This window comes from Physcomitrium patens, chromosome 2, assembly GCF_059467195.1.
Source record: "Physcomitrium patens ecotype Gransden chromosome 2, ASM5946719v1, whole genome shotgun sequence".
Classification (NCBI taxonomy): Eukaryota; Viridiplantae; Streptophyta; class Bryopsida; order Funariales; family Funariaceae; genus Physcomitrium; species Physcomitrium patens.
Window position 1 is genome coordinate 11,872,636 of NC_143411.1, and position 72,089 is coordinate 11,944,724.

A 72,089-nucleotide genomic window follows, 5' to 3' on the forward strand; every position below is an offset into this window, starting at 1 on the left:
CCTCACAGCAGTGCTTAGCAGTTGCTTATGCTGTACGTAGTGCCACACACTTTGGTGAATTTATAGATATGGGAGTTTATAAAAGCTTACAGTGCTTTAGACTAGAAGGTAGTACCAAGCAAAGATGTGATAGGTTCAAGTACTTGATAGGTGAGCACAGTATATCAGAAAAATTTCTTGATGGTGTTATAAGCAATGTTAGTAACTGCTCTTGCTCTAGCCTGTGCTTTATTCTCATTAGGCTCCCTACACCACATTGCAAGTATGGTAGTTAGGTATCTAATTTGGCATACAAAGAGTCAACGAAGACATTGTATCTAAGTTGACTAATATGATAATATTGAAATTTATAACAGTAGGATGTGATAGAATTACCTGCATTACACAGCAACTAGCTTCAAATCGTACACATTTCTTACTAAAGTGTCACAATAGCAGCTATGGCTAATGTCTTTGAACAAGTTAAGGAAGCAAAGAAGTTGTCAAGTACAAGCAATAAATGTGTTATCCTTGTTGTCGGCAGCAGTAGGCACACGACCCTTATTGTGCGCGGTCTAAAGAATGATGAGGACATTAAAAATAACTATGTCATTGTGGAAACAGAACTGCCATCTGCATATGATAGTGCGCTAGATGCTGCAAGAGCATGGATATCAAAGAACTGTTTAAGGAAACTAGACGGGTGTGACATAAAAGTGGTCTGGGTCATCGACGAGGGGTACCCTGATCATTTTATTGTCCACGAGATTTTGAGGGCTGCATTTGAGACGCACAAGAAATCTGTACCTACAGTAATAATGGACAGCAATGGTAAGGGCCTTATAAACGAGCCGAGTGTTTTTGCAAGAACTACTGCCAAGTCAGATAATCTCAGTGAATGTGCGAGATGTTGTGCTAGTGCCATCAAAGATATGGCATCACTGACAATAACTGTAGAGAAAATTACGCCACACTCAGAAAGATTGAGGGTATGGAACAGTGAAAAGATAATCCTCTTTGGAAGAACTGGATCAGGTAAATCAACAGTTGCTCAAATGCTGACATCTGGAAAAATTAGTAGTATGTCTAAGTTTAAGTCTGGATCTAGTGCAATAGGAGTAACTACTAAGATCGTCAGAGAGGAAGGTAGAGGTTGGCACGTTACTGACACTCCCGGATTTGGAGAGACTAAAGAAGGGTCGATATCTACAGACAAGGCTACAAGAAAGATAACAAAGTTTATTAGGAATGTATGTGGAGTGTACTCGCACTTCATATACGTATTCAAATGGGATAGACTAAGCTGATATGATACAAGAATTTGGAAATTCTTTAAACAGCTATTCAGACGAGCTGAAACAAACTTTACTATTGTTGTTACTGGCAGAGAAAAAGATCTATCTCCTGAAGACACAAATCTTCTTGAGAAAACATTTGAAGGATGTAGAAGCTTTGTTCGTGTTGATTTTCTTCCTGAAGATGATGATCCGGAGCTAGAAGAAGAGAATATAGAAGTAAGAAACGAATCTCTGGAAGTTCTAGAGAGACAACTTGCAAGTCTCAGCCGACAAGACGTAGTCTGTAGTGAAGGAAGGCTATCAGGAGAACGTTTACAATATAGTAGAGGTAAAGCAAGAGAAGAAGTAGGAGTGTTTCTCAGTGATACCGCGGTAGATGTCGTTTCTGATCTTTTTCACCATCTAATAGTGACACCTTGTGTTACAATAAAGGGACTGATGAGGAAATCAAAGATAGATGAGAATCTCCTACTACTTCCTCAATAATTTTTTTTTTTTTTATATGTGAGACAAAGACTATATTTGTAGCCATCATGCACCAAATAAGGCACCAAGTATCGACATTAGGCCATTCCCTACAGAAACAATAGGATTGACAACATTTCTGAGCAATGCCATGATATATGACAGTATAGACTCTGACTTTACCTCTAGAGCCTTCTCATCCATTCTGCTGATATTAGGTGCAAAATATCTTCCGCCTCTATACTGGAATAATTGCACTAAATCGTTCTCTAGCCTTACTATTGACTCTTCTCTGACAGTCTTATTCTTTCATTCTTTCACAAGCCTGTCACACCGAGGTGGTATATCTGTAATGAGAATGCTGCTTCTTTCCATCTCTTGAACCCACAATGGAAAGGTCCCAAAGTTGTTATGTAGCCATTCTTCTGTTCCCTTAGTAAACAATACAGTAAATGCCCCTTCAGGACCTTCGAATATCCTCTGAAACGCTCTCCATATTTGTTCGTCCATGATATCAAACCTGTATGTTGATGATTTCACATATATTACATGTGAGTAGTCGCCTTTTACCCTCTTGAGAAAGTTAAGAATAATTCTCTGCTTCTTCGGATTCTACAGTACCTCCTGTAGCCTCTCCCAGTCCTACTGTATCAGTCACCGACCATCCTCTTCCAGAGGCTGTCTTTATTTCCTTTGTACACCCTTGTAGTTTGTCACTCATAGGAAATTGTACATCATCTAATCCTCCTGTGACAAGAGCATTTGCAATGGTAGATTTTCCTTCCCCAGTCTTTCCAAACAGTACAATCTTCCCTTTCATCCCGTTCATGGCCATAGTTGATGTTGCTATTGCCTCTGGCTTAGGTACAGACTGTACTGTACGAACAGGAAGTGACTTAATGCTGGTGTGTAGTATTGCTTATGTATGCAAACATTCGAAAAGAGGATAATAATCAAAATCAAAAAAAAAAAAAAAAAAAAAAAATTATATACCTTCTTTCTCATCTTTTATCTTCAACAGGCTCATATCCAGTGATGGAGCAGCTCTGTCTACTATCTCCACTACAGCTTCTGAAAGCTTGCACTGTAGAGAAGCTCTACTACCAGACCAGAAATACAAAGAGTCAAAGAGTAGAGTAGGATACATTCGACAGTGGACTCCTTCTAGGGACTTAGAATCCATCTTGTTTTGTTTTGTATCGTAGAATGTAGTCCATAGCATTGAATCTTTGATGCTTACAATGAGCTTCGCATACATCCGCATTGTTGTGGCACCATCCTTTGTGAATTCCTTCAATGGATGTTTGAACATATCATCTATTGTTTCCTTTGATACCAACTTCCTTGGGATGCTTCATGATGTATTCTTTACAGCGATCGTATATTGCATGTACGTTAGCACAAAATGCATTCTCATTGGTATCTTTATTATCTTCTACACTTATGCTAATGCACATACTCTTGCTTCCCTTGTTGCTAGATCCTGAAAAGGAATCATCCTAAGGAATAGAACATACATCCTTTTGGTGCTAGTATCAAAGGATACTCTATTCCGTTCTCTACTTTGTATGATATACCAACTCTTTTTCCAGCAGATGGAATTGCAGACTTTCCTTTTGATCCGGAAGATTGGAATGTATCTGTTACGGGTGTGAACAGTATATTCAAAGGGTTCAAATCATATATAACTCTCCTTTTAGAGGCCATGACTGGTTGATGTTGATAATATACACTATAAGATCTTATTATTTATCAGTTGACTATATACATATCATTCTCTATTAAGATCTTGATCATAATATCTGCAAGTTCCTTTTTGGTTCTTGTAATTATCCATCCATATAATTTCTGCTTTACGTCATAAGGAAGTAATAGCAGACTATCATACTTTGAATCTGTAAATGCTTTTATAGTATGTGTCTTTTTAATACTTATGAGATTCTCTTGATCTGAAAAATTATAGAATGTAGGTCCTATGATATCCATAATGCTTTCCTGCTTAGTTTCATATGTAAGCAAGTACAATAGTATGTCCATCATCATAGATCCGCTATGTGAATCTATGCATCTACCTCTGTTGATGCTTCTTAGATCCTTAAGCGACCTTTCTTTATTCTCAGATAAAGAGTTACGTATTCTAAACCTGTTATCTCCATTAGAGAATATAGCATATATCTTATGCTTTGTTTCTATTATCTCTCTAGAGCACTTTGACTTTGATATTATCTTCTGTATTATGTCAAGCTCATCCTCCGCACTTACTGTCATCCAAGTACCATCTAACACCCTTGTTTTCATACATGCTTTGAAGGATTCTGAAGATAAAGAGTATGAGTAATTATCTTCTGCTGTTCTATACAACAATATGTGATAATACTTGTCATTGATACAATCGAAGGAATTCTCAAAGAACAAACTAGCATTCTTATTACCACTTAGTATTGCTGATTCAAGTAGATGCACCTTTTGCGACATCGTCATTGACGACACCACATATATAAGATCTCTCTTGTCTTCATATATTACTTTCGTAAAGTAATTAACACTTACATTGATGCGTTGTTTGAAACTTGATAAGTGTGTATTTCTATTGGAAGTAGTAACAGAATCTAAGTATATCATATCTTTTATCTCTTTAATTCTTGTCCCATTGTCGAGACTAATGCCTTTTCCAATTAAAGCTTTCACTACGCTTTTCTTGGTGTTCAACAATGTGCTTATAGCACCTATTGAAAGAGCCTCTGTTGATCTAGTGACAATCTCACGTATAGAAGCTTCTATATCGTTGCAGTACCATAAGAGATATGTTGATATATCATCACCAAATCCATTTCTTACTGTTGTAGTATCAACATTTAAGTAATAATCAACACAACAACTTCTTATAACGTTCTCTACATCTTCTATATGCTTTGATTTGTCTTCTGAGATTAAGTATTTGTACATGTCTATGCTTACAGAGGGTACACACTTGTTGCTCTTACCTACAAGAGCTACATGTCTGTAAACATGTATTGACCTTTCATCGACCTTTAAAAGTTCATGTGATTGACTCCTTACTGCTCTTCCAATTGCTTGTACTATTGTTGACTTGTTCCAATGAGGAGTAAGAATATGCACTTGTCTTACATTAGTTAAGCTTACACTCTCTCCACTGATTCTGCTACCGAGTAATATCTTAACATATTCTCCATACTTGTTCTTTGGGGATCTAAACCCATCTAATCTCTTTTCTGGATTGGAGCAAGCAATCGTATCTCCTGTGTACAACGTGTATCGCAAACCTTTATCGATCTCATCGATGTTTTCACCATCGTATAATTGGTATCCAAAGAGTTCAAATATACAACTCATCATAAACAATCCAATCCCTTTAACTTCCTCACAAAATACAAATGCTAGCATGTCTTTGTTGCTTTCTATTATGTCTAGCATCTTTGAGTACTTTCAAGAGTACAAGTGTAAATTGTCTCTTCTTAATCGCTGTACAACCTCTTCATTAAGCGTATACTTTATTTTATTGTCTTGTTTGATCCTTACAATCTTTGCGAATGCTTCAGCACCATATGTTCCATCCCAGAAGGTCATTAAAGAGCACTATATGGAGTTTCTATACACACTATCATCGAGATTGTTAATATCTATTTTCTTATATGCTTCAAGTTGATACCCTTTCATGCAAGACGGAACGACCTTGACTGAACAATCTTCTAGAGTTACTCCTTCTTCTATTACTTTTGCCATGTCTTGGTTGCTGTTGAGGTATGATATTCTACCCATTATGCTTCTTCTAAAGTCATCCTCGGTAGGAAAGAATGATGTATCAAATTGATGATCAACATCAAGTATTAAATTAAGAATAGATAGGATCTCTTCAGCTTTGTCTATCATAGGAGTTGCACTTAAAAGAAGTATCTTACAGTTCCTAGTGAGGTGAGATAATCTCCACATTTGACCATATACAATCTCTGCATCAAGGTCTGACATAGAATGCTTCAAATTATGAAGTTCATCCATTATCATTATCCTATTACTGAAGCTTGACATTACTTGATTATCATCTAATCTCTTTAGCTTGTTTGCAAAAGAGATGTACCTTTTTATTTCATAGTCTTTTACTTCTCCACCTAGCCACTTACGAATCTGATCCTTAAAGTTATCAGCAGATGTTCTACCTCTTACGAGTACGAGTGCTCTTCTTTTGCATGATTTATGAGACTCAACAACTGCTATAGATGTAAATGTCTTTCCTGACCCAACATTATGGAACAACAATAAGTTATTATATGGTGTCTGAGGAGACATAAATCTTCTTACAAACTCCTGATGAGGATACAGTCTTGATTTGTTTATTTTTCTTGTTTCATAAAATTCCTTTTTCTTCCATAGATTGTCAACAAAGCTATTATCTGATACAACAGGGTATGATGGAATGAACTCTTCCATGGTGTTGTTATAAATGAATTAGCTAACAGGGGTGCTTGTCGGAACGTTCAATTGTACCCTGTAAGCACATACATCATGGATTTCTTAACAGAGTTTATAAAGTCCAAGAAAGACTTGATTGCTAAGTCTCCTGAAGGATACGAATATGAGATCGAGATCAGACTGAAAGATGTGACAGAGAAGGAATTCATAGGACTCCCAAAAGTCACTAACATTATCACCACAGAGGAGACACTGTATTCAGTAAAAGGTAGTAGTACTGTTACAGTCAGAGAAATAAACTCTGAATTCTTCATCAAAGAAAAAATATCATCAAGGATAATTCCTAAGTTCAATGCAGAGGTTGTGCTATCTCTTGAGCTAAGACATCACAAGGAAGAAGGAATGGCACTAAGGATCAAGAGAAACAAAGAAAGGGGTACAATAAGCTATAACAAGTTCAAGATTGACTCGACCAGAGTTGTATCTAAAGCACATACTCATTACGAAATCGAACTTGAACTGCTAGATGATGATTGTGAGGTTAAGCTTTTAGAGCTTGCATTAGAACGTATCAGACCTTCTACAGTTCCACAAATATTCAAATTAATCAACAAGCTTGTACCTAGTCTTGATCTTCGAAGCTACAAGTTCCCAAAGCCTGTTGATATGACAGTAAAAGAGCTTACAAGGAATTACTCATCAGGAGGATCTGTATCCCTAAAGCTCGATGGTACAAGATCATTCCTTGCATGCTATGAAGCAACTGTGTATGCTATATCAACTAAAGGAGAAGAGACAATCATCGAATCAGGTGTTCGTGATTGTAACTTGCTTACTCTCTTGGATACAGAAGCTGTCAATGGTGTATACTATGCATTCGATATTATTTTACTGGATGGAGTAGTAGTTGGTAATAAGCCACTAATCGAAAGAGTAAGAATGATACCTCAAGTATGCTTAGCAATCAACAAAGCTACTAAGAAGAGATTAGTAGTTGCAAAGAGGCATTTCATGTTCAAGACATTCTCTGCATTCTCTAGACAGCATCAGATACTAGAAAAGCAAGTTCAAGAGAACAAGTATGATGGTCTAATATACACACACTCTCAATCTTATCTTGATCCTGTTATGAGATGGAAACCTCAAAAGACTGTTGATCCATTACATCAAGAAAAAGCCTTAATGGCATATAATAAGAAGGAAAATATAGATTCTGGGCTCAAGACATCACAAGATAGTACAGAACAAAAAGAAAATGCTATCTCAGATCCTGTTATAAACTCCAATGGAACTGTGACAACACTAAGAGAAAAAGAAGACAAGACGTATCCGAATTCTGTTGCAGTAGTAGAAAGGATCAAAAAGATAACAAGGGAAGAGAAGAATATGTTTAATATCTTTAAAGGATTAACAGAATTCTAGCATCTGTTCCCTGAATGCTTCCCACAAGGAACCATCACCCTTACTTGTGACAAATGTGTCAAATCTGGTAAGCACATTGCAACCCCTGGCAGTGCACGAGAACTAAGCTCAACAGTAGCAAAAAGATGCCTGCATCCAGCAGACTACGTTCTTCACCATCTTTCAATGAAGGTAACCTATCTGTGCACACGAAACCTAATGCTGTGCCTTCTCTAGGTGTTCAGCCAAAACCTTGGATGCGAACTTTGACACTGTCAATCCTTCATCCGCTGCAAGTTTTGCTAGACTCGAATGAACATCCGCATCCAGAAACAAGCCACCTCTTCGAACTGGTTTGCGAGGCCCTGTATAATTCTCGATGTACGTTTTACAAGCACCGAACCCCTGTTGCATGAACGATTCGAAGGGTGAAAAACCAACAATTAAAGCCTCCTCAACTAATAATTGAACTGCACTTGCAATCTTCTTTTCATCAAAGTGGAAATTATCCATCTTGGAATAATGCACAATGTCCCCTGGTTTCACAAATTCACACATGCTGCTTCTTCCAGCCAAGACCAGGCAGCAAAGTAGTACCTGTCGGTAAACAAAGTCACCGAAGCCTTCCTTCTCGTGCCTTTCACTCTTCCACATGTAGAAGACAGGTTCCAGAACCGATTCCAGCTTATCCAACTTTACTCTATCCATAAAAGTCTCTGCTAACCTAGTCTGGTTCGAAGCTCCACCCAGCCATATCTGATAGCTGTTGGGCCCATCACCAACCAACCCAAGCTCTGCCATGTAAGGGCGAGCACAGCCGTTGGGGCACCCTGTAATTCGCACCACCAACGATTCTGAAGCTTTCAACCCTACCTGCACGAGAGAGGAATATAGTATTTTTCAGAGTGATTCAACTGAAGTGAACGTGGCCACAGGAACCATCATTCTTCCTAATACTAATGTGTACTTACAATACCAGCGAAACTACAATTCAAATGCGCATAAAATACCATCGCAATCACCTTATCCATCATTGCTCGAACCCTCTTAAGAATATCGGGTGCTCCGCGTTCGGCTTCGGCAATTGCAAGCGGGCACAGCGGCAAAGCTGGGCATGCCATGGCTGTGATGTTCAATGGGTCCACAAATTTAGGAGCCTGGAGACGCAACAGCCACAGTCAAGCTCAAACCTTACAGAAGCAGATTTAGATCCTCTGACGTGGAGAACCTCTAGTTCAACAGCTGCCACAAATACGCAAGAGCTGTCACAATTGTGAAACAGCTGACCGGCCCATTCATTACTCACCAGAAGTCCAACATTAGCAAGCGCCCTGGTGATGCGCGCCTTCCACGAGGGTCGAACGTTGCATAGGATAAGATTTTGATTGGGGGTAATGTGAACATCCAGCTTGAACTTCTCAATCACCTCCCTGAGAGCCTTCTTTGCCTCGCCTTTGATCCGACCATTCTCAACATGCAAGCCGAAAAATACATTGCCGTCGCCCTGCAATATTACCACTTCAATAAGCGCTCCTGCATTGTACATCAAGTGCAGTACAGCATTCCTTCAAACCCAGACCAACTCTTTGCACCAAGGAAAACGACGATCACCTGTTCATGCCAGCCCAAGTAGCTTTGGAACTGGAAGGGAGGAAGCTCCTTGAAAGGTTGAATGTGCTTGCCAAAATACTGCTCCACTACTGTTTTGAATTTGTGAATTCCCCACTCCTCAACCACATATTTCATGCGAGACATTCTACGATCATCCCGGCGGCCATAGTCACGCTGCGTGGCCACTATTGCCTTCACAACGTACAGTATATCATCCTTGGATACATAGCCTAATTCGTCCGCCAGTCGTGGGAAGGTCTGCTCGTTTCTGTGCGTTCGACCCATGCCTCCTCCAACCTGAAATACCATAAATGTCAAAAGTGAACCTTTCACAATGTGAGTAAAACATTCATGTAGGAAAAATAAACTGGGGGAGCACAAAGTTGGTCAAAGCTTTCACCCTAAACCGGTTCGACTGGGGCTGGACGTACGAAAGTAAGCATAACCCTGCAATGAGCCATCCTAGAGGAGGAACGCCTAAAGTCCATCAAGTTCGGTCCCTACATAAATATTGTAGCCTTGTACGTCTCCATGTTCATCGCTGATTACGACAATGCCGATGTCGTTTGTCAATACATCAACCGAATTGTCGCCGGGTACAGTAACTGCAATCTTGAACTTTCTGGGCAAAAATTGGACTCCATAGATAGGCTCAGGGGAATTGTCGAAGTTCGTGCCATACGAGTTGTCATTGCGGGCAATTGTGACATCCTCGGGCTCATCTTGAGTGATCTTTTCACCGTCCACCCAGATATCATAGTATGCCCCAGCTTGGGGAGCCAAAAGCATTGCTAACTTGCTAGCCAGTTCCTGTGCGTGGACGTACTCCTTTGATTTGTAAGGTGCTGCAGGGGCCAAAACGTTTCTGTTCACGTCCCCACAAGCCCCGAGCGTCGACCCCAAATTCTTGATTATGCTGCTCATAACAGTCTTCAAATCGGTCTTTAGAACACCGTGAAGCTGGAAGGTCTGACGCGTCGTCAGACGCAGGGTGCCAATGCCATACTTGTCAGCGAGCTCATCCATGACCAAGTACAGACGGTTGGGAACAATGCCTGAAGGGTTTTTGGTCCTAAGCATGAACTGATAAGCCTTGTGACCCGGACCCCTCAACTCGCGGTTGTCTTGTTGGTAGCTCCCGTGAAATTTGATAAGCTGGACAGCGTCTTCATTCACATTAGGTGCCTCTGTTTCAAGCTCCTCTTTCAAAGGATGCCGCAAAAAATCACTGTTTTGCTTGATGATTTCCACCTTGCTCCGTTTCGGTGGCATCGTTGTCGGCGGTCTCACAGGCTGCAAAGCAATGACACCAATAATTAAGGTAAGCTCCAGGCTACTCTGTGAACCGTATAAAAGGATTCTAAACGCTCGAGATTTGAGAAGAGATTTATCGGTTCTTCGCAGGGGGTTCAGAGCACCAAACAAACAGCAGAAACGAGAGTGGCTCAGATTCAAGGTCATCTCTCAACGTCATTTGCGCATGACAAATTCAGCTGCATTGTAAAACACGCACTCGAAGAATGTCAATCAAGAGAGTGGACCGATAAAGAAAAAAAGAAAGAGTCTAAACTGAAATTCAATACATTCAACACAATTAATCATTTAGATCATCTTATACGGCCCGACGTTTCGCTTCGAAGAATGCAGACGTCTCGAGTCAGGCTGAGTAAGCGCCAAGGGTGAAATTCGACTAATCCCCTGGAAACATCGACTTGAGATCAGCCCACGACATCATAAACAAGCGACTAACAACAAGGCAGATGATCACGTACCGTAGCCACGGCACGAACGCGAAGAGTACCGACCGCAGCGCCTCTGCTCGACGAAACCTGAGCTTCATGCTCCCCATTCCTACGCACTCTCAATCCCGAAAAACTCGAAAAAGACGGTGGAGCAGGCGACTGCACCAACTCCGCTCCGCCAACAAGCGCAGAAAAACCCTGGGCCGAAGCCATGCCATGCACCACCGCAGTCGCCATGCACAACTAGAGCTCTTGACGCTACAATCACCACGCGATTGACCTAATCCTGCCCTTCCAGCGACGCGAAAAATTGCTAACTCTCCTCTGGAGATGCTTCACTGTCACCGTGTGCGCGATGAATCAAAACTGCGGGGAGACTAGCCAAGGTTTTGAACGGTCCCCGGCAGCCTCGTAGAGAAGGAGGACTGAGCAGATCGAAGCCTGTCGCAATCGCGGAATCCGCGTCAGCGAAACCGGAACGGCAACACCATCACCAACACCAACATGCATTTGTAGGAGAAGAGGGAGCGTGGCCACCGCGCCGCCGAGGGAGCCACGCGCGCTCTCCGAAAGGAATATCTTCCCATTTGGGAGTCCCCTCCCACCTTATCATCCATCCGATAACCTATGCACTCTCATCCGTCGTTCATCCCGTATAGAGGCCCTGCTTACAGGCCCCGTTGGACCCGCAACTGTTTCGCCCTCCCTCCACGTCAACGGCGTGAAGCTCTGAAGGGTTTAAAACGCTGAAACCTGGGTTCATTCGCAGTTTCGCCATGGGTCTTGACCAGCTGCGTTCGCCACCAAAAGCTTTGCGTGGCGGGATGATTTGCGAGGTGGATTGTAAGGTTTTCTAGTTCCTAAGAACCATGTGGGTGAAAATGGAAATGAAGGCCAGATGGACATGGTTCACGGCTGTATTTGCCCGTTGTTTGAGGATGATTCGCGACACCAATGAAGAATGAGGGGTGCATGTTGCTGACCTCAGTTGGTGGCGTTTCAGTCGGTCTGGTTCCAGTGCAAACCGAGCAGAAGCAATCTGGTGGTCGTAGATTTGTGTTTACGGGATCTGGAGACAGATTGGATTTGTGATTTTTCATTTTGTCCTATTCTTCCTACAACAATCAACCCAAGATTAGAGAGGTGGATCCGGTTCTCTGGGCACAGGTTCAATTCGAACGGCGGGCCGTGTGTTTAGAATTTTTCTTGGTGGTCGGATATCGTCGTACGCATCTGAAATTTTCTGGTGTTTGCACAACCTTGATGACTTTCGAGTTGTCGTTGTTAAAAGAATTAGATTAGGAGTAATTGGCTGTGTGCTCCACTTGTTGAGATCTGACTATGTTTAGACTAGGCACTCTTTTCACCTTCTTTGATGAGTCTTGGTCCTGCGCTTGTTTAGGCTCTTGGAAGATTTAGGTTGTTTTGTAGTGATATGGTTGGATGTTGTTTGAATCCTCTTCATTGTTGATGATGTGTCGACTTAGCATTTGAGACATTTCTTACAATTTTCTTAATTCTGACTGAAGGAATCTGTGTACATGGTATCAAAGCAGGCTGGTAGCGACCAGATTAGCAGCGCATTTAGTACTTGCTAGATTAGTAATCGATCAAGTCGAAAGCTTCCTGATAGTTACAAGCTGGTTAAGGTTGGCGATGATGGATCAGTGCTTCCAGCTACTAAGGACGAGGTCTTGGATTCCTTGGTCATTATGTTGGGAAATACCCTCTTATTCTTTAATCCTCGTGAGCGTGATTGTGGCGAAGACGAGGTAGAGGATGGCGAAGACAAAGAAACTGAGGTTCTTACAAAGTTTTTATGCGGACATGGTGTCCGTCGAGATGCGCTGACGTCCGGTCCATGGCTTGGAGATGTAACCATAGGTACGCTAACGGCAGGTGTAGACTTCAGTCGACCATTGAGACCAAAATGGAGTGGCAGTGCTGGAATCAATTTTCAACAAGCGGGAGCTCGAGATGAGCATGGTTCAGTGAAGGTTGTCGATATGTACGGTGGTCCTCTCACATTCAGTGGCCGAGCTTGTGATGACATGCTTGTGGCAAAATTGGAATCAGCTGAGAGTATGACGGTTTTGGAAGTAGACCAGATGAACCTAACAAAGTTCTTTGACAAGGAGGACAAATTTGATGGCGAGAAGAATTACATGCCTTTGTCAATTGTGGTTTAGAAAGGTCTTCACCAAGCTTAATTTTGGCAAGACAAAGGATGCCTAGTGGTACTACATTCGTGGTACTACATTAGTGATGGAGGAGTCAATCTCACTCACTCCTGTTGAGAAGCAAGAAAAGAAGAACAAGGCAATGTCAATCTTTACTTCCATAGAGAAGACAAAATACTTGTCAATGGCGAACAAGTACAAAGAAGATCCTACTCATGTTGGGAGCATTTTTGTTCGTGATATGGGGACAAATTTGTGTTGAACATGGATCCATAATTAGTGTTTAAGAGATCAATTCTATTGCAAAGAAGAGGTAAATGTAAATGGTTGGATAGCCTCTAATCAAACAAGTTTTTTCCTAATTCAATGTGAAGATTAGGATAATCTATGATTTAAATGAAAGGAATTGGATGAGATAGACAAGGTTTCATCTCTGTCATCAACACCTCCAAAAATCCTATAGTCAATGAATACAAACAAGAAAAGTTTAATTGTTTGAAGGAATAAGGTATTTCATCTATAGTAAAGACGAGTCTATTAGAGGAATGAAGAAGATGCAATGATTTGTAAACAAAGTTTTGCTTGTGAATAGTTGATATTTTTATATGAATAATTTGAAGGACTTAAAATGTTGTGCTAATTTTTTGTTGTGGTATTGTAGGTGAAGCTTTTGTGCTTAATGGTGTGGCTTCTAACAATGGCCATTTGTAGATTAGGTGAGTTATTATAGGAATGTTGTGGTCAATTTGTGTTGGCAATGATGAAGTATAGAAAGATAGTTGAACAAGTCAAGGAGAAGATTGTAAGATTGTTGGTTGTATCTCTTGACTACATTGTGGCATGAGATTTACAAACCAAGAATCACAAATTTTATGTGATTAGAGTAAAACAACAATCTAGAATATATATTGCTCTTAGTCATTGTGTATTGATCAAGTGACAGATTTTAGATGAGCTATTTTCAAGGACTTTTACTATTATATTAAGGCTGATAACTTCTTAAAGAATACATAGTTAGATTGAATAGTTTAAGATAGATGGCAAATTTGGTTTTTTTTAAGTATTTTAGTAAGTACATTTGTAGACTATTAGTCTCTGAAAATATATGATATTGTGACCTGGTTGTTTTTTACTATGTTTGTAAAGAAAATTAGATGAATTTTGAAATTCTTTGTTTTTTAGTGGAATATGAGGTTACAAAAGATCTTGATTGTACTTTGTTTGTCACAATATAATTTGATGCATCTAAAATTGATAAATTCTAATTTTGAATATAGTATTTTTAATCACATAGGTTCTTTGGAAATATCTATTAATGCTCTATATTCTAATTTGGTGGAAGATAGTAGCACACATGATTACTTTTTTGCACTCCACATAAAAGGTGTATAATTGATAGTGAATAAATAGCCTCTATATTCAAGTACACATTGCACAATCCAAGTAATGTCATATCAAACCTTTTGCTAAGTTTTTTTGTGAGTCAAGAAATCATAGATGTATGGTCACCAATTAAGAACAAATCACTAACATAAAGAATGTTTTTTTTATTTACTTTACAAAAATAATATAATTTGCCATCAAATGATAATTTTTTTATTTTTTGATGGTTTAGAAATTTGTTAATTTTTTGGAATGTAGCCTTAGGCGCTTGCTTGAGCTTGTATAATGCTTTGTTCAATTTGCAAATAAGATTCTTATGTCTTTTTTTTGATATCCTTGTTGTTACATCATATAAACCTCTTTCTTTTATTTTTCATTTTAAATGGTGTTTTTATGTCAAGTTGATGTATTTTCTTCCTTGTACTATCTATAAGTACAAGAATTGCTTTTATAATATGTTATTTTACAATTGGTGTGTATGTTTTTGCAAAGTCTATTCCATAAATTTGTAAATATCCTTGTATGACTAATTTGGCCTTAAATTGGTTTAAGTTCTTATTTATGCTTGATTTTTTCTTATATATCTTTTTATAAGTAATTTATTTTTTCTAAGTAAAAATTGAATCAATGACTAGGTTTGCATTTTTGAAATGCTATGCATTTCATCATTCATAGCCGCTTGTCAATTTGATGGTTTCTTAAGCCGTAAAGATCTATAGAGCATTAGGATTGATTGCATATTTTACTTTGGAGATATATAATGCATTAAAGAGCTATCAACTTGAGATTCAAGTAATTGCACTAATTTGTTGGAATGCAGTGGTATAATATAAAAGTTTTTTGTTAATGATAAATTACTTTGATTAATTAAAAGCAGTAATATAATTGAAAATAAAGTGCTGATTGGCAATAGCTAAGAAGATGATTTGAGATCTATCAAAAGAAATGGAATATATAATGAAGACTGAATTTAAGATTAAATAGATAATTTTGGTAGAAAATTGCATAGAGTTTTAGATTGGCCATAATCTGATCGTATGTAAGTCTCATCAATTTGTACGTCACAAGACATAATTATTTTATGTTCAAAGTAACAATAGCACTTATATTCCTCGATATATTGATCAATACCAAGTAATATGCATTTGAGAGACTTAGCATCAAACTTTAATTGTTGTTGAGTCAGACTGTGTACTTATATCTTTATATCAAATATTCTTAACTTAGAAATATTAGATTTAATACTTATGAATAATTCTTGTAGATCCTGTTTTTTAATTCCAAGTGAAGTCTATGGTTTAGAAGATAATATGCATGTTTAATAGCTTTTTATTAGAATTATTTTGATAATTTTCTTTCATGTAAAAAAATATCTTATGGATTTGTAAATAAATCTATTTGTGTGCTGTGAAATTATATTATTTTATAGGGTGAATGACTAGGACCATTGGTGAATAATATTTTTTTCAATGAAAAAATTATTAGAATGCATTTGAAGAGTATTTTCTACCATAGTTAATTCTCAATACTTTGATTTTTTTACCTGATATTATTTCTAATTATTATTTGAATCTTTTGAATTCTTAAAAAGATTGATGCTTGAATTTAATTTAAGCAACTAATATGTATGTAATTTAATTATTGATGAATATTACAAAATAACAAGCACCATTTTATGTAAGATATTTAAATGGCCTACATATATCACTATAAACAAACTATGGATGTAACATTGAAATAAATGTACTTTGGAAGAATTTATTTTTTGCATATTTTTCTAATTAAAAAAAATTGAATATTTTTTCTTTATATATATTAATCTTATTAATAAAAAAAATTCAAGATTATAAATTTTATATAATAATCAAAAGTTCAAATAGCCAAGATAACGGTGCTAAAGCTTTGATTGGCTTATAAGGCCTAATTGATTAGTTGTATATATCTTTGGTCTGACGATGCTTTAAGCATCAAGATAATAAAATCCATGCTTATGTAGCCATTGGCATTTTTATAATATAACTTATGATTTTCTATCACAAATAATACAAATAAACGTCATAAATACAAGATAAAAGCTATTGTCTATTATACAATTAATCAAAAAAAGGTTGGACTTGATACAAGGTATGTAGAGAACTTCTTTAATTTATTTTATTTCATTGGTAGGAAATCTAATAAAAATATTTTTTTTTCTTGAAATAATATGTAAATCTATGCTTGCAACAATCATAGGTGCTGCAACAATGAGGCATATATTTGAAATCATTTTTGGATTACCACCCATATGTTATATAGCTTTGAAATATAAAATCTAAGAAGTATCAAAAGAACTTGTGATATTACTATATATAAATGTAAAAAATTGAGAGATAGAAGAAGAACCATTGATGTTGTCTTGAGTAAGTCGATCTTAGTTGATTTGAAAGAAAACAAAACTTAAATCATATGTTTGGCATTGATGATACTTCCACCAAAGTTCTTTGAATCCTTCCAAGGTCTTTGTTTCTCCACAAAGTTAACTTGTAGTTTGGTTGTTTTGTAATTCAAACTATTGAATTTTTTTTGCAAAGACTTTATCTATTTGATAGTTTATTTTAGTTCATATTTGCTTTTCCAATGTTTAGGCTCCTTGCAGAAACAATATTGTTATTTGGACTTCAATTTATTGAGTTTTGAGCAATATGCAAGTTATTTATACATTGCTAGTTACTTGCCACAACTGTTGATTTATCTAAGTGATTGGTTGACTTACTTTGAAGATGTGAAACCTCAATAAGAAGGAAATAGTTTTATAAATTTGTAGTTCCTAATAGACAACATTTTACTAAAGGTTTCACATTTTAGATTCATTTTTATTTAAAGTTCTTCATCTAATAGCATAAATTTTAAGTTAGATAATGAAAGGAGCACATTATTACTAGTGAGGAACTTGCAAAAGAACTAATATTCTTTAAGTAGAGAGTGAAGTAATAACAATAATAATAATAAGTCTTTTGGAATGATAATTGTGATTGCCTTCAATTGATCTTTAGTGTTCTTCATGTCCTTGAGGTATACTTCTATACTTGTCACATTTTACTTTTTGTTGTAATAAGCTTCATGAGAAGCATAAGTCAATAAGAGCATATATTGAGTTTGCGCCAACTTCTAAAGTACTACCAACATTCATATAGGTCTTGAGATCAATATATGATTAGAATTATTGAATTCTTTATTGATTTTTTTGTAACATCTAGAGCTACCTTTATACAATCTATTTATAGATCATCAAGTGATTGTAATAAAGGATTGGTAAAAAATTGCTATAGATGATAACATTTTAGAATCTAAGTTATTTTAAATAATTAGAATTTTTTTTCTTTTTTTTGATTTTTAAGACAGCTTGTATCCAAAAGTGAGAAATCAATTTCTTTGTTGTGCTATCTAAGAATTTCACAATCAACAATTATGGTGATTGATTCAATAAAGCTTATGCTAGTAGTTGTGTTTTTTCTTATTTCACAATTCATTGTTTTTTTTTTTGTTATCAACCATGATGACTTGAAAGTATATAACTCTATAATATTCTACACTTGTTTGCTAAGTATATCAAATCATGAGGTGATATTTGGATTTATGCATCATCTGCTTTGATACCATATTGAATATGGATTTGTAATCAGTATCTAAAAGGTTGATTCTATTGCAATAAAGAAATAAATATAAATAATTGGATAGCTTGTCATCAAACAAGTTTTTGCTAATTGGATGTAAAGATTACATTAATATATAATCTAAATAAAAAGAGATCAATGAAATAGAAAATTTGCCTTAAAAAAGAAACTGCAACAAATTTTGAAGAAAGAAAAGGATACTATTGAAGAATATGTAAGAATAGTAAATGAGCTAGTAGAGTAGCTTGCACTATTGTATACTACAAATTTTGCTTTAAAATGTATTAGGTATTTAGTTGTAGAAGATAAAATAGAATTTACAACAAAAAAGTCATAACAATTTTAATAGAATCTTAAACAAATTCTAATTAAATCTTAATAATTTTAATCAATCTTTAATCAAATCCAAAAGAAGTCTTAAAGAAATTATAAACTAACCTTAAAAATATATACATATAATAAAAAAATCATAAAAAAATATCAAGAAATCTTTAAAAAATATTAAAACTAGAAACCTTAAATGAATCTTAATAAAATTCTAATATAATCTTAAATAAATATTAATGAAACTTTAAATAAATTCTAATGAAATCTTAAACCAATATGAATTAAATTTTAATTAAATTATATTCAAATCTTAAATTCTAATGTAATTCTAATGTAATATTAAATCAATCAAAACTAAATTCTAAATCTTAACTAAATCCTAATGAAATCCTAAATATTGATCTTTTATCGGCAATTTCTCCTTGCTGAACGATTAAATTGCTTCAAAATTTGAATAGTGTATAGAATTTTATATTCAAATTTTTTTCACCAATATTTGCTTCTATCTAACTTACAAATATTTTAAGATTATAAATACCCTTATTGATCCTAAATTTCAAATATTTGAGATCTTAATTCATTAAAACTTTCATATCTTTCAATCTAATTATTTATTTGACATCAAATTTTTTTCAAATACATTAAAGACAAGTATAATAATATACTTCTAAAATTTCACCTACAATTGTATTACAAAACTTACACAATATTCAAAATTGTAAACCATTGAAGATATCTCTCACATTGAAAAGTCCTCAAAAATTCAATATGTCTTCAAATCACATAAAATTAACTCTTAAAAAAAATTTCTTACCAATTTGGTTTTAAATTCTAGCCTTTGGTCAACCAAAAGACCATGGAATTTCCATAGGTGTAGAATTTTATGTTTTAAGATTTGATTTCAATCCTGGTTTATAATTGATCTTCTTTGGATATCAATTCTTGATATTTTGGAATAAATTTTCTTAAAACCTATTCTTAACTTCTTTTTAAAGATGTTCATATAATTTATTTTTTTAGTCTATTTTTTTATTTATAGCCTTAAAAAGTTAATAGAAGCCTCTTTTACAAAAAAGAAATATTATCACTAATTAATTTTTATTATCTCCTTATCTATTATCTATATTTTTGAGATAATTTTCTAAAATATTTTCATTTAAGCTCCTTTATAATATAATTTCTTCTTTTTTCTTTCATCTAATGGTTGTGTTACAATACAATAGTATTCATTAGAGTTGATATTGACAACAAACTTTTGATTTATTATTTGTTTTGTGAACTGCCTATTAATTGAGGCCTATTTGTATTTGTATTTCAATTTGACATGAATTATATTTCAGCTTGTATATATACAAGATTCCTAGAAATAATACAAACAATGGAATTGTAGAGGTAGGACAATAGAAAGAAATACAAGAAGAATTCTTATACAATTCTTTAAAATAAAATAAAATATTAAAGTAATTCTTTGCAAATAAGACTGATTAAGATATAAATAGTAGTTTTTCTACATGTTTTTAATTTTTTAGATTAAAAATTTCTTCCAAAAATTCAAAAAAGACTAATAAAAAATACTACAAGTATAGAAAGAATGATCATTTTGAAAGTAAATGTGACTTGAAGAAAATAGATGAATTCATTGCTTAGCCTTAAATATATACAACTAGCATAATTTAATATAAAACTCATGCACATATATTTGAAGTTGATTAAGATTAAAAGATGAATCCGCTAAAGTAATTTTGAATAACAAAGAAACAATTAAAGTAAATTTTATAGAAGTAGATACTTGTGGCCATAATTAGCTAATAGATTTAGGTTGTATGGAATATGCTTGCAAAGATAAAGCTAAGTTTTTCAATTCAGCTTCTAGTTCTTTAAATCCTTTTGTTACAATTGCAAATAGTAGAAAGCTATCTATTGTTGTTAGATGATTTATAAACATTTGATCATCTTAATCTCTTGAATTAATTCCATCAAATTTGTATCGACCATTGCTTAGTAATAACAAAGCTAAGTATATTTTTATATTTATCAATGACTTTTTAAGATATACTTGGATCCATTTTTTATAATTTATAAATAAAACATTAACTTGTTTTTAAAAAATTCTTTAGATAATTAAATTTTATTTTTATTTTTTTATTATTTCATGTCTTAAATATGAATATTGCAAAGAATATGTCTTCTTTTTTACTTTCTTGTTGTTACTCTTGAAAGATCCACCATTAGTTAATCATATCACATTCTTTTCATTAAAATGAAGTAGCAAAATAAAAAAATTAAACATTGCTAAAATATGTCTGCAATAATTTCATAATTACTAAATTTTTATTGCTTTTAGGCCTAAAAACATTAAAACATCTAATTACATTATTAATACATGTAGAACTAAATCTTTAAAGCTTTCTTTGCCTTTTGAAAAATATTTTGGCTAAAAAACTTATGTTGCTTATCTTAAAGTACTAAATTGTAATGATTATATTTATATCTTTGGTGCATCTTAAATAAAATTTCAATATGAGTTGTTTATCACTACTTTATTAGGCTATGATGAAAACTAAAAAGCATATATCATCTATAATTTGTAAAAAATATTTATATTTTTAATATAATATTTTTTAAATATCATAGGATATGTAAATTCTACTGGTGTTGCTTATATCTTTTTTAGCAAGTTAATTTTTTTATAGGAAGAGAAATAAGAAAAGAAAAAAATAAATAAATAAATAAATAAAAATAAAAATAAAAATTGAGGAGAGAAAATCAAAAGAAGACATAAAATCAAAAAGAGACGACATTGATTCAAAATTTGAAGTTTGCGACTTTTGTTGATGAGACACTTATAATAAACTTGGATAGCTCTTTTTGCAACAACCACTCAATAAATTTAGAGTGAATTAGAATTTAAGGTGCGTTTATTGTAGAAATATTAAAGAATATTAGTGATAACATCAATACAATGGATGCTTTCAAACATCTATATTTGAAAAAAGCTATGCAAGAATAAATTGTTTCTTTAATTCAAAATGATATTTAAGAGTTGGTGGAATTGCTTAGAGGAATGTACTATTAGCAAAATAAATCTTCAAGTCAAAACTTGTCATGTATTTAATACACCTTTGATTGAAGGTTAAATTAGAAGTTGAAGACCTAGGAAAAAGCCTTGAAATTGATTTTAATAAGACCTTTGTATTTATAGTGAAATAATCAACTCTAAGGAATATTATAGCATTGGCAATATAACTAGATTAGGAATTACATCAAATGAATTTAGTTACTACATTGGTGAATAGAACCTTCAAATATCTTATTTATATATAATAGTCTTTTGGATTTAAAAATAATAATAATAATAATAATAATAATAATAAAATCTAGTTTGCAAACTCAAGTGCTCAATCTATGAATTGAAACAATCATCCAAAACATGGTGTGAAGAAATTAATGGTTACCAAAGGAGCTTGGGATGGATTATGAGCTTGTAGATCTCAATTTGTATTTTCTCAAGAGAGACCAAGAATTGACAATTATAATGATGTATATAAATGACCTTCTTGTTACATTAATCAGCCAAAGAAAAGTAGACAAATAAAGTTTTATCTTAAGAAGAAATATGAGATAAAGAATTAAGGCATGGCCAAAAAATACTTAGGCATTGAATTTTATCTCTCCTTATAGAGGATGTTTATTCACTTATAAGCGTATTACTGCTAGCTAATCAAGAAATTTAGAATAGAAAATTCACATCCTAGGATTATACTGTTGCCAAAAGGACATGTTTTTTTTTTTTTTTTTTTTTTTTTTGCAAAGACAAATGCAAAAAAATGGATATGATAGATTACTGCTATGTTGTAGGTAAGGTAATCATTCTCACAACTACTTATCTTGGCATAACATATATGGTTGGTATTTTGAGCAAATATATGCAAAAGCCACAAAAACAACATGAAGAGCTAATTCTCCACATTTTGCACTATTTAAATCATACCAAAGACTATAAACTTTTCTATCAAGTAAAAAAAAATGTAATGTTGGATGGTTTATAAATGTGAATTATTTAAGGTATAAAGACACCAAAAGTTTATCTAGAGCTTATGTTATCAAGCTTGCCTTTACTTCCATATTCTAGTTAAATATAAGACAATTGATTGTCTTACATAGTACTACAAAAATAAAGTATAAGTCCTTACTAAAGAGAACAAAAACAAAAATGTGTATGTATGTCAATTATTGATAGAATTGGGCATAATAGATCAATTGAAGGTTCCATTGATGTTTGATGACTCACAAATCAATATAAATTTAATATCAATGCCTATACCAACAAAGCTACAGCTTCATTTTAAAATATAACAATCAAGATTCTATAAAGATTACAAAGAATCTAGTTGTTTATTTGAAAAAAAAATACATTATATATATTTGCAAAAGAGTGTTGGAAGGAAAAATAGAGTTCAATTACATTACAACAAATGAGAATCTGGAAAACATCTTCATTAAGCCTCTAACTTGAATTAAGTTTTAAAAGTATTAAAAAATGCTAGAAATAATTTGACTATTAATTGCCTAACTTCTAGTGCTTCTATGATTGTTGAGTTCTCTTGGAAGAATACATTAAGCAACTACTCATTCTACTTTCATCCTCCTAATAGTTACTTACTTAAGAGGGAGTGTTAAATGAATGAAATTACAAGTAAGTTGTTGCATCCTACACTTGATGAAACTTCACTATGTTTAGACAAGTATAGGCAAGTCTCCTTTATCATCTTCTAGACAAGATGGGATCCAATGCACATTTACACTCTTTAAAGATTTAAATTGTCTTTTAGTGACTTGGTTGTATGTTGTGTGAATTCTCCCCATTGTTATTGATGTGGATAGAACCATTTACTTAACACATTTACTTGAGATATTGCTTGTAATTTGCTTAATTCACGATAAGAGATTTTGCAGATGGTCATCTTTATTTTTAGTTGTAAGAGTTCTTTCACATGGACACATATATTTCTTGTCCTATTTTCATCATAAGCATCTACAGTGTATGATGGGTTCCTTTTTTGAAAGTGTTTGGAAATTGGTTTTTCATCTTGCCCCGGAGGATTGATGTCAAATAACACATGTTACAGAGATGCATGTTGCTATTGGTTAGATTGTGTATTGGGTTGATGATGTATTTATCTGTGTTTTACTTGCTTCTGGCAATCATGTAGCGCTTCTTGCTGACATAAGTACGATTTATTTTACGAGCAGTAGTTCTTATTAACTAGGCAGCTATGAGAAGTAAATGCACTTGAGTGATTGTATGATTGTAGCATCTGTAATGTTACGTGACTTTATTAGCTACATCTACACTTAGACTACTGTAAGCTAATATCTACTGTTCACCAATCATTATTGCTATTGTGTCACTAATGGCTGGTTTTCAAGTGTGGCATGTTTCAATGAACAATGTGGAGGCACCACTCGATTGGCTTCATTGTTTAACCTTGAAATATTATTCGACTTCGAGGTCAGCCATCGCTGAGGACAGGTTAGGCCAAAAGCATAATAACAATTAACCAATACACAGTAGTAAGCAGGCCATTGATGAGCTTCTTCAGGGTAGAGCAGATTGCTACGACATATGGAACATACGAGTGGAACTTTCTCCACAGCAGATCCACAAATTAATCTAGTAGACACATGGTATGTTCACCAGCTGAGCTGTCAGATCCTTGAAAGCGCACAAAGAAGAATTGTTGGACAGCATCATATAATTACAGGGTACAGGGTGGATCAGTTCGTGGCTAAAAGCTTTTGAGCAAAGAGTCTTTTGATGACCTGCTGTACTACCGACTCCCCTGTTATTTTACTCTCGTCAATCAAGAATGGCTCCACAGTACTTGGGGAGCATCCGTGCGATGTCAATGAGAATCCCCTGGAACCTGGTTCATAAAGTGATAGAAGGGAACTCAGTTTCGAGGAACTCGATGTATCCACAGTAATCCGACAATTTAGATTTGGAACATTAGTAATTTTGCATATGAATGGAACTAAATAGAACTCGGAAATTGTAACATATATTAATGAATGAGTTGAACGCGCACAAACAGAATTGAATGGAACATTTAGTGATACCTTCAAGTTTTCCATCAGGAAAATATGCCCAGAAGTTGTATTGCACTTCATTCTTTATGAAAGTACCCTGAAGCTGTTAAACCAACACACGATTCGGCCGTAAGAACAAGATACATTTTTGATTAGTTTCGGTGAACTTGCAAGATTACCTTGGAATACGGTGTTATTGAGAATTGAGCTTTACTCTTCAAGGATTGAGGAAACTGTTTAACTTCTTCATAAAGACTTAAAAAGGTTATTCGCAATGACGAATAAAGAATTTGGAGCAGGAATAGAATAAAGAACAATCAATAATTTAGGGTATTTGAAATCCATTGGCATCTACTCTAATTCTCTAGTGGACTCTCTTCTTTTATTTTTTCTTTTTTTTCTGGTTCAGTGAAAACTCAGCCAGTTATGATATTAATACTAGAATTAATTGTTCAGTTCTGGAAACTACATCAGTGTCGTTAATAGAAATAACCCTTAACTCAAATTGCAAAGTTCTTGGCAGGGCTCCTTCAGTTTATAACGTCACAAATACCTGATTGTCGTCAAATTGAATATCGACAGCCGAAACGCCTTGCTCTTTTTCAAAGTAAGCTGTCAGTCGAGGAATGACGTCCTCCAGCATTGTCTCCGGCAGAGGCTTGGCAACTGCCTTAACTGCTTTCTTCGCTCCACCCGCAGCAGCCTTCTTTGCTCCACCTGCGGCAGCAACTTTTGGTTTTGGAGGACTTGCCGCAGCTGCAGGCTTTGGAGTGTCTACTTTAGCAACTTCTTCGGTGGATCCTTTAACTTCGCCCTTAGAAGATCCAGCATTATCTTCCTTTCTAGTCGGTTTAGGAGTAGACTTTTCTTCTGCAAATGAGCGGCGACACATGATAAACCTTGTGACATGGTCGCAAAGAAGAATAACTTAAATGTTCTATTACAAGTGTGGAATTCTAGTCCACTCGTAAGATGAACTTAATCTGATTGCATGAACGCATGCAGAACAAATCCTGGTCTAATATTATTTGAAACTCTTTACTTCTCCTGAAAAATGCCAAGCTGCTGCATCTCCTCGTCAGTGGCCAAAACCAGAAAGATGGTAACCGAGTGTTCAGTAATCCAATCGCTTTATTAGTATAGATGATAGCAAGAAAGTGAGATTCAATGCCCTCCATGGGTACAAGCAGCAATCACGAAGAGGATCTAACTGAGTTATATTTCGCATTGTGAAAACAACCTAAAACCTGGCTATGCACGATTGATCTGACGCCTACTGAACTGGTAAGACTCTTCAATTAATGAAAATAACAGTGGTTTAAGGAGGAGAAAACACAGTACCTGATACAGTTATTTCGTTGTTGAAGCCTCCGGAATTGTCGGAAACCGTAGGGTAGTCAGGTGAGTGCTGCCACTCTCCGTCCACAATAAACTTGTACTTATAGGTTCCAGGAGCAATGTTCTGCAATTCAAGCTGAAATTAACGACGGATTTGTACGAACCTAAAACAAAAAAACTAAAGTTTATAGATAATTATTAAAAAAATAAAAAAACAAAAATGCTATTTCTCAAGGAATTTTTTTTATATTGAGGGTGGACGCACCACGCACCTGCTTGACAACAAACCAACCTTCCGACCCCGATTTCTCTAGAGGCACCTGACTTTCCCAGTTGACAAAGTCTCCGGAAAGCAAGACCTTAGAACCTGGTCCCTTCCAAATGAACTCCACCTCCTGTACCACCACTGCCCCCATCCAATCACGTCTCCATCATTTTGTGGCTACAGCGTCTGTGTACACCACTTATTAAGCTTGACAATTGCATTCCACGCCTAACAAGAAAAACAAAGAAAGCCAATTCTCTCAGCAATGTTCTGGCAAGCAGTTCCGCATATCATTGCGAGACCATGTCTTCCATGACATAATTGTTTTCGTGAAGGCTTAACACCAAATAACTCTAGACTTATCAGCAGCTTATTGAGAAGGTAAGCTGCGATAATGGATGCGCAATTACTCGTCATCTGGCCTTATTAGAAAGGGCAACCAGCCGTAGACGGTAGCTTCTTCATCATACCTAACGTGCCTACCGTAGAATACTACATTCTGACAAAATGCAGGTCCAGAATTCCCGAGGAGAAGGTAAGTGCATGACTAAATTCAAGAGCATGCACTTCAGCGATTCTACTCAACCAAATTGAAATCCCCATACGATTTCATCAAACATACATGTTCTTCAATCAACTTGAAAGTTAAAACAAAAGAATCTGAGACTCCGAAATACTTCAGGACAAACACCAGTGGAGAATTACGTACAAGTTGAGGTCCCGGCTTCTTGACTGGCCATGACAATCATCCGTTGCGAGGCCATTCGCCCGTAAGTAGATGACTCTCCTGCACGAAATTTCAACACATTGCCTAGTCCAGCGATTCCCTTACCGCCAAATGTCGAAGGGACCCATGCGACCTGTTGCAGAGAAACAACCAAATGTCCACCGGCCGAACCGTGGCACTTTTGAGCATTGACACACGGCACGAAATGAGGCAGGCGAGAGACAGTGGCCATGGCTGCGCCGAGGCAATGACCTGTGCACGCCATTGCCGATCAACCTGACGGTACTGCTCTATATCCTACTCGTTTTCTAACGATGCTTCTCTAATTACGCTCCCTTGTCAAAGGCTCCCCCCCTTCATGAACTTCTAATTTCTGTCAAGACTGACAGAATCACCAAATGCACTCGTCTCCTATCTCCACCTTTCCTACACTGCGGAGACCAGCGGTTTCTGCACACGTTCAAAACAAGGTGGGCATGGGGCAGCAGCTGATGATCATCATCATGGCGTCTCCAGCTGCGACTCAGGGTCGTCTCCGTGTTTGTGTGGCTCTGGTACTTCTACGGCTTTCGTGGTAATGCCGAGCCTGCACCTTCGGATTGACCGAGCCTCTGCGGCGTCTCGTTCGGGTGCTGGGGCCCGCCACAATGCACCTACTTTAGAAGCTATCCTTCTGTCAGCAAGCTTGGAGGATGAGGTGGGCCTGACGATCCGATTGCAGAGTGGATGCTGTGATAAGAATGTTCGAGTGAAAGGAGAATTTTTGTGAGCACCTAGGGTCGGTTTCTGTGTCATCATTTGTTCCACTTGGTGATCAATTACAAGCCATGCAGCAAATTTTCAAAATGTGATCAAATGTGTAATATAATTGGAGATGTAGCACACAGAATTGTGTTTCAAATCCTTTGCCAAGACCCAGCAAAATTGAATGGGGTGTCTTTAATGCGAGAACTCTTAACTCGGGCCTGTAAGTGCTTGAATTACGCCTGGAGTTTCCTGCTAAAGTAAAGTCGAACTATTCTAAACCCTTGAAAATACAAAATCAACAGTTGAATTTGCAGAATCTAAGTAGATCTTGATATGAAGTGACCCCTAATTAGTCGGTACAGTAGTAACCCAGTATGACCAACTCCTACTTACATTGTCACTGAATTTTCTGAATTGCGTTAGGCATAATCTTTCAACGAGACTGCATTGCAGCAAGCGAAGACTCCTGCGTGCGAGGTACTGTACACTGGTAGTGTACAGGATTCAATGTTGATTAAGGTAATCGTGCAATAGGTTGTCCTGTCGCAGAGGTCATTGAGCTGACGCTGTCAATTACTTCCCTCGTATCATTCTAACATAGAATTTAAATTGCTTACGAAGGCCTCAACTTGTTCACGTAAGCCAGGAACCCAGTAAGCCGTGGAGCTGTGCGGACTCGCTCTGAACGTCTCACAGAAGCTTCTTCAACTGCATACCTTTGTGCCAGCTCCTTGGATCTCTTTTGTAACGCACAACTGCATTGCCACCACGAACAGGTTCGTATCAGATAATCAGAAATAGTAACTAAACAATATGTTGCTATTGATGATTCGCGAATGTGATTATTATCTGCTTATCTGTCTATACCATATATTATATTGATTTGAATACAGAAAATGATATATAACCCGCGATCTTGGTCCTAGTCGAAGATCTTTGAGAATTTACTTCCAGTAATAAGGACGGAAAGAGTCATTCACCTAATTTTGACTTGATATTTTTCCAACTGCCTGTGCAGTGCCTTCTCCCTTATTCCTTTGATATTCAAGGAATTTATCAACGCATCAAGCTACACACAAAATAAAATCTTCAGTAAAACGGAGAAAATAAATCCTTTTTGAAAGACCAACGAACAGATCCAAGATCATGCGCTAGGGATCAATGCCCAAGGAGAGAGAAGACCGACTGGCGAAAAGACGCACCTCCTCTTTTGCAGCGTAGTAACCCCAGCGTGAGGAATCTTCGCTTTCCACAAAAAGTCGACCCTCTCTATTGAAGAACCAGAAACGATTGTGAAAGCGATCCTTCCCAAGTGGCATTGTAAGAACATATAGTTTATCCATCTCTCGCTCCAACTGTTCAAGCTGCAGGAGATTATTCAAGAAACTAAAATGAATAAGGAAAACATCCTGCGCCCATACTTTGGACTTAAACATTTTCAAAATTGCTGGCATCAGTGCAATAGTTACCGTATGCAGGGAACCAGGATATACACCTTCTTCTGTCTTTCAGACACTTTCTGCTCTTGCAATTTGCGCTCCGCCAAGGCCTCAGCCTGCTCTTTCCTCTTCTCCTGCAACTTAACTTGCTCCTCAATTCTCTGTCTTTCCTTCTCCTTCTCTTCGGCAAGTTTCTTCTCTACCTTTCTCTTGAGTTGGTCTTGCCTAGAACGACTAACTGATACAGGTTGTTTAGCTTCTGTTTTCCTGTCGGTTTACAACACAAATTGATTCAGAAATTTGGACTACTTGACAAGTAAGCAACGTGCATTTAAATTCTTATAAGATCTTTCGTGTCCAAGTATTTACAGTCTTGAAGCAACTTCTACACATCTAAACTTTTCTGAACCTGGTGAAGGGATCTAGCGCATGGTACGTTTTGGTCTATCGTAGGAATTTTGTAGAATTTACTGTGTGCAGTTAGTATTACGATGATCGCAGAAAAAAGTCCAAAACAACAAGGTCCCATTCAATATATAACAGGTCACATTAGTTGAGTCTAGCATTAAAAGAAGGCTGTCAGAACTTTATGATGAGAACACAAGACATCATAGTCAAATCATCAATCCTAATATATAGGTTTGGATTACTATCACTCCAAAGTGGATTGAGCAAAGCACTTCCATGAGTCACGTAAAATAAGATTAGAATGAAATAAATTGTACCCTCTCCAAATCTATGAGCACGTTTAATTCCATTCATCAGTCTTAGACACTAGCTGTGAGTAAAATTGCATGGTCAAGAAATAAAACGAGTTCTTTTGACGTAGCTTCTTTAAAAACTTTGCGAATGCAAGAAACCACAGCAGACTTACCCTGAAAACCCGTTGTTGACTGGTGAATGGTTCCCAAATGAGTTTCGCTTGCCTTTCACCTTCCAACCTGTCGGGTGATTATCTTTTGTCACCTCCTCGGCATCCTCATCTTCATCATCCTCTGTACCACAAGAAGACCACGATTAATCGAAAACACTCAACAGCAGGCTCAAAGAAGCCTCACATAGAACCACAAGATATTGAATATAGACATACTAAATATCCCTACAAGTCTCCACTGGTTGAAAAAGCAATCTTTAAACTTTCAAGACAACATGAATTTTCTGCACATACCTATCTCCCCATTCTCTAAACTCTCCCCTCGTTCACCGTCTCCAACACCTATGCCGTTTGCTTGTTCTGTCCGCTGCTGCTTGACAAGTTCCTTTTCTTCCTTTCTTCGCCTAACTTCTTCCGCCTCAATCTCCCTCTTTTGATTAATAAGAACTTGATACTCCGCAATGTTCTCATCGATCTGAGTTCTGATGGAAGAATTGAGGCAATTGTTAACTAATGTCTGCAAGATATTCACCTTCTCGGAAACCTTTACTTGCTTGAAATACCCCTGCCGAATCATGGAAATTACACTACTGGGTTCGTCTTGCTGGCTGGGCAGCTCCAAGAAATCACAGAGGTCATCTTTCCAATTGGCCATTGTGACCTCTATTCGTTTCTTCCTCTTATGCAGAAACTCGTCCCTCAGAGCAGGATCGGTCAAAGCTGCTCGGAGCAAAGCATGAACCATTTCCAACAATAATGGAGCCTCGCCTTCCCTGTAGTCAAGTGACTTTTCAAAGTCCTCTAATGAAAAGGGAGAGAGAAGGAGAGCCTTGCCGAACAAGCAACAAAAGTCCCAAACCATCAACATGTTGCCAGTGCATTCCACAGGAACAAGGAAGTCAGTTGCTGGAACTGGCCGGTCAGACAGAGGAGGATCACTTGCTGCCGGCTTAACTTGAGTATCCTCAATCGGGTAGCGAATGGGCTGTGGTATCACTGCACAAATGCATTACATGAAATAAGATTTTACACCTTAAAACCCGTTCCTACGCAGTACAAATTTGTTCATGTGCAGCAAAAATGTGCCAGGTCGTTTTTTCAGTAGTCTATGAAGGTCTCCAGACCTGCTTTCGGAAGACACTACACTGAGACAACTCAAACGACAAACATCTCAACATAAAATCTCTTTGTAACAGGAAAACTTCTGGCTTCAACCCTATTGTCTGCAAAGAAATTCATCACTCCACCGACACGTTCCAAAATATATTTCAAGGTGAATCTTGCACGACTCACTACTTCTACAACTTACAAAAACCACTGGAGGAGATTAAAATTCACGATCCAGAGCAGCTGTTAAGTATGTGCACACCTCTTTCCACGTGTTGTCTTTTGACATCACTCTTTTTTCTGACGCTGCCCGCCTCGCTTCTCTTTCTCTTCCTAACCCCTTGTAATCCATTCGGTAATTCCGCAGCCTATATTACAATGTTGATACAAGTTACAAGAGATAATAGAGGTACAGCTAATTATACCATCACCAAAAAAATACACAACTAATAAGTTTACAATATACCTACTCAGCTTCTTAGATAATCCAAGAAAATGGAGTAATTCAAACAACAAAAACGCCTTTGGTTGGGCTAAAACGACTATGTAGAAACGAAAGAAAAGCAGCCATAGCTTGCAAGGTGCTTAAAACAATGAACGTAACAAATCCGCGCAATTTGGCAGAAAAATAATCAAGAAAGCCAAAAACGCAATTGGAATTTGCAATGCAGTCATAGAACGCCTACTTCCACCCTTGCTTCGACTTTCTTGGATGATGAACCTCGGTTTGAATCCTTCTCAGCAGCAACTTTAGGTCGTTCAGTAACCGGGATAGGTATTTTGAACTTTCGGGCAAGTTTATCATGCACAAACCGGGCAGAGTTCCGGGAGGGGCCTGAAGAAGCTGACTCTCTAATGAATGCTTTAAGTAGAACTCGCGAGAATGGTTGCTTTTTGCGCCGCAAATTCTCCGCCACTGTCTGAGAGGTACCCGTTTTCTTCCCGTCTTCGTCCAACCAAGCAACCTCATACAAAGGGCTTTCATCTTCTCCTTGATCAAAAACTTTTAAGATCCGACACGCTCCTAGAAGTTCGTCTCGTACCCCTATGACCTCCTCTCCTGGAACAAATCTTTCCTTAAAAACTTTGTAGATTCCATCCACCAGCTCATCAATGCGCAAAGCACCTGGAAACAGAATCGTAATTCCTCAGAGATATGTTCGAAAGAACCAGAGCAGGCCCTTTATGTGGATTGATCAAGAAAGAAAGTTCACGAACATCAAGTTCCAGTTCGATGACACCAACATCCCCCGCCTGGCCATTGCTGAAAATATTCAAGAAAAAATATGTACCCTAATTCACCAAGTAATGACCAAAGATAGTGTCAATGTAGTCCATGTCGAGGGAAAGAAGAGAAAACGCAACGTACTGGATTGAACCATGCGTAAAACGGGCCCCATAAATTCCTTCGGAAACTGTTGTACTTTCTCTGTAGCTTTGCGTTCAGAGACCAACGCTTCCTCGTAAGTTAAGTTGGACTTTCCTGAGACTTTGCAAGTCCATACCCTCCGCCGATACAACTTCATGCAGCTCAAATACTCTCTACGTTATCAGTTAAGGAAAAATATCAGAGGAATGAAACATAGACCACCGCTTCAATCCATTGAAGCACAAAAAATAAATATAAAAAACACAAACGAAGTGACATAAGTGCATATCCAAGAGAGCGAACAATTCGCAAGGAGTTGATCGACCCATGCATTGCCACAACCGGGTTTTGGAAAAAATCGTCCCGGCACTCCATGAAGAGAACCCTCAAACAAACCACCAAATAATAAGATAACAAAAAAAAAAAACTACACAAACCAAGACCGAGGGGAACAAAAAACAACAAACGGAAAGGCGGATACTTATAATCCCGAAAAACCTCCTTGGTAAATCGCACTTGAAACACGTCCTCATCACGCAGAAGATCTTTGGGCGGTTTTCTGAGAACATACGGCTTCCGCTTGAACAGCGGCATTCTGGGACTCCGTGAGCTACCTCTACCGCCACCGTTCTCCCCACGCAACAATGCGGCACATAGACGTCAACGCTACCAAATACCTCTCTCCACCTCTCCTCCCACGTCAACTGCACGTTCAATACCTCCCCTCTGCCTTTCCTCCGCATCACATCACTCCCACTCCCACTCCCTTCCCTCGCGCCTCCGTTAGGTCTTTTCCCCACTCACCCGCCTAACCCCCTCTTTCCCTATCACAACCTTCCGCCACTCCCACTCGGAAATATTCAAATTAACCAGTACTCGCCACTCGTCCCGCTCTTGTCACATAACTACTCCCTCCCTTCCAACCTCAGCTCCCAACCAAAATCCGCAGCGCACATGCGAGTGCACTCCTAACTAAGATCGAGGCGCATCAGGCGAAATACTTGATCCATCGAGGGGGAGGAAAGCGTTCCCCTGAGAGCGTGGCGAGCGATAGCTGTGGTGGTGGTGGCGAGACTCGGCAGTAGTGATAGTCTTGGCTCTCCTAGTATTGCTCCACCTCGCCTTCCTTACTTTCGTTCCTTTCCTACGGGGGACTACTTACAGTGCTCGCAGTTGCCCGCAATGCCATTGATTCCCAGCTCCACCTGATTCCCATTTCAAGTCCCCACCGAAAGTCAGTCCCCGCTTTCGTCAAACGAACTTCCGCCTGACCGCGGCGGACTTCCGTCATCGGTCCAGGATGTCGACGCCTTCGTCTCCCCCCCGTCAACCCAGCGCACGACGTTTTTTCTTTCCGGGAATGACGCCCATTTTCTGACGGAGGCCGACGTGCCACTCGCGTTTCCGCCCACGACAGTTATCGTGACTATAACTTGCTCGCTCGTTCGTTTGGTTATTCGTTGGTGTGACTTCGTTCGGACTGCTCGTGCATTCGCTAACGTGTGAAGCTCCCAACTGTTTTTTTTTTTTGGTCCACGTCAGCATGTTTGCATGAGGACATGAGTGAACCTGTGCCCCTGTGGACATGAGATTTCTTTTGGACAATTATGACTAGGGCTTGTGCACAATTGATTATATTAAGCATTGTCTGAAAAATAACAATATTAATAATAAATAATAGCAACATTGTTGGTTTAGAAGTTGTTAACCTTAATCTCCACTGAATGTGCAGATAAGCAGTTGGTAAAATGTGGCTAGTGTGGTTGTATGGAAATAATTTGTTTGAATTTAGAAGGACTCGTAGAGAGCAAAGTACTTGGAATATTTTCATAAAGTGCAAATATTACCTTATATCAAAACTTAAAAACATTAAACAAAAAAAAACGTTTGTCTGATGATAAAGTTTTTGTTTAAGGTTTTTGTTTATATATTTTAAACAAATAATTATGATTTTTAATGACTTTGTAAAATTATTGTATTTTTTATTGTAATATATCTATATATATATATATATATATACGAATGGATGTGTGATGATTTTTATGCGACATTAAATGAGATTGAATTGGATTGATTGGGCATGCTATTTAAGAACTTATATATTTTCAATCTTTCAGGTGCAAATAGAACGTAATTATGTATTAATTTAATATAGTTCTAAATAATTTTGAATACAGGTCTGAATGTTCATATTCTATTTTATTGAGGTGACTATCTGATGTATTTTTTTTTTTTTTTTTTTTTCCTCAATTTATGAAACAAGCTAAAAATCAAACATATATAAAAACATGTAGATATATCTTTTAATAATTACTTAAGGCAAATTTAAACCTTGATAAGTCAATTTATATTGTGAAGATTTATAAATATTTAAAACCTCGTGATCATTTTTTATGGTACCACTAGCATTATTAATCACTAAATCCTGATTTTACAATTGTTTCACACAATTATGTATAATCAAAATTATGTAAATAAAAAATATTAAAATTAATTACAATCACAACTTTTATCTATATTTAAAAAATTACATTTCTGAAAATAAATATCACTAATAATGATAAAATTCGTCTTAGAGTATTTAATTAAATTAGATCACAAAAATGAAGGGTAATAAATAAACACAAGACAAACAACATATCAAAATCAGTACCATTAATATTTTAATTGCATGTAATACTTTTGTCTTACTCAAAAATAAAACTCACTTATATTGCAGTTTTAAACAAAAAATACTACCAACATGATTTTTGTATAATGCATAGTTAGATTTACGAAACAATACATTTTATTGTACAATCAACAGAAACCATGTTAGATTAAATTATTGAAATCATTTTGTAGTGAATTTTTATTAAAATAGAATTAATCTTTGATTGCATAGAGTTAGATACATATAGTTTAAATTCTCTCTCTCTAAATTATATATATATATATATATATATATGAACATGTGAATAAAACATGAAAATAAAACTCCATCAAGTATAATTATTATCATCCAAAATATTATAACATGTATACGTAACATTTCTCTTGTTTATTAATATCATTTTTATAATATATATATATATATATATATATATATATATAAAGGAACGTTAAATAGATCCAAGTTTTTACTAAATCAATCCACTCATCCTAACTATTATGAAAATATAATGATTTTTGGATTATTTTATCTATTATTAAATTTGCAACCAATAAAAATCAATCACATTCATCATGATTACCAAATTCTTCTTCAAAGGTGGATCTATTCAATAAAAGATTTGGTATATTTAACATTCCCATATATATATATATATTCTATAAAGGCTATTAATTATTAGAGGTAGGGCATCAAAAGCAAGATGAGAATTATCCTTGTTAGAGCCCTTGATTATGTCTTGTTTCCATTCACCAAAGCAACCATGTGGTCCTAGGGGCAATATGGCCTTTCAAATATAGACAATGTGTGCTTTATTAATTATCACTATTAAATAATAAAAGACAATAAAAATTAATCAATTATTAGAAATCAAAGGTTATCAATTACATACTATAGAATAAAGTTGATTCTTCAAATTTTGATTAGTTGTTGATAATTTTTAGATTTTAGAGGATTAATGAACAAATCAAATACTATATCTATGAATATGAATAAATATTATATATATGATGCAACAAAATTTTAAAATTAAATACTATAAAAATTTTCACATCAAGTTTAAACATGTGAATAACAAGCATGTATATTGGTATGTAAGATCCTTACATGCTTCTTAGTTATTTTTGAATCGTTAATATTCTTCAATTTTTGAATACTTTAATACTTCTTTGTTATATTTGAATTAATATTTTAGAATTGATTTTATATGCAAAAATATAGTAAAAAAATATCATCTATATATATATTCAAAAACATATAAATCCACATAATGTAACTTTTACAGAAATTATGTGAATAAATTTTAGTAAATTTATGATAAACCATAATCTGGTCTATTTATATTAAATAAAAGTATTTATATATTTTTAAATAATAATATACTTAACTAGTGCATCTTCTGCAACTTGTAAGGTTTTTATTTTAGTTTAGTGATTGAAATATTTAATAAGAATATTAATATTAATCAAAATATTAGTGCATAATCTTGTATTCCAAAATAACACAAGTATTCAGATTTTACATGTGCAATACGTTTTGAATGAAAAAAATACTTATAAGTCCTATCTTGTGTATATATCCTTTTAAATGATTTTTTAAATATCAAATGGTGGTCAAAGTGATAAATAGTATTGAACTAAAACTTTAGTCTATACTCTTTGTGTGTTTGAAAAAGTCAAAGACATAGAATCATGTTTGAAGATAAAAAAAAAGATTGTATTTCAAAAAATTCAAATAGAAATTAATAAACTAATACTTTAATAATATTTTTAAAATAATATATATATATATATATATATATATATATTTTGTAGAATTTTCTTAAATTTTTTTTATTTGAAGAACTTTAAAAATTATTTTTGTGAAGAGAGAAATTTTATATAAATAAAAAATAGTGTCTCATATATAAATATTCTTAATAAAGAACATAAATCTTTAATTTTTAATTTTTTTTATTATTATAAATTACTACATAATATCATATTTGATTTAAGAAATTTGCATAAACTAATTTTTAAAGATTATTCTTTAAATTAAAAACTTTAAGCCAAAGAATATAATTATTTTTGTTTTGGTACTAATAGATTAATCTAAATATATTAATAAATTATAGTCTTTACTAAAGATACCATTCTTTTATTGCACTAATTGAATAGAAAAATGTTTTCTAATACAAGTATCCAAGCTTTCCAAAAAATAGAGATAAAATTTATAAAACATAAATTTTTTATAAAATATTTATGCAATTATATAATTAGATAATAACATATATATATTTAGAATTGGTATTAATAAGATATTAACCTTACAAAATTTTACATTCATTTTTTATTAAAAACTATTCTATCTAAATTAAATTCCAATAAATAAGAATAATATCTAAATAATTTCAAATTAGCTTATAAAAAATAATACGTATTTTTTATTGTATTTCTTTGTTCTTCTCTATGTAATTTTTTAATATTTTTTTTAAAAATAAAATATAATATTTATAATTGATAAATATATATTTTAAAAATTTTAATATAAATTATAAAAATAGACATAATATCCTTTTACATATATATATATATATTTTAAAATTAAATATTGATATAAAATAACTCCAGTACAATAGTTTTAGTGAAGATTCTTTTATTTGGTGATATTTTTGGAATCAATAAATATTCTAAATATTACTTAAAATTTTTATATTTAAAATTGATATTTATGGTTTTAATATTAAATAAATAATTAAATCTATTTTTAAATTTTAATATGATTTTTTATTAATAATTTATTGAAAATAATCTATTTATTTTATATAAAAAATAGAATTTTTATTAAATATGACCTAATATATGAATATATTTTAATATTTTATTAACAATTCTAAAATATGAAAATTTTTTAATATTTTTTTAAAGAAAATAATTAAATAATTATATTATTAAAGTAAATGAAAATAATTAGAAAAGATTATTATTAATTATATTTTATATAAATTAAAATTTCCATATACAATACATTGAATGACAAAAATTAATTAAAATTTAAGCAATATTAAGCAACTACAAGTGCATAAGCAATACACTTTCAAGGAAAGATGGAAAATCTTAACATTTCTAAATCTAACTATCTTTTTTATTACAAAGGAAAAATCCAAGAGTAAAAGTGTTTATAGAAAAAAATCCTAAATTTTTTATCAAAAGACTAATCATTATTGCCAAGAAAAATCTTTCAACAAAGTTTTTTTTTTTTCTTTTAAACCACTCACAAGATTTGAGTCGATAAGAATGTATAATCAATGAAGTTTCTCCATCTTAGTCTTTAAATCTTAGTTGATACTAATAAGGTTAACTAACAAAAAATGCTAAGTGAATGAAGATTTGTTAAATTAAGTTAAATTAAATCAAATTTCATATATTTGATAGAAATTTGTACTTGATACTACATCATGTGATAACTATTGTATAAATAAAGATTGCCATATATAATATATCAAGTATTAAAAATTAATCAAGAAGTATGCAATCTAAACTAAATAAAATTATATAAGCAATACAATTTGAAGTGCCCTCTATTAGCACTATTGGTGACATTAATGGATTTTATCAACTAAAATTATACCAATAGAACTTACTACAATAATAAGTAGTAGCACTATAGCATAAGAATAAAATTGAGTAATATTTAAGAAAGTTTTTTAGATACTTAAATATAATTAAAGAAGTCTAAACTTGCTCTATTTTGTTGGTAATAGAAAATTTGTGTAATTATACCATAATTCTATTAGTTGCATAAAGCCTTAGAAGGCATTCAGATTGTATTTGTAACTACAAACAATGGTCATTAAAGTAATAAAAGAATAGTTGATTATATATAGAATTTGTATAACTTAGTGCTATTGTATTTTTGTGAAGTATCTTGTAGTTATTTAAGGATAATATATAGCTACTCAGACAAATTAATAATCCACAAAAATAATTCTTATTGTCTAGTTTTGTATTACTTAATCCTTACAACCTAAGAGCAAATAATTTGGTGACCATGCTAAAGATGGTCATTTGATTTACAACAATAGACTTTTTGAATGTTGAATAGGATTATTTGCTTAGAAGTAATATTCAATAAACTATTAGTCGTGATTGGTATGACTTCCAAAAACAATGCCATTATAAAAGAAGGATGTAAAGAAAAATTACATTATAATCTTATAAAAATATCAAACAAAAGTTTGGAAGAAAAAGATGAATCTACTAGAAATATCCTAAAATTGATGAAGAACCATGTTTATTCTATGAATACTAGAAATACAATAATAAATGCAAATATACAAGAGCTTTTGATAAGGTTACAAATTTAATATATTATTGTGTTAAAAAAAGCTTCTATAATTAGAATATCATAGCTTCTAATATAACTTGCTATAATAGAAAGTCACATGCCAATGATGGCATTGGCAACTACTATAGTTATTGTACTAGTTGCAGTAGAAGTAGTGCTACTATTTAACAACTTATAGAGAGAGGTCTTGTATACCATTTTTTGCACAAGTAATGACTCAAACTAACACATGCGGCAATTGAAAAATGCCATAAGAATAAACCAAGTTACTAATACTATAAAACTCAAAAATTTCTTTATTAAAATTATATAGGACATGGAAATTGATTGGACTTATGATTTTGAAGTCTAAAACTTAATTTCATTTTAAAAATAGACCAAATAAAAATTCTTCAAAATATTTTATATAATTTTATAAAATTAAAGGTTACAAATCATAAAGGAATTAAAGAAATTAGCACTAAATTATAATTAATGGTCACAAATTATAGAATCTCTAATAATAAAAGAAGTTTGTAATAAAAAATTAAAAATATAAAATATAGAAAAGAAAATGATTAGAATTCACTTAGAAAGAAAAAAATATTGAATAAATATAATTTAAGTATTTTAAATGACATCTAATTTATAAATCCAAAATATCTTTGGCTTTCTTAAATAAATAAATATAAAATTAATTCTAAAATTGTTCATATGCTATTAGAAAGAACTTCCAAATTTTGACACATAATTATTTTTTTATTTTTTATTTATAGAATTTTTATAATTATGCACCTTCACCTTATTATTGCATTAGCTTTTGTAACCATGTGACTTCTATAATTGCTCAATCATCCATCACTATGTAGCCTTGTTATTGTATAAACTTATCATTATATAGGCTCTTATAATTGCATAAGCTCTAATGATTGCACATACTTCTATAATTGTATATTATAAGTTTACAATGATTTTTGAAAGATGTTGCTATTTTTGCACCAATAGATATCAATATCTATTGCTAATTTTAATCTATTTTGTGTACAAGTTTTATGATTCTTTGAAAGAAGCAAACAAGGCAAAGAAATCTTTGTTGACTACTTTGGTGATGTTACAACAAATGCATGAAAATCCACCTATTGTTGATCTAAACCATCTATGGAACCTTCTTGTGATTTCAATTATTGTGACACCTTAACCATGTTTTCAATTAATTGCCTTCATACTAAAATTCATCCAATCCATCACTACTCCATGAATAGTACAAATTATGTGACCTTCTACATCAAACTATATATTTATATATATATATATATATATATAAACTAGCATTATACAAACTCTTTAGTGTCCCAATTCAACACCAATACACTACATTGCATTGATTTGACAAACTTCCTCATCTTAATGGTAATCTTACAATATAAGAATAATCAAGATGAACCTTCTAATTTGCAATGTATCCTCTAGTCTTGATGGACTCCTGCACCATGACTTTATTATACACTGCATGCAAAAATAATACTTGAAACCACATAATATAGTAGTCTAGTACTAGTATATTTTGGTACTCAACATTATATTACCTCAATATATCCAGTATTAAAAATAAAATATTATAATAATACAATAATTTCTAAAAAATAATATTATAATTTATTTATTTATTTATTTTTATAATTACTATATTCTAATTTACTACAACACAAGATTAAGAAGAAAAAAACATTTTTATTGAGCCAAAGATGAAAAAAATAAATTAAAGTAAATTAAACTATCTTTTATACAACAAAAAGAAGAATGCAAGAGTGCAAGCTTATATAGAAAAAACCTTACAAGCTTTACTAAAATATTAAAGATCCTAGCTAAGAAAAATCCTATAACAATGGTTTTTTTTTTTTAAAATCGCTCACAAGACTTAACTTGACAAGAATGTCATGTGAAGGATAATTTTCTACTTAAGTCTTTAAACCCTAATTGACACTAATAAGAAAAACCAACGAAAATTGTTCAATTGATAAAAATCAAGTAAAGTAAAGTAAACCAAATTTTATACATTTGACAAGAATTGGCATATGATGCTACATGACAAGGTAATGTAAATAATATCTTATTCATAAATAAATTTGAAAGCTTTAAGAATATTTTTTTAGATTTAAAAATTAATTTATTATTTAATTTATTTTTACATATAACATATGTTTACTAAAAATTTATTTAATATTTTTGTGAATTTAACCTAAAATATCAAACAAGAATTTGATAACATTAAAAGATATTTTACAATATTTTGGACTTTATAAAGTTGGATATATTTTTTTATTTTTTTATATAAAAAAAAATTAAAATTATTTATAATAGTATTTAAGTTTATCTTATATTTTGTTCTTCATATGAGATTTTAAAATTTCTTGGTACGTTTTAATAATTGTCTATATTCTTTATTTTTAAGAAAAATTAATTTATTTGAATTATTTTTCTTCTCTTTTTTTATAAATCGTTTTTTTTTAAATTATAGAAATTTAAATTATTAAAAAATCAAATTAAGTATTTAATATTTTTTACTTAATGTCAAAAGCATATATAATTAATAATAAAAAAATTATTATCTTAGTGATACCTAATTGTCTATTTACTTTACACTTATCTAAATTCTTTAATCACATGTAAAAAGTATTTAATTATATAATTGCAGATCTTTGCACTTAATTTTTAGTATTTTAATCTACTAAGAGGTATTTTTGCATTTGATAATATAATGATTATTCAAATAACACATAAAATTAAATGACTATACTATAATAATAATAAGTATACACATAATTTTATATAAATAATTTTATGTAATTTATTGTTGTTTTTTTCTAAGGCAAATAAAAAATAAGAATATATATATATATATATATATATACACATTTATAAACATTCTAATATCTTTTTCAGCTTTATTACTAGACTATTGATACTTTTGATCTAAAAGTCTATAGCTTTGCTCTATATTCTAGCATAATAGTTTTAAATTATAATAAATTTTATATTTGTATAGATGTTGAATACTTTATAAGAAGTTAGTACAACATTTAGTTGTTTTTACAAACCAATGCCACTCCAAGTAGGACAAATATATCTTTCAATCTATCTACTTGTTGAATATTAAAACAAAAAAATATATATATGTCATATCTTTTTAAAATTTTTTTTGATTATGTTATTGAAGATTTAATTTGAAAACTTAGCATATAGAAAAGAATATTTAAAAAATATAATATATGTTAATAAAATTTATTTATTTTCAATAAATATATATTAAACTATACTAATCTTTTATAAGTTTTGTACTTCAAATTTAATTTAAAATCTAAAAGACTACTTTAGACTTTTATTTTTTTTAAAAAAATTAAAATTTGAAGGTAAAAAAGATAAGAATGAAAAATTTAAATATATTAAATTATTTTTGATCATATTTTATTATATTTTAATACATAATTTGATCTTTATTTACACTTTTTTTCTTTCAATAATCTTAAATTAAAATTTTATTTCTTTTAATAATCTTATATTATGTTTGTATTAATAAATTAATTTTGATTCTCTTTTTTTACTAATATTTTTTTTATTATTTTTGGTATGTTTTTATTTTTATAAATTCTATCTTTTAATTTTTATTCTTTTATCAAATATTTTTTTTAATTCTAATACTTTTTTTATGATTTTTTTTAGCTTTGTTCTTTTGACTTTAATTAAATAAAATAATCTTTACTATAATTAAATTTTTAATATACTTATATTAAAATAGTTATTATTACATAAAATTATATTATAAATAAATAGAAGTTAATTTATATCTTTAAATTAATGATAATTATTACTTGAAATATGATTTAAAAAAATATAATTTAATAAAATATGATTTAAAAAAATATAATTTAATAAAATATAATTTAAAAAATATTATATTTTAAAATAATTTTATTATTATTTCTTAATTTAAATAGCTTAAAAATAGTATTTTTACTTAACTTATACTATATGCCTTTTATTATTATTTAAAAATTAAAGATTCAAATTTAACTTTAAAAATATAACTTTTTGATTAGTATTTATTAAAATTTTCAATGATATCAAGGACATGAATCTCAAAGAAAGAAATTCTTAATACACTCTTATGTTACTTGAAAAGATTAATAAATCACTCAAAGATGATAATATATTGAACTAGAATGGCTATTACCAAAGTCAAGAAGATTAGAAAGTTTTGAAACAAGACTTAGGACTAAAAAGGTATTGACAAGAGTGAAGAATGCCTACTCTTGTCTCCATATATACTCTCTAACTAGGAGTTACATGGCAATCTTTTATAGGACTTCTAACATATGTCGACTTTGCTAGATACATATCTTAATTTATAAGGCAAGTTATCTATATGTATGCCATATAATTAGCTTCTTTCACAAGCTACCAATGTATGTGATAAGTGATTAACTTGTTGATGAACTTTTCAACCTACCAATCAACTATAAATACATGTAAAGTCAAAACCGCATCAATAAAGCTTGTAAGAAGCTACTTTGAAAGTTATTATAAAATTAATCTATATTTACCTATTTCTATTCAATCATATAAGTAAGTATTGGTATAAATGTGTATGTCTATGATATTATGTCTCATTCTAGGGATAACTTCTTCAAAGAACAATCATCATCTTTCATAGATCTTACAATTATTCATCTTAGTTTTGATAGATGTCATCAATGAAAAGCCTCAATCTTCTTTGTTGCTTTTGCAAGATTCTTTGTTAGCTCCTATGTGTATTCACTAATATCATATCCATGCTAATGAATAAGATATTCCAACTTATTTTGGCACAACCTTAAATCTAATACTTCTTCAACCTTGAACTCTTAATTAATATCCGCTTCTATAAAAAGATGTGACATTCATCATCTTTCTAAGATATTTACTGCCTTATATGGCTCAAAAAAAGAGATATGGAATATGTGATAGATCTCCATAGACTTTGATAGATGTAATTGATAAGCAATAAGATTCACTTATTTACAAATAGAAAAAGATCTAAGCCTAAAATAGTCCAAATTGTCACAAAGATAAGTAGTCTTAATATTGTAACAAATAATTATACCTTGTTATCCACGTTAAATTGTGGTTGTTTCATGTGATAAGCATCTGTATTGATCTTTTGTCATTTTTGAGCTTTCTTTAACTATTTCTTTATTATTGCATGTAGCTTTAATAAGCAATTTGTCAAAACTTTTGTTTTAAAATTATCTATTTTAAAAATATCACTCATTCCTTTTGCCCATTATTTTGAAGATAAAAAGTAGAAGAGAGCTTTATATCCACCTTTATAATTTTAAAAATTATTCTTCAAAATCTTGATACAAATTGAATCTTCTTATTAGATATAATATCCTTCGATAATCTATAGTAGCCATAAATATTATTAAATAAAAATTAATTCATTTTTTCACCTGTGATAGATTTTATATATGGTATAAAATGTGCCATCTTGATAAAATAATCTACTATTAAAAATATATAATTATATAAATCTAAGACTAGAAGATCCATGATAAAATCCATAGAATTAAAAGACTATGATTTTTCTACAATAGATATTGGTTGAAGAAGTCCATAAGGTTGATGACAAGGAGTTTTTGATTTAAAAAAAATATCATATATGATTATATAAAGTCTTTAACTACTTCTTATATATAAAGCCACCAAAAAACTTTAGATATTAGTTCTAAATTCTTATTTTATTCAAATTATCTAGCTATTGAAAAGTCATGATGGACTTGAAAAATATGTAATCATGCTTTTTCTTCTGGAATATATAATTGTTTCTTGAAATATAATAAATTATTTTTAAACTCAAACTTAAAAGTATCATAGGAGTTAAAAAAATTATTCTTGATATCATAAACAAGAGGATCTTAGGACATACTTGATTGAATTTGCTTAACAAAGATTGAATCAATAGCCAATATTGATTTTATTACTCAAAGATAAAAATATTTTGGCTTCAAGAGAATTATTCTTTGTTAATCAAAAACTGCATCTCAATCTTTTGATGTAATATAAAAATATCTAAAAAAAAAATATTTAAAAAATCTTGTTGTCTTTTCAATCAATAAGTGATCTTGAAATTGAATCATGATAAAGACATGCTCCAACAGTTCTAGCAACAATTCAAAAAACATGCCAATATGAAGTACTTGAGATTCTTATGATTTGTATATATGGTGACTAGACTTGAAGTACCTTTTAGATAATGATGTCATTCTTGAATTAAATTCATGATTGCAAAAAGCTCTTTGTCATGGATCTCATAGTTAATTTTGATTGCTAAAAATTTCTCGGAAAGAAAAACTACTAGATAGAACTTGTCATTTGCTTTTATTTGTCACAAAATAATACATGCACTTAAATCTGTTGCATTTATTTTTATGAAGAATATCTTGAAAAGATTGATGCAATATAAAATTGGTACAAAAATAAATATTGTATTAAAGACTTCAAAAGATACTTCAACTTCTTTATTCTACTCAATTTTATATTTACATATCAAATGTGTAAGAAGAGCCAAAATTTAAGAAAAATTCTTGATAAATATCTTGTGGTAATTGGCAAATTTCAAAAAATATTGTACATCTCTACTTATTTTTGGAATCTTTCAATTCATGATAGTCTAAATCTTCTTTGGATCCATCATTATTCTTTTGTTAAAAATATTGTATCCTAAAAAATCAAATTGAATAATTTAGAATACAGACTTTTCTATGTTAGCATATAATCTTGCATCTTTAAGTTTTTATAATACACAATAAACATAAAGTTTATTTTTTTGTATTCTTAGAGTAGATTAGAATGTGATCTAAATAACATATAATAAAATCATCAAGAAATTCACAAAAAAATATCATTCATGAGATGTTGAAAAGCAATTGGTGCTTTTGTGAGTCTAAAAGATGTAACATTATATTTGAAATGTCCATACTTAATTTCAAAAGTAGTCTTTCATTCATCTCTTCTTTGATGCAGATCAAGGTGTATACTCTTCATAGATCTATTTTTATGTGAATCTTTGCTTGATTGAGTAAGCCAAGAAGTCCTGAAATCAAAAGTATGAGATATCTATTCTTGATGGTGATCTTATTAAATCCATGATTGTCTATGCATATCTATAGAGATCCATCTATTTTCTTTACAAATAAGAGAAGAGCTCCTACTAGAGATTTAAATAGTGTATAAAGTTTTTAGTCAAGTTCTCATAAATATATTCTTTTAGTGCAGCCAATCCATTTTGCAATAAGTTGTAGATCGGTCCAAATGGTGGTTGAACTCTTTTTTGTAGATCAATTGTACAATCATAGGATTGATGCTCTGAAAGAATATTTGTATTTTTTTCAAAAATAGTCTAAAAATCTTGATATTAGCTAAAAATACTACTTGATATTTTTATACTACTAAAAATAGCTAGAATATATATAGAAAAAGATGATCTTTCTTTTGCTACAATAATGAAAGCTTTTATACCTATTAGTAAAGATTTAGATATACTAGGCTTATGTATTTTTATTTGATTAACAAAATTTTGGATTAAACTTCAAAAAAAAAATAATGTTACAAGAAATCTAATTTTTTTTAAAGATTATATTTTATTAATTATGATTATCTTCAAATAATTGGATTAAAAGGAGATCTTATTATAATAAATATTACTATATTATTACAATCTATAATTACAACATCTAAAAGAATAATTTTATAGATAACATCTCTAAAAGACAACAAACAATTATCTATGACTTCTACATGTACAAATTTAGTTTTCTTAACTAACAATACCTCTTGTTTTTTCACAAAGTCTTTATCTATAAAATAAGTTGAGGCTCTTAAATCTAATAAGGCTAAGAATTTGTGAATTTTTAGTCCTAAATAAACTTCTATTGTAAAATAAGATGAAGGATCTAAAGAGAGAATATGACCTTTATTAGGTGTTAAGCAAGATTTCAACTACTTGGTTCCTATTGTAGTTAAAAAAAACTTGTTTTCGAATATATTATTTTCTTTAGCAACCATGCTTTTTATTTTGTGATTATTTGCTTCTTTGAATAATGTTAAGAAGTGTATTTGGATTCTCTACAATATAAGCACAAACCTTCTTAAGAAAGATAAATTTTTTTTTGCTAAATAAGAGATTTAAAATATATTGTGTCAATTTGTATAAGCTTTGGCCTAAAAATGTAAGCTTTTAAAAACTTAGAAGGTGTTGCTATAGTTTGACTTATATTTCTTCAATCAAATCTTTGTTCTTTACATCATTTTAAGAGTTGATTGTCACATGCAATGGCTTGAGCAATAAATTTTTTTAATGAATCTGAAGTTGGCATTGTCAAAAATAAATCTTTTACATAATCTTTTAATCAATGTCAAAATTTATTGATTAGTGCTTTATCATTCCAATCCATGTCACAAGCAAGATTTTGGAATTCAATAGCATATGTGATGGTTGAATGTGATCCATGTCATAACAATATAAGTTTAATCTCTACTACCATTTTTTGATTACTTTCTCTAAATGTAGCTATAAATACTTTCAAGAATGAATTCAAATAATAGAGTACTTGTAAATCTTTTTTAATTATAGATACAAATCAAAAAAGAATAATTTTTAATAGAAGTGCATATATAAATTCTACTTGAATAAATCCAATAAGGTATTAAAAAAGATACAACCTTAAGTAGAACTTATTTTTTTATAGAAATCTTCAAAATTTTGATCTTATTCTATCAAAAATTTTAGGCACATTAATCCTTGCTTTTTTTGTGCTTGTAGAAGCAAGCCTCTTGAATTTGGTTGTCAGGCTAATCTACTTGCTTCCTTCAATTGTACATCTTCTTGGCATTATTGTGTCATATTTGTCCATAATATGTAAAAATTAGATAAGAACTATGAAATATATTAGTTTTTTATTTATATTTTTTTATTAAATAAAATATTTTTAAAAAATAATTAAAATTTAGAATTAATTAATTAATTAATTAATTATATTAGAATAAAGATTAATAAAGATATATTTATAATATTATTTTATTATCAAGAAGTGTTGTACTTGTTAAAAATAAAAAAAAACTAAGTTTATATAATAGATAAATAGGTTCTAGGATGATTAATTATTAGAGTATCCATTTAATCTAAAATTTTGTAATTTTTTTAATAGGTCTATAAATAAGTGTATAAATTTTTATAAAAAAAAATATATAGTTTGTGAAAAATAGAGATTTAAAGAATAAGAAGAGATTAAGCAACAAACTTATAAGAAGAAGAATTGAGGTTTTAGACATCAAATGGCGGCTTAGAGCTTATGGAGGTAGATAGATGATAAGGTATTTGGATGGTACTTCAAATGTTTCAAATTCAAAACCCCATGGTAGCATATAGGAAAGAAGAAGAGAGAATATTCTTTAAAAATCTTCAATTAATTTATTGAGGATATCTAGAGGGTTGGCTTCATAATGCTTGTATTAAGAAATCATATTGGGTGACAACAACACTTATTGCCTATGATTGGAAGTAAGAAATCTTCCTTAAAAGTAAGATGATATGTGATGCTTACACCTTCTATACATTCGTCTTTTTGATAGTTTAATATATAACTTCTTCAAAAAAGAAGAAGCAAGAAGTTGGTGGTGGCTTAAAATGACATAGCATCAATCTTCTAGAATCTTCAATCCAATTATTTTTAAAAGAAATATACAAATTTAAATAAATAAATAAATAAATAAATAATAATAATAAGGGTTTGAGAGTAGGTTTTAGGATTGAGAGTAGGATTTAGGATTTAGGATTTAGGATTTGAGATTAGGATTTAAGATTTGGGAGTAGAATTTAGGATTTTAAAAGGATGGCAATTCTTTTGGAAGAGAGATATAAGGGCTTTCTAAGGAGGTTTTTTTATCATGTTTTTATTTTAAAATTTTTTAATGAAGAAGTAATTATTGATATGAGAGGCAAGTGAGTTTTAAAAGAATCTTGTTTATGGAGTGTTGTGCACATTTTAAAGATACATGATAGTAGAGCAATCAATAAAAGTCAGAGGCCCAATATTTTTTTAAGCCATCTTCTTTCCATACAATATCATAGATTTTGGACTTCTTCCATATGTATAGGAATAATGTCTCTCTAATTCAAATTAGAAATATATAAGATTTATATTCTTAAAATATTGACAAACTTGTAAAGATCTTCAATAGTTGCAATCCTATTCTTACTTTTGTTGACAAGAGCATTTATAATCTTTTTTTTCATAGATTACTTAAGAAAATCCAAAAATTTAAATTAAAGAAAGATAATCTACAACTTCTAATATCAAATAAAAATTTCTATGAAGGAGGATTATCCACTCTCTTTAAAATAAAAATTAGTATTAAAAAATTAAACTCTTTGTTTAAAGATAGGTAGTTAACAACTTTCAAAATATAACAATAGAAGTGGCATAATCTTTTCACTTTTAAAATAAGCCAAGAACAATAAATTAGCACTTGTGTCAAACTGTCAAGGATATAAATCTCAAAAAAAAAAATCTTTAGTACACTCTTGTATTATTTGAAAAGACTAAGAAATCACTCAAAGATGGTAATATATTGAACTAGAATGGCTAATGTCAAAAATAAGAAGACTAAAAAGTCTTGAAACAAGACAAAGGACTAAAAAAGTATTAATAAGAATAAAAAAAAAATACCTATTCTTACCTCTATATATATTATCTAGCTAAGAGCTACATGGCAATCTTCTATGAGACCTCCAACATGTGTTGACTTTGCTTGACACATGTCTTAACTTGTAAAGCAAGTTATCTATATGAGTGCCATATAATTAACTTCTTCCAGAAGCTACTAATAAATTGTCATATAGTGTGATTTTCTATTTGGAAATCCATCGAATACCTAGCTGTAGAGAGTTTATCTTTAACTTATTAGACAAATTTTAATAAGTGATATATTCTTATTATAGAGGCCAAATAAATATAATAGGATTAAAAGATATTCTACTAATAAAATCTATTTATATTTAAAAAACTTTATATATAAGGCTTTCTAAAGTATCTAGAAATGTCCTAACATCCTTTGTTATATTAAGTCATAACTAAATTATTTGTTGATAAGCTTGATTTCTAATCAGTTCAAAAAAAATCCATAATTTTTTTATAAAAATCCATCTTTATACTATAATTTTATCATATTTCTATAATTCTATTTTTAATACATATATAAAATCTTGGCATCCAAAATCTCCTTTATTTTGCATAAAATACTCAAATTTGAGCAAAAGCCTTTCAAAATACTTTTCTTCTATAAAAGATTTTTTTCTCTAAACTTTAAAAATTCACATCTCTTGATCCAACCATTCAAATTTTCTCAAATTTCTAAATAATATAGACTTTATTCTTAAGCTTAATTTAAAAATAAATAAATAAATAAATAAATAAATTATAAATCTCCTATACATTGTCTGGCATCTTAAAAGCCCTAGCAGGTGCTTTGAATCCTAATTTATAAGTACCCGAATATTATTTTCTTTATATCTCAATTTCAAATTTTAAATAGTAAAAAAATTATATATTAAGTTTAATAATATGATAATATACATTCATAAAAATTTTGATCTAAAATATTATCAAATTGCTCAAGATATAGCTCTAAACACAACAACTAGTAAATCAAGTTACTTACTATCTTAAGATTGCAAGTATTGACTTCAACTTCTTATATCTCTTTCAGGCCAACTTAAAATTTATTAAGTAATATGTAAAAAATATAGTTAGAAAAGTACTCTCACTAACCTTGATCGCCGATCCTTGACTGATTTTTGCACACATGCATTATATCCAAAAGAGTTACAATACAAAAAAAATCAATACCTTAACTTTCAATGCCTTTATTTCTTTCATGAAAACTCCAAATCACACAAAATTTGCACCAAACTATAGCCAAAAAATCTACACTCTTTGATCCTAGCCTATTAAGGATATGAATCTGTCACAGACATATTCATGTAAGCTAGTAATTATATATACAAGTAGTAAAGTAAGTTAATTCTATAGTATTTAATATGGAAGCTTCTTAGAAACTTTATAGAAACTGCTTTGACTTCATAGGTGTCTTCAATTGACTTTTTGGATTAGAAACATGGTCAACAAGTTGGCCATGTGCCACACATGTTGTTAGCTTGAAGATCAAGCTAACTATATGGCCGATACGTAGAAAAACTTGCCTTGTAAGTCAAAGCATGTGTCCTACAAAGTCAACACATATTAGAGGTCCTATAGAACATCGCCATGTAGCCATTAGTTAAATAGTATATATAGAGACAAGAGTGAAGCCTTCTTAACTCTTGTCAACTCCTTTCTTGCTTCCAGTCTAGTTTCAAGGGTCTCTAGTTTTCTTGTCTTTTGGAAATAGCCATTCTAGTTTTTCTTTCAATATACATATTTGTTTATTTATATTTTGTTATCTTTCTTTGAATGAAGGCTCACTTGTCTAAATTACTTTTTCATTGAGTTCTTGTCCAAGACAGATTGACAAGAGTACACCTACATTATCAAAGCTTTGTCTAATCTTGATTAAGAGTGGATTACCCCTTTTTTTAATAAGATATAAGCATATTAGAAGTTGCGGATTATCCTCTTTTAAACTAATATTATCTTTAGTATTTTCTTTATTCTCAAGTCATCTCTTCTATTTCTCTTGATGTCACGGCCATAATCATGTAAGCTAATAATTACATATAGAAATAGGTAGAAGTAAGTAAAAGTAGATAAAAGTAAGTTAATTGTATAATATTTAATATAGAAGCTTCCTAGAAACTTCCTAGACGCTGCTTTGACTTCATAGGTGTCTTTAATTGACTTTTTGGATTAGAAACGTGGTCAATAAGTTGGCCATGTGCCACACATGTTGTTAGCTTGAAGATCAAACTAACTATGTGGCCCACACGTAGAAAAACTTGCCTTGTAAGTCAAGGCATGTGTCCTACAAAGTCAACACATATTGGAGGTCCTATAGAACGTCGCCACGTAGCCCCTAGTTAGATAGTATATATAGAGACAAGAGTGAAGGCTTCTTCACTCTTGTCAACTCCTTTCTTGCTTCTAGTCCAGGTTCAAGAGTCTTTAGTTTCTTGTCTTGTGGCAATAGCCATTCCAGTTTCCTTTTAATATACCTACTTGTTTATATTTTGACTTATTATATTGAGATAGCCTTTTGGTGTATATTTTCCCTCATCGAGTCTTTGTCCTTGACAGATTGACAAGAGTCCACTTACAATATCAGAGCTTTGTTTTTTCTTGAGTAAGAGTGGATTACCCCTTTCTCTTGACAAGACATAAGCGTATTAGAAGTTTATGGATTATCCACTTCTAAACTGATATTGTTCTTAGTATCTTCTTTGTTATCAAGTCTTTCTTTTCTTTTGTCTTGAGCAATATCAAACAAATTTTTCTTCTTAGTGTCATTATGGCAGAGCTTGTTGAAATGAAGAGTGCAATGGCACAAATGCAAGAGCAAATGAGGGAGTTAATGCTTGCGATGCATCAACTCAATTCACCAACACAGGAAAGAACAAGAATAGCAGAAAGTGGAGATATGGAGATGATCGGAGCTGCTTCAACATCTACAACAAATCACGTTCCTTCTCCAATTGTACAACACCCTATAAGCACTAGAGAACCAAGAATTGCCTTATCTGAGAAATTTGATGGTACGAGATCAAAGTTTCGAGGGTTCATCAATCAAGTACAATTGGCAATTGAACTTCAACCGCAAAGCTATCCAACTCCAGGATCACAAGTCAAGTTTATTGGCACTCTACTTTCTGGTTCTGCATTATCGTGGTTTTCATCTTTTCTTGAACAACGAAATCCAATATTGGACAATTTGGAAGCTTTTTTGGCGGAGTTTCGATTTATGTATGGTGAACACGATGCAACTCGTGTTGCAACAAATAAGATCCGAATTTTGCGACAAGGAAATCGCTCAGTAACAGTATATGCTTCACAATTTCGACAACTTGTAATTGACATCAAGTGGGATGATGCTGCACTCATCAGTCAATTTCTTTATGGATTGCAATATGAAGTAAAGAAATTGATGCTCAACTTACCTGATCCTCAAACTTTGAGTCAAGCAATCGATTTTGCGGTAAAATGTGATAATCGACTTTTTGAATTTCGATCTGAGAATCATTCACGGGAACCTCAATGTTATTACTCAATGGCAACATCAACATCTTTGCCAAACGTACATTCGGAAGTAGAAGACATGCAAATTGACGCGGTACGTTTTAAACCTCTAACTGAGCAAGAAAAGATTCGTCGTCGTCAAGAAGGATTATGTTTATATTGCGGAGAACCTAAGCACACTGCTCAACATTGTCCAAAGAAACGACGCAACTATAAAATGAGGGGTACGACGGTCAAAGAAGACAACATGTCGGAAAACGGATTCGTCCAGCTACAATAGGGACCGTGCAACTGGAACCTTGTACAATTCCTAATGAAGGTCCTATCCTCTCCTTAGAACCCTCTCCTTGTTTTATAATAGACTTATATTTAGGACCTAAGAATTACAAAGCCTCTGCTTTATTAGATTCGGGAGCCTCAGCATGTTTTTTAAATGAACAATTTGTTAAAAGTCGTAAAATACCCTTTGTACAGAAACCTAAACCAGTACATGTAGAAGTCATAGATGGTCGTCCCTTGTCTTCTGGAGATGTCACTCATGAAACTCATCCTATAAAAGTAACAATAGACGGTCATGATAGCTACATAGCTTTTAACATAATTAAATCCCCGTCCAATCCAGTTATTTTAGGTTTATCCTGGCTAGAAAAATATAACCCTCGAATAGATTGGAATTCGCGTAAACTTGACTTTTCCAAAAGCGTTATTAATAGTTCTACGAACCAAGTAAAAAATTATAAGTCTAGTACAGTAAAACCCGTACTGATAGGTGCAAAAGCATTTATACACGCAGCAAAAGAAGGATCAACTTTTGCTATTTATGCTGCACCTATTTCTGAAAACGTAAAGAATTCAAGTGGCATTCCAAGTCAATATCAGGAGTATCAAGACGTTTTTGAGAAAAAGAATGCAGATATTCTTCCTGAGCATCGTCCATATGATTGTTCAATCGACCTCAAGGAAGGAACTCAGCCACCATTTGGACCAATTTACAGTTTATCGCAAGATGAGATGGCTGAACTCAAGACATATATTGACGAGAATTTAGCGAAGAATTTCATACGCCATTCAAAATCTCTAGCAGGAGCTCCAATTCTATTCGTAAAGAAAAAAGATGGATCTTTACGAATGTGTGTTGATTATCGAGGACTCAACAAGATCACAATCAAGAACAGGTATCCATTACCTTTGATATCAGGACTCCTTGACCAGTTGAATCAAGCTAAGATCTATACAAAAATAGATCTAAGAGGAGCATATAATCTAGTACGGATCAAAGAAGGAGATGAATGGAAGACTGCGTTTCGAACCAGGTATGGACATTTCGAATATAATGTCATGCCCTTTGGACTCACGAATGCACCAGCTGCTTTTCAACATCTCATGAATGATGTATTTCGTGAATTCTTAGACAATTTTGTCGTCTGCTATCTAGACGATATCCTGATCTATTCCAAGAACGTCGAAGAACATGAAATACATGTTCGTCAAGTATTACAAAAACTTAGAGATGCAGGATTGTACGCCAAGATGGAAAAGTGTGTATTTCACACTACTCAAGTTGACTTTTTAGGATACATCATTTCAAATGATGGTCTCATGATGGATTCTAAGAAAGTCCAAACAATCGTGGATTGGAAGATTCCAAGGACGGTAAGAGATGTCCAATGTTTCTTGGGATTTGCCAATTACTATCGGATCTTCATCAAAGATTTCTCACGAGTTGCAGCTCCACTTACACGCTTGACTAGTAAAGATAAATTTCAATGGAATCAAGAAGCGGAAGCAGCATTTGAAGCCTTGAAGACATTGTTTGTCTCTGCACCAGTCTTATATCGTGTTGACTTTTCCAAGGCATTTTTTATGGAAACAGATGCATCAGATTTTGCCTTGGGTGCAGTTTTATCACAAATGGGAACAGATGACAAACTCCATCCGATAGCTTTTCATTCAAGAAAATTCTCAGCAACCGAGATCAATTATGAGATCCACGATAAAGAACTTCTTGCGATCGTGGATTCCTTTCAAGAATGGCGTCATTATCTAGAAGGCGCTTCTAGTCCAGTCACTGTGTATACAGATCACAAGAACCTCGAGTATTTCATGTCAGCACGCGTGTTGAATCGTCGTCAAGCTCGTCGGAGTATGTCTTTGTCAAGATTCGAGTTCATTATCACTTATCGGCCAGGAAAACAACAAGGTTTATCCGATGCCCTATCTAGACGTTCTTATTTTGTACCAAAAGAAGGAGATGCAGCTTTTGAGCAACAAAGAACGGTCCTCTTGAAACCGGAGCAATTTCATCTCCGAGCAATGAAATCAACATTGACTGTTGATTTAACTTTTCTCAAGCAAATCCAGTCCAGTATGTCCTCAGACCCTCTTGTTTATGATATCGAGAATAATTCTTCCAAGTCTCATGATCCTTCTAAGTTTGAGTTCAAGAATAATCTATTATATTTTGAAAGACGCCTATATGTTCCAGAAGGAGAAGCACGTTTACGTGTTCTTCAAGCACGTCATGACTTTCCAGCAGCAGGGCACTTTGGATATAATAAGACTTTGGAACTCATATCAACAGATTTTTGGTGGCCACAAATGTGGAAGTCAATCAAAGACTTTGTACAATCATGTGATATTTGTTCAAGATCAAAAATTCCTCGTCATCGACCTTATGGACTTCTTCAGCCATTACCTATACCAGAACAACCATGGTCTTCTGTTTCTATGGATTTCATCACAGATCTTCCAAGCTCAAGATCTTATGATTCTATATTTGTGATAGTAGATCGTTTCACCAAGATGGCACATTTTGTGCCATGTACAAAATCTAACACAAGTGAAGAAACAGCTAAGCTTTTCATTGATAATATCTATCGCTATCATGGATTACCTAAAGATATCATATCGGATAGGGGAACTCAATTTGTGTCAAGATTTTGGAGGACCCTTTTGAAGATTTTAAAAGTGGACATAAAGCTATCTTCGGCTTCCCATCCTCAAACTGATGGACAAACAAAGCGCGTAAACCAAGTCTTGGAGCAATATTTAAGGTGTACTATCAACTACCAACAAGATGATTGGACAACCCTTCTGCCATTGGCAGAGTTTGCTTATAATAATACGGTACATTCTTCCACGCAACAAACACCTTTCTTTGCCAATTATGGCTATCATCCACGACTTGATACTTTTGATTTTTCAAAAGTTGATAATCCTGCAGCAGAAGATATGGCAAATCGGTTGTCAGAGTTACATGCAATAATGAAGACACAATTGAAGGAAGCTCAAGAACGACAAAAGATAAACGCAGATCTATATCGTAAGGAGCAACCACAAATCAACGTGGGTGATAAGGTATGGCTACTTCGTCGCAATATCAAGACTACTCGACCTTGTGACAAGTTGGACTATCGTAGGCTTGGCCCCTTTTCTGTTTCTGAACAGATCAACCCAGTTGCATATCGGTTACATCTATCGGAGTCAATGAAGATCCATCCTGTATTCCACGTATCTCTTCTTGAACCATATAAGACAGTGGATATACAAGGAAGAAGACAAATGCCACCGCCTCCTATAGAAGTAGATAATAATGAAGAATTTGAGGTGGAAGAGATATTAGACTCAAGGCGGCGCCGAAATAAGCTGGAATATCTTGTTCATTGGCGCGGATATGATATTAGTGAACGCACATGGGAGCCATCCAGTAATCTAGCAAATGCATCAGCTGAAGTCAAAGTTTTTCATCAACGACATCCATCAAAACCAAGATGAAAATCTCTCTTATAAAAGAGACAAGATTGAGGCAAGATAACATTCAATTTCCTATCCTTGTTTGTAACTTCTTTACATTTGTGACGCTAATTAGATGGAGAGCCAACAACCAGCGGATTCAACTCAAGAACCTTCATTTGCTGACCTGCCGGACGAGACATTACGATTGTCACAACCTTCAAGACGACGCAATCGAGATGAAGATCTTCAGGAACGACATGTTCTTCCTCGAACAGATGGTGAGATACAACGCGTTTGGTATCACGATTTGGGAAGGGACTCCCGATGTTTGGTGATTTTGCTAGAGGTAGGAACAACTCCTGATGGTGTTCCGAATATTCTATTCGAAGGAAGTTATGAAGGCCTCAATAATGATCAAATAACTGGGTGGTCTTCCCGCCCTGGTATGAGACACTACCGATGGTTGAGAGGCCCTATCAATCATCTTCGAAGAGAACAGAGATCAGAGTATGTGGCGAATACAATTCGTCGCATTATAGATTTCCTCAACATATGATGACCACTCCTCGTGGAACTCGTCTCTAGAAGGGGGGGTAATGTCACGGCCATAATCATGTAAGCTAATAATTACATATAAAAATAGGTAGAAGTAAGTAAAAGTAGATAAAAGTAAGTTAATTGTATAATATTTAATATAGAAGCTTCCTAGAAACTTCCTAGACGCTGCTTTGACTTCATAGGTGTCTTTAATTGACTTTTTGGATTAGAAACGTGGTCAATAAGTTGGCCATGTGCCACACATGTTGTTAGCTTGAAGATCAAACTAACTATGTGGCCCACACGTAGAAAAACTTGCCTTGTAAGTCAAGGCATGTGTCCTACAAAGTCAACACATATTGGAGGTCCTATAGAACGTCGCCACGTAGCCCCTAGTTAGATAGTATATATAGAGACAAGAGTGAAGGCTTCTTCACTCTTGTCAACTCCTTTCTTGCTTCTAGTCCAGGTTCAAGAGTCTTTAGTTTCTTGTCTTGTGGCAATAGCCATTCCAGTTTCCTTTTAATATACCTACTTGTTTATATTTTGACTTATTATATCGAGATAGCCTTTTGGTGTATATTTTTCCTCATCGAGTCTTTGTCCTTGACACTTGAGTGATATTAGACATCTTCTCTTTTCCAAGTGTTATCATGGCAGAACTTCTTGAAATGAAGAATAAAATGGCCCAAATGCAAGAACAATTGAGGGAGTTAATGCTTGAAATGCATCAACTTAATTTACCACCACAAGAAGCATCAAGATTGGTAGGAAGTGAAGATATAGAAATAATTGGAGCTGCTTCAACATCTGCACCAAATCATGTCCTTTTTCCTATAGTGAGACGTCCTTCCAATATTAGAGAACCAAGAATTGTCCTACCCGAGAAGTTTGATGGCACCAGATCCAAGTTTTGAGGATTTATCAATCAAGTGCAACTTGTGATTGAACTTCAACCCCAAAGCTATCCAACTCTGGGATCGTAAGTCAGATTCATTAATACATTTCTTTCAGGTTCAGCACTATCATGGTTTTCATCTTTTTTTGAAAGACGAGTTCCAATATTGAATAATCTAGAAGCTTTTCTGGCGGAGTTTCGATCCATGTATGGAGAACATGATGCAATTTGTATTGCAACCAATAAGATCCATATTTAACGACAAGATAATCGATCAATAACGTTGTACGCTTCACAATTCTAACAACTTGCAACTGATATCAAGTAGGATGATACTGCACTTATTAGCCAATTTCTCTACGGATTATAATATGAGGTAAAAAAAATTAATGCTCAACTTACCTGATCCCCAAACATTGAGATAAGCAATTGACTTTGATGTTACGTGCGACAAATGCCTTTTTGAATTTCGATCTAAGAATCGTACAAGTGGACCTCAACGTTACTACAATTCAATGGCAATATCAACACCTCTTTAATACATATATTCGGAAGTAGAGGATATGCAAATTGATGCAGTACATTTCAAACCTCTTATTAAGCAAGAAAAGACTCGTCATCATTAAGAAGGATTATGTTTATATTATGGAGAACCAAAGCTCACTGCTCAACATTGTTCAAAAAAATGACGCAATCACAAAATGAGGAGAATGGCTGTGAAAGAAGACAATATGTCGGAAAACGAGCTTGTCTAGCTACAATAGGGACCGTGCGGCTGAAACCTTACACAATATCTAGTAAAGGTCCTATTCTCTCTTCAGAGCCCTCTCCTTATTTTATATTAAATATTATTTTAGGACCTAAATATAACAAAGCCTCTGCCTTGTTAGATTCAAGAGCCTCGGCATGTTTCTTAGATGAAGAATTTACTAAAAGACATAGTATATCTTTAATAAAGAAAACTAAACCTGTTCATGTAGAAGTCATAGATGGTCGTCCATTGTCTTCTGGAGATATTACTCACGAAATCCTTCCTATAGAAGTAAGAATCAATAGTCATAATAGCTTTGTAGTATTTAATATCATTAGATCTCCCTCTAATCTAGTCATTTTAGGTTTATCGTGGTTAGAAAAATACAACCCTCAAATAAATTGGATTTCTAGAACTCTAACTTTCTCTAAAAATATAACTAACAGTGTAGTTAATCAAGTAGAGAGTCATAAGTCCAATTCAATTAAACCCGTATTTATAGGTGCAAAAGCTTTCTTGTATGCTGCTATGAAAGAATCACCATATATTATTTATGCCACACCTATTTCTACTGGTGAAAAGACTTCAAGTGGCATTCCAAGCCAATATCAAGAATTTCAAGATGTATTCGAAAAAAGAATGCAGATACACTCCCGAAACATCGTCCCTATGATTGCTCAATTGATCTTCAAGAAGGAGCACAACCGGTATTCGGACCAATCTACAGTTTATCACAAAATGAGTTGACTAAACTCAAGGAGTATATTGAAGAAAATCTAGCCAAGAATTTCATATGCCATTCTAAATCTCCGACAGGAACTCCAATTCTATTTGTGAAGAAAAAATATGGATCAATGAGGATGTGTGTTGATTATCGAGGACTCAACAAGATTACCATCAAGAATAGGTATCCACTACCTTTAATATCTAGACTTCTTGATCATCTCAATCAAGCTAAGATCTATACAAAAATAGATCTCTGGGGAGCATACAATGTAGTACACATCAAAGAAGGAGATGAATGAAAGACTGCGTTTCGAACTAGGTATGGACATTTTGAATACAATGTCATGCCTTTTGGACTTACAAATATACCAGCAGCTTTTCAACATCTAATGAATGATGTTTTTCGAGAGTTTTTGGACGATTTTGTGGTCTGTTATCTAGACGATATCTTGATCTATTCTAAGAATCTAGAAGAACATGAACTTCATGTTCGTTGTGTGTTACAAAAATTAAGAGGTGCAGGATTCTATACCAAGATAGAAAAGTGTGTGTTCCACACTACTCAAGTCGATTTCTTAGGTTACATCATTTCAAATGATGGACTTATGATGGATCCTAAGAAAATTCAAACTATTATAGATCGGAAGATCCCAAAAACGGTAAGAGATGTCCAATGTTTTTTGGGATTTGCCAACTACTATCGGATCTTCATCAAAGACTTCTCTCGAGTTGTAGCTCTACTTACACGTTTGACTTGTAAAGACAAACTCCAATGGAATCAAGAAGTGAAAGTTGCTTTTGAATCTTTGAAGACAACGTTTGTTTCTGCACCAATCTTGTATTGTGTTGATTTTTTCAAAGCATTCTTTATGGAAACAGATGCATCAGACTTTGCTCTGGGTGCAGTTTTATCACAAATGGGAACAGATGACAAACTTCATCAAGTAGCATTTCATTCAAGAAAATTCTCAACAGTAGAAATCAATTATGAGATCCACGACAAAGAACTTCTTGCAATTGTGGATTCTTTTTAAGAATGGCATCATTATCTAGAAGGCGCTTCTAGTCCAGTCACCGTGTATACGGATCACAAGAACTTCGAATATTTTATGTCAACACGTATATTAAATGATTTATATAGACAAGGCTTGTCTAGACGTTCTTATCTGACATCAAAAGAAGGAGATGTAGCTTTTGAGCAACAAAGAACAGTTCTCTTGAAGCCGGAGCAATTTCATCTTCGAGCAATAAAATCAACATTCACTATTGATTTAACTTTTTTCAAGCAAGTCCAGTGAAGTATGTCTTCAGACCCTCTTGTTCATGATATCAAGAATAATTCTTCTAAATCTCATGATCCCTCTAAATTCGAGTTCAAGAACAATCTACTCTATTTGGAAGGATGCCTATATGTTCCAGAAGGAGAAGCACGTTTACGTATTCTTCAAGCTCATCACGACTTCCCAGCAGCAGAACATTTTGGGTACAATAAAACTTTAGAACTAATATCCAGAGATTTTTGGTGGCCTCAAACGTGGAAAGCAGTCAAAGAATTTGTACAATCTTGTAATGTTTGCTCGAGATCAAAAACTCCTCGTCATCGACTTTTTGGACTTCTTCAGCCATTATCTATTCCAGATCAACCATGGTCTTCTGTTTCTATGGACTTCATCACGAATCTTCCAATCTTAGGTTCTTATGACTCTATATTCGTGATAGTAGATCATTTTACCAAGATGGCACATTTTGTACCATGTACAAAATCTATCACAGGTGAAGAAACAACTAAGCTCTTTCTTGACAATATCTATCGCTATCATGGATTATTCAAGGATATTATATCAGATAGGAGAACTCAATTTGTATCAAGATTTTGGCGGACTCTTTTCAAGATTCTAAAAGTGGATATAAAACTATCTTCGGCATTCTATCCTCAAACTGATGGACAAACAGAGTGTGTTAATCAAGTTTTGGAGCAATATTTAAGATGTACCATTAACTACCAACAAGATGATTGGACAACTCTTTTGCCATTGGCAGAGTTTGTTAACAATAATACGGTACATTCTTCTACAAAACAAACACCTTTCTTTGCTAATTATGGTTATCATCCATGACTTGATACTTTTAACTTTTCAAAAGTTGATAATCTTGCTACGAAAGGTTTGGCGATTCATTTATCAAAGCTACATGCAACAATGAAGGCGTAGTTAAAAGAAGCTCAAGAAGAACAAAAGGTCAATGCGGATGTCTATAGAAAGGAACAACCACCATTCCTCTTGGGTGATAAGGTATGGCTACTTCATCGTAATATCAAGACCACTCGTCCTTGTGACAAGTTGGACTATCAAAGGCTTGGACCATTTTCTATTTCTACACAAATCAATCCAGTTGTATATCGTTTACATCTACCAGAGTAAATGAAAATCCATCCAGTATTCCACGTGTCTCTTCTTGAACCATACAAGACAGTGGACATACCAAGAAGACAACAAGCTCCACCTCCTCCTATAGAAGTGGACAATAATGAAGAGTTTGAAGTAGAAGAAGTCTTAGATTCAAGGCGACGCCGAAATAAATTGAAATACCTTGTGCATTGGCACGGATATGATATTAGTGAACGCACATGGGAGCCAATAAAGAATCTTGTAAATGCAGCTAAGGTGGTGGAGGCTTTTCATCGACGACATCCATCAAAATCAAGATGAAAACCTTCTTTATAAAAGAAACAACATCTAAGCAAGATAACATTCTACTTTCAATCCTTGTTCGTAGCTTCTTTGTAGTTGTAACGCTCAGGAGATGGAGAACCAACAAGCAGCGGATTCGACTCTAGAGCCTTCATTTGCTAACCTACCAGACAATACATTACAATTTTCACAACCTTCAAGACGATGCAATCGAGATGAAGATCTTCAAGAACAACATGTTCTTCTTCGAATAGATGGCAAGATACAATGCGTTTGGTATCACAATTTGGGAAGGGACTCTCGATGTTTGGTGATTTTGCTAGAGGTAGGAACAACTCTTGATGGTGTTCCAAATGTTCTATTTGAAGGAAGTTATGAAGGCCTCAACAATGATCAAATAACTGGGTGGTCTTTCTGCCCTGGTATGGGATACTACCGATGGTTGAAAGGCCCTATCAATCATCTTCGAAGAGAACAAAGATCAGAGTATGTGGCGAATACAATTCATCACATCATAGATTTCCTCAACATATGATGACCGCTCCTCATAGAACTCGTCCCTAGAAGGGAGGGTAATGTCACGGACATACTCATGTAAGCTAGTAATTACATATACAAGTAGGTAAAAGTAAGTTAATTCTATAGTATTTAATATGGAAGCTTTCTAGAAGCTTCATAGATACTGCTTTGACTTCATAGGTATCTTTAATTGACCTTTTGGATTAGAAACGTGGTCAACAAGTTGGCCATGTACCACACATGTTGTTAGCTTGAAGAACAAGCTAACTATATGGCCCACATGTAAAAAAACTTGCCTTATAAGTCAAAGCATGTGTCCTACAAAGATAATACATATTGGAGGTCCTATAAAACGTCGCCACATAGCCCCTAGTTAGATAGTATATATAGAGACAAGAGTGAAGCCTTCTTCACTCTTGTCAATTTTTTTCTTGCTTCCAGTCTAGTTTCAAGGGTCTCTAGTTTTCTTGTCTTTTGGCAATAGCCATTCTAGTTTCTCTTTCAATATACATATTTGTTTATTTATATTTTGTTATCTTTCTTTGAGTGAAGACTCACTTCTCTAAATTGCTTTTTCATCGAGTTCTTGTCCATGACAGAATCTCCAAGAAAGAGAATCCTCAATACACTCTTCTATCTTTGAAGAGAACTAGAAAGTCACTCAAAAGGTTATGTAATATTAACTAGAATGGTTATTGCCAAAAACAAGAAGACTAGAAAGTCTTGAAAGAAGACTAAGACTAGAAAGGGGTTGACAAGAGTGAAGAAGGATTCACTCTTGCCTCCATATATACTATCTAACGAAGAACTACGTGGCGATGTCTTATAGGACCTCCAACATGTGTTGACTTTCCTAGCCATATGTCTTATCTTGTAAGGCAAGTTATCTATGTATGCGCCACATAATTCGCTTGTTCCACAAGCTATTACATGGAGATAACTTGTTTCAAAAGCTACTAATACATGGTTAGCTTTTTGGCCAAGTTTCTAACCTACAAATACATCTAAAGTCAAAACCACGTCTATAAAGCTTCTAAGAAGCTTTTCTAGAAGATTTTATGAAATTATTCTATATTTATTTACTTCTATTTCATCATATAAGTAACTATTGAGGTAAATGTATATGTCCGTGACATAGTCTTCTAAGTTCAAATGACCTTTAAAGAGTAATCCTAATTCCTAATAAGACTTTAGGCAGCATCTTTAAAGTCCATTAGGCATGAATTTTGGCTAATAAAAATAGAGATTTTTACCATCTATTTCCATTCATCCATATGGTTGGCCTAATTACTCTTTTCACACTGAAAACCTTCTTTAATCCTTTTTCTAATAAGTTTTGGATAATATATATCCTAAATACCAAATAAAAGAAACAAACAAGATTTCAAGAATTATCAATGTCTTATAAAGGTAGCTCTAAATATATAAAAACTATTATCGACATAAAATCAACCTCAATAATAGCCCTTTTAAACTAACTTCAAAGTAGTAATCTAACCATATTTTGTGATTAATTAAAATCTAATAATATAGCTTTCATTACATTTTATATTAAATTATATATATATATATATATATATATATATATATATATATATACATTATTTTCATATGTTAGCCAAACCACAACACGACAATGTGTAGTATGTGATTAACTTGTTGATCAAGTTTCTTACCTATCAATCAACTACAAATATATGTAAAGTCAAAACCACATCTATGAAGCTTTTAAGAAGCTTCTTTGGAAGATATAATGAAATTAATCTATATTTATCTATTTCTATCTAATCATATAAGTAACTATTGGAGTAAATGTCTATATTTGTGACATATAATATAAATACTTTTATCTAAATCTTGTAAATTTATTGATATTAAATATAATTTAAAGAATATAATAATACATATTAATATTTATCTATTTTGACTAAAAATTATATTATAAAAAAAATTTAATACATATAATTAAATATTTTTTAACATTACTTTTATATACCAAATAGCTTTATTATCAGTTAGTTCTAATATTCCAAATTTGATTTTAAAATTGAATCTAAAATTATTTAAGAATCATTTTTTTATGATATTAAAATTTTATTTTAAAAAATATAATAAATTTTTGACCAAACATAAAATATAAATTTTATTTATGCATTTTAAAAATAATTTTCAAGCTAATGAAATTTATTACAATTGAATAGTATCATTTTTTTTTTAAAAATAAATCCAAACAGTTTTAGATTGTATAATTATTATTATTATTTTAAATATAAATACCATTAGCCAATACTATAGGCACTATTGTAGTTCTTAAATTTTAGGCAAAAAATGCATAAGGTATGTACATGTAGAAGTGATTTATTTTACTATACGCATTATATTATTATTATCAAATTTCTACTTAATAAGAAGCTTAAAGTTTTTGAGACATATCCAATATATAAATTAAGAAAAAAATAAATAAAAAAATAAATAAAAACATGAAGTTTGAGTAATCTCTTTTTTTAACTTTGATGTAAAATTCTAATAACAAGATCACTTCCTTCCATTGTTTATTTGAGCTTAAACTTAGTATAAGTCTTTAAACTTTAATTATCTATTAAATCTCATATAATTAGCTCAATATAAGTGGTGAATGTGTATAAAAAAGTAGTACCATTACTAATCTTTTAGTAACCAATTATTGGTATCTTATTGCATTTTATTTTTAATAATCTTCGATTTAATGAAAAAATAAGATTAAATTAATAAATTTTATTCTAAACTACATCCAAAAATACATAAAAAATCAACCTTAGGTCTTTTATAATATTTATAATGTATCCAAAATTATATTACTTAATTTATTAGTCAAAATAATGTTGTAAAATCAAAATCTTTATTTTGATTAACTCTTATAAATTTAGTAAAAATTAAATTTATTTATTTTATTCACTTATAAAATTCTATTAAACTCTTCTTTTTAAATTCCCTTTCTAATCCACAAAAGAATCTTACTTTTGTTATAGATGCCCATTTTCATACATTGAATCTAATTTTGATCTTGTTTTACAAATGCTCATTCTTAGGTATCAATCAAACTTTTTTTTAATGAACATTATTGAAACCTATAATCAACTTTTACCTAACAATGTTTATAATGCTTCTATTTCATTTTTATTCTGTTTTGTTTCATTAATGGCTCTAAAAAGTAAATAGAAGTTTTTTTATATTTATAATTATTTTTATAAATCAAATAATTAACTTAAAACATAAAATGGTCTCATACCTCCAATCCATTAGCTACAATTTTCAAAGAAAAAATCTACTTATCTTTTAATGAAGTCCTTCTATAAATATTATTTATTCACTTTTTTTTTTCATAATTATATTATAATTTCTAAATTTTAATGAAGATTCTTTTGTTATTTATATATTCAAAGATAATAAATTAATCTAACATACAAAATTTAAAGTTTTTTATATAATCTAAAATTTTAATGATAATTAAGCAATAGAAATAATAATTTAATTTTTTAATTTTTTCTATTATTTTCTATTAAAATATTAAAATTTAAAGCAAAAAAAATACTAAATGGTCATCTTACAAATTGAGTTTATCTACATATAGAATTCTTTAGATTGTCTTTTCTAATAGTATTAATTTATATGCATTTGTAGCTTGGTTTTTATTAAAGACTATTGTATCTTGTCAAATATATTCTATACATTGTCTTTAAAGAAATATAACAAGTTTTTTAATTTGTTTATTAATTTTTGATTCAATATTAATGTAAACAAATAAAAATTTATTTTTAGCAAAAAAACTCATTGTATCTATAAAAACTACCAATTGATTACTATTGTTATTTATATTATAATAAATAAATAAAAAATAGTTGTTAAGTTAAAAAAGAAAAAAGAAAAAAGAAAAAATCCTATTCCTTGCAATTTATTGTAATAAAAAGTTAATTCAACAATCTACTTTTTAATAATGTAGCAACTTACATCCAAGGACATTTTTATATGACTCTAGAAAAATCTTCTTTAAATTCAGTATATGAATATATTTTGATTTTAAAATTATTGTAAATCTACAATTTAACAATGGTTTACACCATCCATAGATACAAAAGATTTTTTATAATATGCCAAGAAATGCATACATTATATTTCGAAACACTCAAAGAGTTTAAAATTTTTACACTTAGAAAAAATAAGCCATTTAAATTTAAAAATATAAATTATTTTATTTAAATCTAAAATTAATTATTAAAACTATTATGATTCAATATTTAATTCTAAACTATATTTTGATACAATTTACCTCCTTATCAAGAAAAAGAGCAATCTTTTAAGTATGTTAAGAATAATGGAACACATTATTCTAAGATTCTGATCGATCTAATTTTCTATGTGAAGTTTTTTGAAATACCTATAAATGTGAAATTAAGATAATTTCAAAATAAATAAATAAATAAATAACATGCACTACCAAAGAATTCCATCAATTCGAATGGTTTATTGATTCGTTCCCAGGCTATTTTATGAAGTTAAAATCAATGCAATTTATTTCAACTTCTATTCAAATTGCATGAGTCGAATCTAACCAAAATATATGTACACATGCTGTTTGCTTACAACTTATAAACAACTTCATCTACATATGAAATATATATAAAATTTACATCAATCAGTAACACCCACGTAATGAAATCTACAATGAATACTACCGTTCAAAAGATACGTTAAAGCTAAGACTCCTTGCGTCTTATTGCAAAATCAGTACCTACAAACTGCAAACTTAGTAGAGAGGGCATATAAATCAAGCACTAGTTGTTTTCCAAGTGCTCTTACCTATAGTAGATACGCCCCAAGCAGGGTAGGTGGTAGTTAAAGGAGAGTGAAAACTATCTAACCCTAAAGTTTTATACTTGATCCTCTGCCTGCTCAATCCGTTGCTGTATCAGAAGTAGAATCTGTGTTTTGAAGGCTCAAGTAAGTTTCGAAGTTTACGTCGAAGGTTGCTGGGGTGGGGTCCTACGCTTCACACGGATGGGAAGCCTCGCGCTGAGGCGGGGAAAAGGGAAGTAAGACACCACGTCGTTGCCGAGCAGCTCCCATGACCTAGTTGCACAAAGCCATCGTTTTGGCATAGAGACCCTGTGAGCAAGCAAAGAAACAAAAGGGAAAACAAAAAAGAAGAGAAAAAACAGAGAAGGTTTGGTTGCATTGACGTCGAAGTACAGTGCACAGAAAAATGGGATGCAACTCACTCAAATTTCATGACGAGGTGGTGGAGAAACAGGCACAGCTCGGCTCGTGCTAAATCCATCCCCGGGCATAGTCGTGCACCTCCACCGAAGCCAAAAAACGGCAGTTTGGACCCTGCAGCATCCTGAAAACAGAACACCAACCAAGCCAAGTTGTTTCTTCAGTTAAGTTCAGGATTGTACCCCGGAAGTTCACATCAGTGGGTTTCGGAGGAAGTGTGATACCTGGTAACGAAATGGGTTGAAAGTGTAGGGGTCTGGATAAATGCTGGGGTTGAAATGCACGGCCCGGAAGTAGGGGAGCACCAGCCATCCCTTGGGAATCACGTAGTCTGCAACTCAAACAGACTAAATATTAGCATTCCTCTGAGTTGCTTCAATGGATTCCTTGAATGGTTTTATTTTAGGCTTGGCTAGAGATGCAATGGGTGTACAGTGTTGGATGGTTTCCACAGTCTTGTTAGAACTCTTACCACCAACGTGAACGTCCTCCAATGACTTCCGGAATACTGTTGTGGAGATGTTGCACATTCGGAGTGTCTCTGTGATGATCTGCAACATGAACAAAAACGCAATCAACTGTGGAGCTCCAGGAACAAGAGCATCTTTGAGTGATCAAACTTTCCATGACTGCAGGATATTAGCATTGGAATTGAGAAACCGGGTGTCCGATTAGAGTATGTGGAATCTGTCTCAAGCATACGCTGTTGGAGAAGGACAGGGTCTTGCAATCATCCCAGCTGATTCGCTCCCCTGGTTGCTTTCTCTTCAAAAGTTCTTCGTGCTCCCTCTGGAATTGAAGTTCAGACACACAGACCTAAATCGTAAGATGAACGATGTTGGGAACTGTTGAAAAAGTGGTAGCAGATTTCCTTCCACACGTTTAACATCTTTGAGGCAAATTAACTTTCGGAATCCAATACCTGGAACGGAACTTACCCGCAACTCGGCAAGGACTTTTGGGTTTTCGCCAATGTATTTCACAGAAAAGACCATGGTAGCGGCGGTGGTATCGTGGCCAGCGAAGAGCAAGCTGGTGAGTAGGTCCAAACCCATTTCATGCTTCAGCGCTGGTGGGGATCCAGGAGGTAACTCTTCTTGCAGCAACTGTACATAGTTATCGAACACATCGTCCTTAACTGTTCTCGATTGTAAAAATTCCTCCAGGGTCTTAAGAATTCGCACGCGTGCCTGCAATGGGCGCAGTAAGAGCTCTCGTTATCATAGTGTTAACGCACAATGCAGAAGTTTGGTCCTACACCATCTGATTGCGTCCTGTTCAGATTCAGAAATGACCCCAACTCATTCTCCGCTGCATCGTCTCATGCCGCGAGTCCTTGGCGTAGCCATCTCGATGGACAAGGTTGAGACATTCTGGTACTGTCAAAAGCGAGGCCTAGTATTTCGAATGGAAGAGCGCCAAAAGGGACCTGAATTAGAGACTAGTACCTCACGGACAGGAGCTTGTTACGTAATTATGTTGCTTAATTACCTGAGTGGCCTTGCCGTAGATTGTCCAGGGGAGGTTGATGGGCAGAGAGAACATGCCCTCAATCAGTGGGTAGTAGTCCCGCTGCATCGTCTGGCTCACCTTGCCTGGCTTCAGATTCAGCACTATCAATGCTGTGATGTTGAATGCTATCTGCTCAAGTAAACCCGTTCATAAACGTCAAGCTCAAGTTAATTACCAACAATAACTCAGTACTGTTGCATAACGTCCACTTCATGAGACCATTGTACCTTCGAGCTAGAATTAATCTAGCACTGAAACTACACGGCTTCAAACCCCTGATGCAGTATTAATCGGAGCAAGTTAATCAATTTAAGTTCACTGGACGAATGTGGCACTGCTTTTATCCCACATTGAACCGTGTGCACAACAATCGTGAATGCAATCTGTGAAAGAGCATGAACACTGTGTACACTGTAAACTGCACCTAATTGTTCAGGAATATAGTGTTCATGACGAAACGAAAGGAGGAAATGAGTATCTGACGGACCGTTTTTGTTTCGTCTTCGACATAAATTGTGCGCCCCTCATCATCGGCCCAGGAGTCGAGGGTGCGGACTACGAGGTCTTCGATATCGGCCATACGCTCCTTGAGCAGGTCCACACGCATGATGTGACTTATTACAAACTTGCGCAGCCGCTTCCAGTTCTCGCCATTCATGTTCAAGCCATTGAAGCGCCCCAGGAGCAGGGCGAAACTTGAGGGGTAGTTCGACACGAACGACCGCCCTTCCTTGGCCACGATCATCTTCACCGTCTCCACCTCCGTCGCAATAACCGTGGGTTGGAAGAACAGCGACGACTTGAACGCCTGTGCTCCATTGTATCTGCATGCACGAGCATATGTACACCGCAACCGTCACAAACTGTCGGTTGCCGGTTCCACCGGCGAGATTCACTGAACTCTACATTGCTCTCGTCGCAGAGAAGCTAACCTTTTAGTCTTCTCATCGACGAAGTTGCCGAGTGGTGATTTCATTTTGGCGACGTAAGTCAGGGTCTCTCCAATGAAGGGCAGGCCGAAGGTGCCAGGCAGCCCTGACTCCAGGTTCGCTTTGTGGCGCTGCCATATCCACCATACCACTGTCGCCAGAAACAGCAATGGAAGTGTCATTCCAGCTCCCAAGCCTCTCTGTGCATCAGCTCCAATGCCAAAGGTGTTCATCCTTTCCATTTCCGAAACGCCGAGCTCTGCCATGGCCAGGACTGAAGCTGTTTCCGGTCGCACACAGAGATGTGTATGTTTCTCGAAACTTCAACACCGACGTGAACAGTGCACACTCTCGTAGTGCATGCATCAAAGTGCAGCCCTCAGTACTAGGCTATGGGGTGCACCCTGCTTTCATAGAAAATAAGCTTTGTTTCAGCACCTGAAGCTACAAATTAGTCTTGTACAGCTGCGGGTCCCTTCTGTACTGAAGCGCACTCCTCGGATCCTCCTTACAGTACCTTCCTGTACTAGGTGTCAAACAAGATGCAAAAAGTGTTTACACATGCACAGATAGATACATCGGCACTACTTGGAACTTAAGTTCCATAGTCTGCATGCATAGTGACCAGGACGTAAGAAAACCAGCCTCGTTTTTGATAGGGTTTACCTGCGCAAGGCCTGAAAGCTATTCTCTCATGACACCCACCTGTTTCTGCTACCCTCGTCGCACAGACGATCAGCACCGAGTGAGCTAGAAACCAACTGAGCTGCATGACCTAATGACTACCTCCCGCCTCATCGGATCATGAGCTGAACTCCCATTTACACAGTAGGTACGATCGCTTAATGCACCAAGAGTACGATACTCAAGAGCTATTAATTTCGGTGTCGAACCTGT

At 33.1% G+C, this 72,089-nt stretch overlaps 4 protein-coding genes across 15 annotated transcripts in view; all 4 read right to left on the minus strand.

The window, feature by feature from the left end:
- Positions 1 to 7,536: 7,536 nt before the first annotated feature.
- Positions 7,537 to 11,395, minus strand: LOC112278854 (sulfite reductase [ferredoxin], chloroplastic). The gene is made up of 7 exons (XM_024512709.3): positions 10,955 to 11,395; positions 9,687 to 10,475; positions 9,183 to 9,479; positions 8,878 to 9,075; positions 8,594 to 8,728; positions 8,169 to 8,444; positions 7,537 to 7,976 (listed from the first exon to the last, which is right to left on the minus strand). The coding sequence occupies exons 1-7, from the start codon at positions 11,159 to 11,161 to the stop codon at positions 7,788 to 7,790; spliced, it is 2,091 nt and encodes a 696-aa protein (XP_024368477.1). The 5' UTR covers positions 11,162 to 11,395; the 3' UTR covers positions 7,537 to 7,787.
- Positions 11,396 to 24,158: 12,763 nt separating this feature from the next.
- On the minus strand, positions 24,159 to 27,347 carry LOC112276432 (uncharacterized). Its single transcript, XM_024507730.3, has 6 exons — positions 26,870 to 27,347; positions 26,168 to 26,301; positions 25,899 to 26,019; positions 25,111 to 25,427; positions 24,588 to 24,660; positions 24,159 to 24,394 (listed from the first exon to the last, which is right to left on the minus strand). Exons 1-6 carry the CDS (start codon positions 27,150 to 27,152, stop codon positions 24,246 to 24,248), a joined length of 1,077 nt encoding a protein of 358 aa, XP_024363498.1. The 5' UTR covers positions 27,153 to 27,347; the 3' UTR covers positions 24,159 to 24,245.
- Positions 27,348 to 27,724: 377 nt separating this feature from the next.
- Positions 27,725 to 33,227, minus strand: LOC112276422 (uncharacterized). Of its 3 annotated transcripts, none has more exons than XR_002968011.3 (10): positions 32,905 to 33,157; positions 32,424 to 32,596; positions 31,741 to 32,180; positions 31,317 to 31,422; positions 30,242 to 30,943; positions 29,948 to 30,068; positions 29,104 to 29,340; positions 28,837 to 28,998; positions 28,615 to 28,703; positions 27,725 to 28,389 (listed from the first exon to the last, which is right to left on the minus strand). XR_002968011.3 is itself a non-coding variant. In XM_024507715.3 (10 exons), the coding sequence occupies exons 1-10, from the start codon at positions 33,015 to 33,017 to the stop codon at positions 28,248 to 28,250; spliced, it is 2,259 nt and encodes a 752-aa protein (XP_024363483.1). In that variant the 5' UTR covers positions 33,018 to 33,227; the 3' UTR covers positions 27,725 to 28,247. The 3 variants fall into 3 exon arrangements, 2 of the variants coding, with proteins under 2 accessions (XP_024363483.1, XP_073396040.1); XM_024507715.3 differs by having other exon boundaries at positions 29,130 to 29,340; positions 32,905 to 33,227; XM_073539939.2 differs by having other exon boundaries at positions 28,837 to 29,020.
- Positions 33,228 to 68,020: 34,793 nt separating this feature from the next.
- Positions 68,021 to 72,089, minus strand: part of LOC112293782 (3beta,22alpha-dihydroxysteroid 3-dehydrogenase) — a 4,910-nt gene continuing 841 nt past the window's right edge. The window contains exons 1-10 of one of the 10 annotated variants that reach the window (XM_024543649.3): positions 71,859 to 72,089; positions 71,196 to 71,713; positions 70,751 to 71,087; positions 70,243 to 70,392; positions 69,690 to 69,941; positions 69,454 to 69,540; positions 69,224 to 69,302; positions 68,976 to 69,082; positions 68,754 to 68,875; positions 68,021 to 68,604 (exon numbers count right to left, since the gene is read on the minus strand). The exon at positions 71,859 to 72,089 is cut by the window's right edge and continues 70 nt beyond it. In XM_024543649.3, coding sequence (XP_024399417.1) covers positions 68,490 to 68,604; positions 68,754 to 68,875; positions 68,976 to 69,082; positions 69,224 to 69,302; positions 69,454 to 69,540; positions 69,690 to 69,941; positions 70,243 to 70,392; positions 70,751 to 71,087; positions 71,196 to 71,458 — 1,512 coding nt within the window. In that variant the 5' untranslated portion in view covers positions 71,459 to 71,713; positions 71,859 to 72,089 and the 3' untranslated portion in view covers positions 68,021 to 68,489. Of the gene's footprint in view, positions 68,605 to 68,753; positions 68,876 to 68,975; positions 69,083 to 69,223; positions 69,303 to 69,453; positions 69,541 to 69,689; positions 69,942 to 70,242; positions 70,393 to 70,750; positions 71,088 to 71,195; positions 71,783 to 71,858 lie in introns of those variants that run through there. The other 9 variants (XM_024543658.3, XM_024543669.3, XM_090246717.1 and 6 more) reach the window with 9 other exon arrangements.

Bases quoted from the DNA above. Each gene is read 5' to 3' on its own strand.
- LOC112278854 (XM_024512709.3), bottom strand. From the start codon at position 11,161: ATGGCGACTGCGGTGGTGCATGGCATGGCTTCGGCCCAGGGTTTTTCT. The intron at 10,476-10,954 runs GTACGTGATCAT...ATTGCTTTGCAG, and splicing joins GCGTTCGTGCCGTGGCTACG to CCTGTGAGACCGCCGACAAC. The intron at 7,977-8,168 runs GTACTACTTTGC...TTCATGCAACAG, and splicing joins GTGACTTTGTTTACCGACAG to GGGTTCGGTGCTTGTAAAAC.
- LOC112276432 (XM_024507730.3), bottom strand. From the start codon at position 27,152: ATGGCGTGCACAGGTCATTGCCTCGGCGCAGCCATGGCCACTGTCTCT. The intron at 25,428-25,898 runs GTACTGTGTTTT...GCTCATTTGCAG, and splicing joins CAACGAAATAACTGTATCAG to AAGAAAAGTCTACTCCTAAA. The intron at 24,661-25,110 runs GTATTTGTGACG...TTGGTTTAACAG, and splicing joins TTCAATTTGACGACAATCAG to CTTCAGGGTACTTTCATAAA.
- LOC112276422 (XM_073539939.2), bottom strand. From the start codon at position 33,017: ATGCCGCTGTTCAAGCGGAAGCCGTATGTTCTCAGAAAACCGCCCAAA. The intron at 28,704-28,836 runs GTGCGTCTTTTC...TTTTGTGTGTAG, and splicing joins ACTACGCTGCAAAAGAGGAG to CTTGATGCGTTGATAAATTC. The intron at 28,390-28,614 runs GTGAATGACTCT...GTGGCAATGCAG, and splicing joins AAATATCAAGTCAAAATTAG to TTGTGCGTTACAAAAGAGAT.